We start from the raw sequence: 72089 nt of genomic DNA, 5'->3' as shown, positions 1-72089 counted from the left end.
TTCATTTTAATGCAGATATTGTGAAGATATTAAACGTTTTATTTTTATATTACGCAGGCACATATAAACACATCTTCAGATCAAGTAGGGTAATTATTTGTTAATGAAATGATTCTGTGTATGACAGCACCATAGATGCACCTGCATGGAGCAGGGAATATGATGGCGTCATATCAGTCAAACAATGTTCAAGGAGAGCTCATATGGTCCAGTTTGCGTACTGACAACATCTCTGAATCAATTTAGAGATGGAAAAATGCAACCCATCTGAGAAGAAACAGCTTGTTCCTCCCTTTCTCTTTCCCTGTCCCTCATCACAGCAATGTGTGCGAGCAAAAACAAAAACATAGTCGGTTTTATCACTCACAGAGGAGTCCGGTTGAGGATTCATTTAAATCTCCCCACTGCTAGAAGGAAAGGGAATTCAGCCAATTTCATCTGCTCCGGGAAGGAATCACATTTTCAGAAGCTTGTGTGAGCAGAATAACTTCAGAAATAATGATTAAGATTCGATAGTTTGGTGGTGGTGGTGGTGGGGTTGGGGGATGGTGTCAGACAGACAGGAGATTATGTGGCTGCAAATGGGAACCCAGGATTGTGGGATTGTGTGTAACCTCACAAATGCCAGGATCCAGGATGTCTCAGAGCGGCTGCAAATCGTTCTCAAGGGGGAGGGGCAGCAGCCAGAGGTCATTGTGCACGTTGGTACAAATGACAGAGGTAGAAATAGGGATGAGGTCCTGCAGAGTGATTGTGGAGAACTAGGAAAAATAGATAAAAGCCATGCCCATGACATTGGTAATATCCGGTTTACTTCCAGTGCTACATGCTAGTGACGGTAAGGACAGGAGGACAGAGCAGATGAATGTGTGGCTAAAGAATTGGTGCAGCAGGCAGAAATTCAGATTTGTAGATCATTGGTGGGGCAGAGGTAACCTGTTCAAGAGGGACTGGTTATACCTGAACTAGAGGGTGTCCAATATGTTGCCAGGCAAGTTTGCTGGTGTTACAAGGGAGGGTTTAAACTTGATTGACTGGGGCTGGGGATGCTATTGAGAGTGGGATCCTCAACAGTAGGGAGAAAAGTGCGAGGATGGAAGGAGATACAGTAATCAGAAACAGTAAAGTGAAGAGACAGGTCAGGCTGGAACACGACAGAGGGCAAGGAATCTGTTGGATTAAGTTGCATCTGTTTCAATGCAAGATGGCTGACAGCTAAGGCTGATAAACTCAGGGCGGGGATAGGTACGTGGGACTGGGATATCGTAGCCATTACACAAACAGGGCAAAGGGAGTGACAGGACTGGCAGCTTAATGTACCAGGGTACAGCTACTTTAGGCAGGAGAGTGGTGATGTAAGGAGCAGAGGGGGAGTTGCATTTTTGATTAAGGTGAGTATCACAGCAGTGACCAGATATAAAATAACTGAAGGATCTTCCAGTGAAGCTTTGTGGGTGGAACTAAGAATTGAGAATGGAATGGTGACATTATTGGGGTTGTACTATAGGCCCCCAAATAGTCAATGGGAATTTGAGGAAGAAAAATATGTGGAGTGACTGGGGAGACTTGCAAGGTCAGTAGGATTGTCATTGCAGGAGATTTTAACTTTCCTAACATAGACTGGGACTGACACAGAATTAAGGTCTTCGATTGGGTGGACGTATTAAGTGTGTTCAGGGAAATTTCCCCCAGCAGTATGTAGAGGAGCCTACTTGGGGAGGGGCAAAACTCGACCTACTCTTGGGAAATAGAGCAGGACAGGTGATTGAGGTGACAGTGGGGGAGCACTTTGAGACCAGTTACCATTGTTCTATTCATTTTATAATAGTTATGGAGAGGGACAAACTGGTCCACAGCTGCAAGATCTAACTTGAGGCAAGGTGAATTTTGATAGAATTAGACAGACACTTGCAGGGGCTAATTGGAGTAGTTTGTTTGCAGGCAGACAGACCTCCAGCAACTGGGGGGGGGGGCATTTAAAAATGAGATAACAAGAGTTCAAGGTCTATATGCTCCCGTGAGGGTGACGGGCAAAGTTGGCATGAAGAGGAAACACTGGATGACAAGAGATATTGAGGCTTTAACCAAAAGAAGGAGGCGTGGGTGACGTGCAGGCAGATGGGATCAAAGGAATCCCTGGACATATACAGGGAATACAGGAGTTTACTGAAGAAGGAAATCAGGAGGGTGAGAAGGGGGCACGAGATAACCTTGGCTGAGAAGATCAGGATGAATCCAAAGAGGTTGTTTACATACATTAAAGAAAAGAGAATAACTACGGTGAGAATACGACCCCTCAAGGACCAAAGTGGATATGTATATGCAGAACTGCAGGAAATTCTGAAGGTTCTTAATTAATATTTCTCCTCTGTATTTATCATAGATAAATACATGAAGACTTGATGTGGGAGCTTATGGAAGTTAGTGGTGATATCTTTGGGGACAGTCATCAAAGTAGTGGAGGTGTTGGATGTACAGGTATTACAATGTAGAAAGGTGGAGAAATCTCCTGGTTCTGATCATATACGTCAAAGAACACAGCAGGAGGCTAGAGAAGAAACTACAGGGACTCTGGCTAATATTTTTGCATCATCGCTAGCTACAGGTGGGGTCCCAGAAGACTGGAGGGTAGCGAATGTTGTTCCCTGATTCAAGAAGGGAAGGAAAGGAATAACTGGGCACTATAGACCAGTAAGCCTAAGAGAATTTGCTGATGACAGTGAGGGAAGTTTTCAGAAATTGTAGCAGGACCTTGATTAGCTGGGGAAGTGGGCCGAAAAATGGGAAAATGTAGTTTAATACAGACAAATTTGTGTTTTGCATTTTGTCAAGTCAAATCAAGGCAGGAATTTCGTGGTGAATTGCAGGGAGTTAAATGGTGTAGTGGAACAGAGGGACAGAGTACAGGTGCATGGTTCTCTGAAAGTAAAGTCACAGGCAGATAGTTGAGTGAAATTGTTTTTTGCACACTGGCATTCATCAGTCAGGGCATTGAGTGTGAAAGTTGGGAAGTTCTGTTGCAAGTTTCAGGATGTTGCTGAGGCCGCACTTGCATTGTTGTGTTCAGTTTTGGTCACATTGCTATCAGAAGGATGTTATTAAACTGGAAAGATTGCAGACGAAATTTACAAGGATGTTCAAATGACCCAACAGTCTGATTTACAGGGAGAGGTTGGAGAAGCAATGACATTTTTCTTTAGAGCATAGGAGACTGAGGGGGACTGATGGTGCGGAAAGGTACAAGATAATGGGAGGAACGGATATGGTGAATGAACACAGTCTTTTTTCCCGGAGTTTTGGAATCGAGGACTAGAGTGCATCAGCTAAAGGTTAGAGGGGAAATAATAAAAGAGACCAAGAAGGGGATATGTTTCACAGAGGGTGATATGCATATGGAATGAGCTGTCAGTGGTTGAGACATTTACATTAACAATATTTAAAAGGCAATTGAACAAGAACATGGAGAGGAAAGGTTCAGAAACATATGGGCCAAGTGCAGGGAAATGGGTTTAGCGTGGATGGACATTAAGGTCAACATAGGCTAATTTGGGGCAAAGCGCCTGTCTTCCTGTTGTAGGACTCTCTGACGCTACAAGTAGAATAACATTTGGGCCAAACTCTCATTTTGCCTTTTGTCATGAGTTCCAATAATATTTGGACAACGTTCTTTCAAGTTAACATCGCAGAGATTTTGATTTCCAGGTTGTTTCTTCATCAAACGTGTGTGTGTGTGTGTGTGTGTGTGTGTGTGTGTGTGTGTGTGTGTGTGTGTGTGTGTGTGTGTGTGTGTGTGTGTGTGTGTGTGTGTGTGTGTGTGTGTGTGTGTGTGTGTGTGTGTGTTCCTCAGTATTTTTCAAAGGGAAATATTCATGTACATGTTTTCAATACCCACTCATCATTCTTCTTTCGATCATAGTTTGAGTAACATTGTTTTAGTCATAAACATGTTGTTTTAGCAGATGAAAGAAATCTGCCTGACTTGTTCCTAACACTGACCCTGACACACTCTGGGATCTGTATCATTGGCCATTTCATTGACCTAGTAATAATTGAAAATTTTGGGACCAGTAGAAGAGTGGGACTAGAAAAGGAAACAGTGATCTAAAAACACAGTTAACTATCAACTCAGTGAGCCTAACGTCAGCATAGTGTAGGTTGTTGGAGGAGGTTTTGAGGGCTATGTTTTACATGCATTTAGAAAGACAATGACTGGTTTGGGGTAATCAACATGGCTTTGTGCCATGTAAATCAAGTATCATTAATGTGATTGAGTATTTTGAAGATGTGACAAAGAAGGTTGAAGAAGGTAGTCTGATGTACATTGTTTACACTGGCTACAGCTAGGCATTTACTGAGGTTCCTCATTCTAACAGATTACTAAGGTTAGGTCACATGGAATTCAGGGAACGTAAAACAATTAAATACAAAATTGCCTTGAAGGTAAAGGATTGTTTTCCAGACTGGAGGAATGTGGCCAGGGGTGTCCTGAAAGAATCACTGCTGAGCTCACTGCTTTTCAACATGCAGATAAATAATTTGGATGTGAATATCAGAGGCATTGTTAATAAGTTTGCAGATAACATCAGCAGAGTGGTGTAGCGGGCAGTGAAGAAGATTATCTTACAGTACAGCGGCATCCTTGACCATCAAAGGGCCAAGGACTGGTAGATAAGTTTAATTTAGATATTTGTGAGGTTTTACATTTTGGTAAATTAAAGCAGGGTCGTGCCCTCGGGAATGTTACTGAACAAAGAGACCTACAGGTGCAGCTTGACAGTTCCTTGAAAGTGGTGTCACAGGTAGACAGGATGGTGAAGAACACGTTTGACATGCTTGCCTTAATTGGTCAAACCATTGAGCATTGGAGTTGATGTGGCATGTTACCCCTGTACAGGACGCAGGTGAGGCCACGTTAGGAATACTGCGCACCATGTTGGCTCTGCTGATGGGACGATGTTGAGAGGACGCTGAAATGATTTACAAGGATTTTTCGATACTGGGGGTGGGGGGTTGGGGGGGCGGGGGAGTTGAGATTCAGAGAGAAGATGAACAGGTTGAGGCTTTTCCCCTGGAAAGGAGGAGGGTGAATGGTGACATGAAGTGGCTTATAAAATCTTGAGGGGCATGGATAGCCTGAATGGTCAAGGTCTTTTTCCCAGGGTTAGGGGAGTGCAGTTATAGACGGTATAGGTTGAAGGTCTGGGGGAAAGATTTAGAGCGGACCTTAGGAGTTACATTTTCATGCCAAAGGTGATGCGTGTACAGAAAGTGCTGTCAGAGAAAATGTTGAAAGCGGGTACAATTACACATTTAAAATATATCGGAATAGGTACATAAATAGGAATGGTTCAGAGGGACATGAGGCATATGATGGCAGATGGGACTAGACCAGATTGAGATATCTGGCCGATGTGGGCAAACTGGAATAAAGGATCTGTTTCCATGCTGTATGACTCTTTGATTCTATAAGAGGGATGGGGAAAAATTCTAAAAGGGCCTTTCAAGTGGGAATTCTCTTCCCCGGAAGTTTGACATTCCTCTTTTTTTACGTTTATTGAAAGCTTTGTTAGGTAAATATTTGGCAGAGCAGTGAGTCACGGATAATGGGATACAGACAGGAAAGTGGGGTTGCGACCACAACCTGATCAATCACAGTAGGTGCCTGGTGGAGAAGGGTCAAAGTGTCTAATGGCCCACTCCTGCTCCTCAGTCCCATGTTCCTGTGTTCCATTCAGCCCCTTAGACCTGCTAGACAGGAGCAGTTGGAAGCTGCTTACTGCTATAACATGGTGCACAGAAACAGAAGAGACTGTTCAGCCCCTCAAGTCTGTCCCACACGGTTTAGGAGATTTGGAAAATATAATTGGAAAATCCAGGTTGCGTATGAAAGAGGCACCGCATCTCTCTATACAGAGCTTCCCCCTCTGCAACTTGTGCACCATTTGTTGTTCATGTTGTAGACCCAGATTCACTGTGAATACAGACCCCAGACCTCACCTAGTGATTTCTCACAGAGTCCTCTGGTGTCCTTAACTGCAATATTCAACAACAGACGTACCAGGAAAATCACACCCACTAACTTTTCAATAACAGAATGGGAGAACATCAGAAACAGGAACAAATCGTTCAAACCCCAATCCTGCCTTGCTCTTCACTAAGGTCATTGTTGATCTGCTCTAGTTCTCAAATCCTCTTTAATGCCCGATTCCTCATAGCCCTCACGTCTCTGAGGGGTCAAACTCCATCTACCCCCCTTGAAATAGTTTCATAGAAGATACAACATAGAACAGTACAGCACAGTACAGGCCCATCAGCCCTCGATGTTCCACCGATCTTTTATCCTACTCTCCGATCAGACTAGACTACATACACTACATTGTACTATCCTCCCATGTGCCTATGTAAGAGTCACTTACATGTCCCTAATATACCTGACTAAATCCCACTGCTGGCAGTGCATTTCACTCACCCACCACTCTCTGTGTAAGGATCTGACCTCTGAGATCTCCTCGAAACCTCACTTCAAATGATGCCCCATCGTGATAGCCATTTCTGACTTGGAAAAAGCCTCTGGCTATCCTATATATATATATATATATATATATATATATATATATATGCCTCTCACCATCTTGTTTATCTCTATCAAGTCACCTCTCATCCTTCTTCACACCAATGTTAAAAGCCCTAACTGTCAACCTTTCTTCATAAGACCTACCCTCCAGTCCAGGCAGCATTCTGGTAAATTTCCTCTACACCCTTTCGACATTTTCCGTATCTTTCCTTTAATTGGATGACCAAAATTGGACCCAATATGTCAAGTGTGGTCTAACCAGGGCTCTATAGAGCTGCAGCATAACCTCACAGCTTTTAAAATCAATCACCCTGTTAATGAACGCTAACACCATTCGCCTTCTTAACAACCCAGTCAATTTAGGCCGCAACTTTGAAGAATGTAAGGATATGAACACCAAGATCCCTCTATTACTCCACACTGGAAAGAATTCCGCCTATAACCCTGCATTCAAATTCAAATTCAAACTTACAAAAATAATCACTTCACACTTTTCCAATTTGAACTTCATCTGCCGCTTCTTAGCCCAGCTCGGCATTATGTCAATATCCCGTTGCAACTTACAACAGCCCCCCACGCTATGTATTAGTCTACAAACCTTCGTGTTATCAGCAAACGTACTAACCCACCCTTCCACTTCCTCATCTAAGTCATTTATAAAAGTTACAACGAGCAGTGGTCCCAGAATTGATCCCTGAAGAACACCATTGGTCCCTTTCAGTGATCTCGCTCCCTTAACTCTCTGTGCAAGAGAATTCCTGATATTCACTACCCTCTGTTTGAAGAAAACATTCTCTGCTTCTACACCATGACCTCTTGATATGAACAAAAGAGTAAACACGGGGGCTCAGGTAAGAGAGACTGGCCCTGAACTCAAGGCAGTATTAGACTGAGGATGACATCAAGGAGTCTGAGCAAAATCGCACTTAATGAGAATCGATTGTGACCTCTCCACTGTTTGGAATCAGTCACATGCACAACGGAAGATGGCTATCACCAGCGGACATCAATCATCTCAGCCATGGGACACATTTGTAGGAGATCCTCGGTGTAGCTCCCTCAGCCCAGGCATCTCCAGTTGGTCATTATAGAATCACAACAGTGTCGGAGGAGGCCATTGAGTCCAAACTGAGAAAGAGTGGGGATATTCACAGAAGTTTACATCATGTTCAAAACAAGTTGTCACTACTCAGCTCTTGAAGTAGAGAGTGTCCATGTGCAACTAGAACTGGCCACCATTCAAGATCATGCTGTTAAAGCCTGGGTAACATTCATGTAACAGCAATGGCAGACACTGCACATTTCCACAGTAAACGGAGGTGCTCATTCTGCACCACAATCTGGGTTCACAAGAATATGGGGAAGTTACTTAGCCAATCAAACTACTGGACAGGACGTGTGGTAGCTCATTCAATCCCTCCTGCCTATTACACAGGAAAAGAAGGGATCTGCTAACTCCCACATGTCACTTACATGGGATCAGAAAGAGACCATTTCACGCCCGGAGTCACATACATAAGGAACAGGAAGACGTCATTCAGCTTCACAAGTCACTAATACAGGAACGGGAAGGTGCCAGAGATGCTGCAAAATCACAAACAAATGGAGCAGTGACTGAACAGGAGGACTGTTCCAAACAGGTCCACACGGCGAATTACTCATACTGCCTATGTGCTACTTTCACATGGTTTTCTGGTAGTAGGAATGAAGCCAACTTTATTAACCATTTTCCAAGATGTCTTCCATCTTCAAGAAAGCAGACCCATGGTCTCTATGGAGGTCAGAAGCTTGTGCAGAATTGTTAACTCTTTCAAAACGAAGGTATTGTGACTGCTGACAGGCTTGTGTACAAAGTGACATTTAGTACAGTGTCACACAGTAACTGTGCATTCAAGTGCCCAGAGTTCATTCAGAGCCTGTACCTTTCTGTCAATCGACATGGAGGCTCTGCAGAGACATGCAAACTTTTGGGAATCAAACATCCAATGAATAGTGTGCAATTTTGACCCTATTCAGCTGTTTAGGATGTAATGAGTGTCTGTCCGTAACCATCAAGTATCAACTTCTTATTCTCTCACAGAGCTACAGGTTAAACTCATATTTCCTGCACTCTCTCCTTCTGATAACATCATGCCAGGGTTTAGTCTGGTAAAACTCCTTTGGACTCTCTCAGTGACAAAGAGATCATTATTTATAAAACAGACCAAATCTATACGCAATGCACCAAATACTCTCTCAAAAAAACACTACCATTAGGAAAGATATACCAACTCTGGGACTTCAATCATTTTGCATGAAAAGCCACATATTACTTACTTCCTGCAACGCAATAATTCTGTTACTGACTTATGACCAAGGTCATCCAGGTCCTTTTAAACAACAACACTTCCCAATTTCTCACCATTGAAAAAAAACGTAAATGTGACTGAAGATGTTTGTTCACATCTGATTCAGTTTTTAAAACTCGTGAACAGCTATTGGGCAAACACTGATTATTCTGATACCCAACAAGCCTTCAGTCCAGAGAAAAATCCCACTCCCTTCATTGTCTCCAACATCCAATTTTTATACCATGTGGTATATATTTCACATCTACATACCCATGGAATTTAAATTTCCCCACTCAACTGTATTCAACAATGTCAAATATCAGCTGAAAAAATAAATACTCCATTCCTATTGGTTCTCAATTTTCAATGTCACAGCGGACAATCTCCATAATTTCCAGCAAGTTAATCAAAGATAATTTCCCTTTCCAGAATCTAAGCCGACTCTACCAAATCAGATCACTATTCTCCAAGTGTCTAGTTCTCAAATCCATTACAAAAGGTTACAATGTCTTTTTCTCACAGCTGATACAGAGCTACTTAGTTTTCTGTTTTCCCTCTCCGTTCTGTTGTAAATATTTACGTTTACAATAGCTGCTTTCCAGTCTGCAGGATCCTTTCCAGAATATAACAAGCTTTGAAGAATAATCAGTAGTTCTTTCACGAGCTTTTACAATATATTTTAATGATATAGAAGATGGTATTAGTAATAACATTACCAAATTTGCTGATGATATTCAACAGGGTGGCAGGGTGAACGGTGAGGAAGATGTGAGGAGATTACAGGGTGACCTGGACAGGTTAGGTGAGTGGTCAGATGCATGGCAGATTCAGTTTAATGTGGATAAATGCATGGTTATCCACTTTGGTGGCAAGAGCAGGAAGGCAGATTACTACCTAAATGGAATCAATTTAGGTAAAGGGGCAGTACAAAGAGATCTGGGTGTTCTTGTACACCAATCAACGAAGGTAAGCATGCAGGTACAGCAGGTAGTGAAGAAGGTTAATAGAATGCTGGTATTCATAACAAGAGGGATTGAGTATAGAAGAAAAGAGGTTCCTCTGCAGCTGTACATGGCACTGGTGAGACCACACCTGGAGTATTGTGTGCAGTTCTGGTCTCCAAATTTGAGGAAAGACATTCTGGCTATTGAGGGAGTGCAGAATGGCCTACTCCTGCACCTATTGTCTATTGTCTATTGAGCTCTAATACCACCTCCTGAATACTCTGGGATGCAGCTCTGCAGATTCAGCAACTTATGAAACTTCAATTCAATTAGATTTTCAAAAAACATAGTTTTCATTAATTCTAATTTCCAGCAGTTTCTTATTTTTACCAGTCCCCCTCTTCCCTATTTCTGGAAGTTAGTTTCTGCACCTTCCCCTGTGGAGATGGAACCAATGTATTCTTCTCAACAGGCAGATGGTTTCTGACAGCTCTTGGTACATCGGAGGACTGCACTTCAGAGATGGTGGATACATTATGCACTCCTGCCTGGAAAGTTCCAGAATTGTAACAGTTCACTTCATGGTGAGAGTCAGCACCCTGGTGCGAAGCTGCAGGTTATACTGAATGAGGGTACACAGCTCAGTGACCACCTCATTTTTGAAACAAACTGGTTTTGCACTTGACACTTGGCATGGGTCCATTTTAGACAAATGTTCCTGGAAATCCAAGGGAGGAATGTGCAGTGCCCAGCCCCACCCTGTTTACAGAGCTTACCTTCTGTGGAGTCTCAGCTCCATTTGTTTCCCATGCACCCAGACACTCTGTAAATTCACTGTCCAGAGTGGGTTCACCAGAGCATCGGGTCTTCCTGAATGAACGCAGCAGCTGACGATACAAACCCGAGAATCCAATCCAAAAAAACTCCACTGAATTTCTAATGACAGCAGCAAGTCAATTCCCCCAACCCATTCAGGATTGTAAATGCCTCCCTCTCCTCAGTTTCTCTTCCTAGCGAAGAAAGCTATTACGTCTCCACACAGTCTCCCGATACCAGTTCATCTGTCTACAGAAGCAGTTGACAATGTAACATTAGGTTTCTCTGTATCTGAGCAACTTGACGTGCAGCACCAGTATTGCTGGTGGAGTTGATCACCCCACTCAGAGAAGAGAGATAGAAGGAAAATAACTAACTTTAAACAGGGACATACCGAAATGACATGATATTCAGGAATATCGGAAGGCGAAATGTTAGAATAACTTCCCATTCTATTTTCCTTCCAGTTCATCATCAGCAATCCTTCTGTTTGTTTTGCCTTTCTCTTGCTCTGTCTCTCTTTTTCTGAACGTTTATCAATTCATTCAACACAAACCTCCCACTCACCCTACTAACCATCCCTGATATAAATAATATTATTTCCCAGTTACATTACGTTTTGATAGGATCACTGCATTCGAAACATTATCTGTGTTTCTCCCGACAGAGAGACATGACTACTGAGATTCTCCAACACTTCTAGATGCTGCAGAATTTTATGTCAAATCTTCAATATCCATTTGTTTATTTCATTTTTAATGTTGTTGTTTCCCAGGATGCCAACATTACTGGGAAGGGCAGCATTTGTTATCCATCACTAATTGCTATTGACTGTGAGGCCATTTGTCAAGAAAATATGGAGCCAACCACAATGTTGTGGGTCTGAATTCACACTTAGTCCAGACTGGGCAAAAGTCTTAAGGTTCTTTACCAAAGGTTATCAGCAAAATGAGGAAAAATAAATCTGGTGGTTTACGGTTGCCATGAGTGAATTTAGGTTTCATTCCAATTTTTATCATTCGAATTTCTGTTCTGTCACCAGCTTTTAGAGTCATAGCCTGTGCCTCTGAAGTACACAGTCAGTGATATTCTTACTCTGATACAGTGTCCCTGGTGTAAAGTAACTGTAGAGACAAGAAAAAGTCTGTGGTCAAAATATTTGTAATGGGGAAGGAAGGTCAGAAGAGAAGTGAAGCCATAAAGTTTGAAGTTAACAAAGGGGTAGATGACAAGCTCATTCAGCAACAGCACTGAGACAGAAGTGGAGACTGGGGATATTATAGAGGTTGAATTTGACCGTTTTAATGACAGAGAGAATCCAGAATGGTAAAACAGTTTAGAGTAAAACGGGGACTCAAAGTTCTAATCAGTCTAGTTCCTTCTTATATATTCATAAAGATTTTGAAATGCATGAAAAGGAAGTGGAGTTTATAACTGAAAGTTTATATTTGCTAAATATCAATAACCGAAGTAACAATAACGTTCACCATCATTTATAGAATTGACAGAGGTAGGCTTACCAGGAACACCAATGATAGCGAGGATGGGGTAGTAACCTGCCTGAATAATCATCAGTACGGCTTCTATCTGCAACTATAACCATGCCCAATCCAGAGAAAACCAGTAAAGACCAAAGGATAAACTCCTGTCCATTGTTGGAACATTCCACTCTAACGTTCTCAGATTCTGATCCATTGTTGGAACATTCCAGTCTAATGTTCTCAGATTCTGATCCATTGTTTGAACATTTCAATCTAATGTTCTCAGATTCTGATCCATTGTTTGAAAATTCCTGTCTAATGTTCTCAGATTCTGATCCATTGTTTGAACATTCCAGTCTAATGTTCTCAGATTCTGATCCATTGTTGGAATATTCCAGTCTAATGTTCTCAGATTCTGATCTCTCCCTCTCTCTGCATCTGCTGATCCCAATCTTGTTGAGGTTGACTCTGCCCCAAATACTATAGCATAACAAGTAGAAAGAAGGCCATAATTATGGAAGAGGGAAAGCCTCCAGTGACCCAGTTAGATCCAGGAAGACTGATATTAATCACAGTCACTGAACAATCAGCTTCAGTTAACTCATTTCATGACAACCCTGACATACCCCAACAATACTTGAACTGGATGGAATATTGACATCGCTGACTGTTGGGTGAATGGTACATCTCTAATTTTGAGGTGAGGGAGGGAGATGATGATTTGTCTCAAAAGCTCAATAATTGTACTTTGTTTTGGCCGGGTAGGAATTTCTGGGCACCTAACGACGTCTGTGTCTGATCACCAGGCCTATGCATCCTTTCGGTTTATTCATTTATGTTTAACTTTGACATTTAATTTACCATCATTTAACGGCTTAAGTGGCGTTAGGCATTTTGAGAGGCTTCTACAGTGCCATATATGGTGTAGATACAGTCCATTCCCTGTGGTCCTTGCAGCCTTGGCCTGGTCCTGTGGAGTGATGGTCATTTTCTCCCAGAACCAGGATTCTTAGTTTTCCCACTCGCCAGTTATTCTGGGGTTCTCAGCAGGGTTGGAAGGTAGTAAACCTCTCCAGGCTGCGGCACACACTCTCTCTGAGATTTCTCTTTTGATTGTTTCTTGATGTTCTTTCCGCCTGGGTTTGAGAACTGTATGTGAGACAATCTATTTCCTGGATTTGTTTTTAGACAAATTTGTGTTTCTGGGATGTTACTATATTGGTTGGTGAAAAATGTGTTGCTGGAAAAGCGCAGCAGGGCAGGCAGCATCCAAGGAGCAGGAGAATTGACGTTTCAGGCATAAGCCCTTCTTCCTCAAGAAGGGCTTATGCCCGAAACGTCGATTCTCCTGCTCCTTGGATGCTGCCTGACCTGCTGCGCTTTTCCAGCAACACGTTTTTCAGCTCTGATCTCCAGCATCTGCAGTCCTCACTTTTTCCCCCGTTACCATCTTGGATCAGTTACTGTTAGTTAAATAACCTATTATTCTGTTTAAATTTCCAAAAGAATTAAGTTATTCCAAGATTCACTTATGTTCGTTATATTTCGTGTACTGTGCTTGAATAGATTGTGTTTTGCTTAATGTTATATATTTTGACCAATTAAATTGTAGCTGAAACACAGCACCTGACATTTGCCTTTACAATAAGAAAACATTCGGGCCGAGACTATCGTCTCCATGTACTTTGAGGGGTTCTGCTCTGCTCCATAACAGAGGGATAGATGTTCGCGTTTTGCTTGGGCAATTGCTTAATGGACAACATATTGCAGAAATATGGGGTTTGACAGCAGAATTGACCCAGCTAGAGGAGTGATAGTTATGTCAGGATTTATATCGGATACTCATTCCTTGTCACAGATCCAGCCCGGACACATATAAGGCAAGATGAGATATCTGTTGATCATGAAATACTGCGTAGACCAATATACTGCTAGGTTACAGCTCCACAATCCATCCAGCATTGAACAATGTTCAGAGCTTACCAAGTGAGCACTGGTGCCATTTTTAAAAGGCCAATGGGCACAGGTTTGACCTTTCTCAGTTCAGAGCTGCTTTGCACAATTTCCCCTGAGCATGGCATTTAAGGGGCAATTACACCACGGTTTGTTGACAGGGACACGGAGGTCCTGGTGGAGAAGAGGTACAGAAGATGACCATTCTATTCCCAGAGCAGGCCACACCACCAGACAAACCGAGCATGGTCTGAGCTCCCCACCAGCTCAGTGCAGTATCTGTTGTCTGAAGAATTTCCAGCAATACAGGACAAACATCAATAACATAAGGATAAGGGTCACCATATTCTCTCTGCTCCCTCACACTCACTGTATATCTGTTATAGCACCTACTGCCGAACAAGGCTCACACTCCACCACTCTCACCACTGCATGCAGCACCTCCTCACCGTCTCACCTCTGCAGTACCCCTACATGGTGATAAATTCTTCTGGAAAATACTGTAACTAGAATTCTCTGGATAATGTCGTTTTTTTACAATATTCCAGATAGTTTCCCAAATAATTCCCAGGTTCAGGCAAATGTTTGTCCCCCAGTTTGTAACACATCAGTAGAATGAGATATTTTTAATCCCGCAGGCTGAAAGTATATCAAAAGACCATTCATCCTCTCAAAAATACTGCATCATTCAGACAAACATAGTATCTAAACACTTGAAGACTCACTCCATTCTTGAAGACAGGCGCAACATTGGAGGTTCGCCAGTTTCACTGGAACATTCCTGTAATCCAGAGAATTATGAAATATTTCGCACAGTGCCCCCAGTCACTTTGCAACCACTTTTAAAAGTCCAGCTATGAATTACTGATGACCTGTCTACCCTTATTCTTACCTGTGTGTTAGAAAAATCCTTTTGTTAGAGACAGTTCAAGAACTTTCATCTGACTACGGTTTTGTTTATATGATTGAATTACTTTGTGGCTACGTATGTGGCTGAACACATGATCAGCTGAGAGTGATACCATTCTCCCAGTTTCTCTGGCTCTGTCATTTCTGTTTGGGGATGTCACATTCCAGTGGGAAGCTTCCGACATGACCACCTTTTCTCTCAAATAAGAAATCCTCTCTGATGGACTGACCCTTGAGCTGTGACTGCCCCATCCCCCTCACTTCTGCCCTCATACCTTCCCCTCTTTCCCAGAACAATGATAGATCTCCCCTTGCCCTCAATTCCTACTGCACTAGAATCTACTTTCACAGAATCATCCTCCGCTACTTCCACCACCTCCAGTCGAACAGCACCTTCAACACATCTTCTCCTCCCATCCACTGCCAGCATTTCACAGTAACGATCCCCTTTCTGACACCTTCCATCACCTCGAACCCTTCCCCCACTTCCTCGTAGCACCTTCCCATGCAATTGCAGAAGCTGCAAAGCTTGCCCATTCACCTCTTCCCTCCTCACTGTCTAAGGCCCCAAACACACCTCCCAGGTGAAGCAACATTTCACTTGTACACTTTCAATCCAGTCTCCTGTCATTGCTGCTCAAAATGCAGTCTACCTTACACTTGGGAGACCAGAGACTGCTTTGAGGAACACTTCCACTTTAGGAATAACCCTGATGTTGTGATTGCTCCCCATTTCAATAAATACCTTTCCCTCAAGTTAATGAGAATTCTTTGAAGAGGTAACAAGCAGTTTAGATCAAGGAGACACAATGGAGTTAACAATGTAGACAACCAGTATGCCTCTAATACGGTACCGCACAGGAGGCTGCAGAGTAAGATAAAGACCCATGGTGTTCGCAGCCAAGTACGAACATGGATAAGTATGGCTATCTGGCGGGAGGCACAGTGGGGATAAAATGGTCCTTCTCAGGATGGCAGCTGGTGACTAGTCGTGTTCCACAAGGGTCAGTGTTTGGAGAATGATATTTCACTTTGTAGGTTAATGATTTGGACGGCAGAACTGAGGACATTCTGGCTACCTTTACAGATGATGCAAAGATAGGTGGATGGGCAGGTAGCATTGAGGAGGCAGGGAGCCTGCAGGAAGAGTTAGACAGTTTAGGAGAATGGGAAAAGGAGTATTAGATGGAGAGTGTGGGGTCATGCATTATGGTATGAAGAATACAGGCATGGACTATTTGCTAAATGGGAAGAAAATTCAGAAATCTGATTTCAAAGAGACTTGGGATTCCAAGTCCAGGATTCGCTGAAGATAAACTTGTAGATTGAGTCATTAGTTCAGAAGGCAAATACGATGTTACTATTCATCTCGAGAGGACTACAATGTAAAGGTGGGGATTTTGAGGCTTTCTCAGGCTCTGGACAGACCACATTTCCAGGATTTACACTTCGTGATGAAGGGCTCGAATCCGCGATTTTCGTGCACTTCAAATGCTGCCTGACCAGCTGTGCTTTTCCATTAACACACACCCATGTCTGTGAGTATCTAAATGTGGGTGCAGTTCTGACAGTCTCTGTGGTGCTTAAAATGACACAATCTCTCCCGCAGCTGGCCTCTGCATGCAACTGCAGTGACAGTGGCAGGGTGTGATAACATACCATTCGGTCTGGGTGGGAGAGAGGGCAGCAGCTTACAGCACCATCAACACACACACACACACACACACACACACACACACACACACACACACACACACACACACACACACACACACACACACAATGCTGGTAGATGGAGGGTTGCAAATATACTTGGGCCTGTCAGAATGGAAATGCTCACCTCTGAGTGAACCATTTTGTACGGAGATGAGAAGAATTTATTTCTCATTCTGTGTCTTGCAATGCTTAAAAAATGTGAGAAAATATTGAAAAATCCTGACAAAGGCCTAGCAGTAATATCGCTCAATATTGATGAAACTGTTCTGTGTGTTCAAAGATATCATTCGAAAAACTGAACAGCAATGCAGTTTCAGAGATCGACAGTAAAGGATTTGTTATCTTATCAGAGAGTTAAGATAACAAATGATGCAGTGGTGCGGGAAGGCCAGCAGAGGGTAGAATTGTATGAATCTAATCATAAAGCTCATTGGTTCTCACTGCTGCCTCACAACACCAGGTACCCAGGTTCAATTTCACCCTCGGGAACTGACTGTGTGGAGTTTGCCCATTATCCCTGTGTCTGCATGGGTTTTCTCTGGGTGTTCCAGTTTCCTCCCAAAGTCCAAAGATGTGAAGGTTAGGTGAATTGGCCAAGGGAAATTGCCCATAGTGTCCGGGGGTGTGTAGATTAGGGACATTAGTCATGCATAAAAGTAGGATAGTAGGGGGATGGGTCTGGGTGTGTTACTCTTCGAAGGATCAGTGTCGATGTGTTGGGCCGAAGGGCCTGCTTCCACACTGTAGGGATTCCATGAGCTCTATGAACAACAGGGACAGACAGAGAGAGAGGAGGAAGGAGACTGATTCCAATTTCAATGTATTTTCGTCAAAAACATTGCATGAAGATGCAGACAGAGGTGCACACAAACGTAGATACTGACACTAACACACATAACACATGCACACAGAGATACGCACGTGGATATGGACATTTACACACAAACACCACGAACACAACCCCACGTGCAGGCACACACTATCTCTTTAATACACATATATATTATTAATAAGCGATCAATGGTCAGTTGAAGACACAATAATGGGGTTGATAAACATTTCAGCCGTGATCAAATACCATGGCAGAGTAGTTGGGCTGAATGGCCTTATTATGCTCCAGTGTCTCACGCTGATATGATCTTGTGGTGCCTGGGATTGTCTTCCCACAAGTTCAGTGGAGACCCAAATTGGTAAGTATGTGATTTAGGAGAGTTAATGGGAATATGAGTAGGTTTGGGGGATTGAATGGTCAATATTTGTTCCTAATTATAATCTCCTTGTATCTCAAAAGAGTGGTGATTGGTTTGAGGATAGCACATTTTGAGAATAAGCACCTTCCCATTTCAGACTGAGACAGGGATGCTCCTTTCTCTTTAGGGTTGTGTGATCTGTGGTGTTCTCATGCAAAAGTAGCAATGAAGACTGGGTTACTGAAAACACTCAAGGTTGATTTCCATAGGTCTTTGATGAACAACAGAATCCAAGTTTAGTGGAACAGACTGGAGAGGGAGATTTAGTTACAATCACATCAGCAATGCACATTCTGAACGGTGCAGCAGGCTCGAGGGGCTGAATGACCAGCTGCTGCTCCTAACCCATGTGTTGTTCTCTGAAGCACTCAGTAATATTACAGAGATAAAGGAAGTTCCCACTCAGCCAGTCAGCATCGTTATAATGAGACCATTCTGCCCTCTAAGGATTTATGCAGGAATAGATTGATGTCATTCAGCCTGCTAAGTACATCATACAATGATCCAAACCCGGACTTCAAACCCACCACAGCAGACGGTGGAACTTGAATTCAATAAAACATTTGGAATTAGCAATCTAATGAAATATTGTTGGTGGTCAAAACTAAAAAGCCCTGGCTCACTAGTGTCCTTCACAGAAGGAAATTTGCTATCGTCACTGGTCTGACTTACATGCGATTCCAGGCTGTCAGCAATGATAGACTGTCAAATGCCCATTTGCAATGCCCAAGCCAGCTATTAAGGCATAATACTACAAGTTCTCAAAGAAGTGAAACCAGACAGACCTGAGTACTTGTAGCCGATAGTATGTCTAAGTGCATGGGTTTAGAAAGGCAGTTCCCCAACACCTTCTCAAGAGCAACTCGGAAAGGGAAATAAATGCTGGCCCATTAATGAAGGGAAGATGTCCACACTCAGGAAAGAGAGGTGGAGAGGAGAGAACTCACGTGAAACATGGACTTGGAAACATACCTACATGTGCATGATACACAGGAATATGCGAAAAGGTGAAAATTCGTGAAAATACTCTCACATTTTAATTCCATCGCAGCTGATTATCAATAATCCATTTTTAATCCTTCTATTTCTCCATATACTCCAATCATTCCACCAACACACATTCCACAATTTCCCAGGTGCTTTCAGATCTGATACATGTTTAGTGGATTCAAATGCTAACTCTATTTTTCTCTCGACAGAGGCTGCCAAAACTACTGTTTCCCTAGCACTCTGTTTCTTTTTGTTTCTGATCACCAGTAACTTATTTTGTTTGATTTAACATTTTTTTTTATTTTGAGGGACATTGGCCCATTGAATCCACACTGACCGTCTGCACAGCATTTCACGCAGAACCACCGCATATCCTACTTCTGCACTTGCATTTGTTCACCCGTTTTCTAGCTTATACAAGCATTTTCCATAGCTAACACACCTAGCTGCACTTGGTGGGTAATTTATCATGACCAATACACTGAATCAGTTTGGACTGTAGAAGGAACCATGAGGAAACACTAGCAGACCCGTGGAGAATGTCAAAACTCAATACAGTGTAAACTGTGTTCCTGGGACTGTGAGACAGCTGTGTTCATCACTGAGATACCGTGCTGCCCTCCCTCTCCCGCTCCCCCCCCCCCCCCAAACTGGGTCCCTGGTACTGTGAGACAGCCGTGCTAACCACTGAGACACCATGCCCCCTCCCCCTCCCTCCCCACAAACCGGGCCATTGGTACTGTGAAACAGCCGTTCTAAACACTGAGACACCATGGTGGCCTCCCCCTCTCCCCCAAACCGGATCCCTGGTACTGTGAAACAACCATGCTAACCACTGACACACCATACCCCCCACGCCCCCCCCCCACCCCCCCCAAAACGGAGTCACTGTGCTTGGGAATACTGGGGAAAATGTAAATTTGAAATACAAAGAGTAAACAGTGACAAAACACCACAGATGAGTCAGGATCTGGAGGTAGAAACAGAGGCAGCATATTGAGTCTGATATGATCATCTTCTGAAAAAACTCATATTGGACTCAAGAAGTTAATTACGTATTCTCTCTTCTCAGAACCTGCACATGTTTTCCTGCACTTTCAACTTAGTTACTCTTTTGGACTGTGGATATTTGTCTGATCTGAAAGGGAACAGTGAAGCTGCCATTTCTGTTGACGCTCAAGTTACGGTTTTTGAATGAATAATTAAAAACTCTGTGCCTGACAACTCCCTAAATACCGATAGTTTATTGCCATTGTCATAATGCATCATGAAAATGTTGAACTCTGTGGTCATGACATCACATGATCAATCCTCTGAATATAACTGATTGAAGTACTGATCCCAATTGTTATCAATGTCTTATCATGTTCCTGTTGTCACTGGCATCGTACTCATCCAGCAAGGTCTTACCATTCTGATAGTTTGCATATAACTATGAAAACATAAACTATCTTTGTATTTTTAACAAGACATATTCATCCGGGATTTGGAAGGCACCAGCAAGGGCAGACTTTATTTGTCATCCCCAATGGCTCTGGAATAAGCGACACAGAGTTGCCCTATTTTACCTCTTCAATCCGAACTGAAGCAGATTCAGATAGAGCTGTTTGTAGGGGCATTCCAAGATTTTTTAACAAATACTTGTGAAGGAACAGCAAATTAGTCCCTAGTCAGGATGACATGCAACTTGGAAGATACCTTTCAGAGACTGATTTTTCTCTTGTTCCCATTCCCACTGCAGAATGTTCTCTAATTCCCATTAATCACAGTTCTGCTCAGGGTCCTTGATTCCACCCTCAGTCAAGTCCTGCTTCGATTGAAAGGGAAGTCACTCTGATCTCACCTCGAATTACAGGGAAATATAAGTTGAAAGAATAAGGAGCAAAAGACAAGAACACTGTTTGTTTGAACAATGTCCTCGCAATATTCAAAAGAAAATTGTTGCGTGGTCTTCTTTAATGCATTATATCTACATGACATCACTTTTCAAACAATATTCAGAATGGTGGGTATTTGTTCTTTGTATTTGCTTCCCATTCAACGTAGAAATGAGAACGTGAATTATCTTCTATAGTGTGTTTATAATCCAGAATTTAATTCAATCTTTATCATCATTGCTCTAGCTCTTTCAAACAAAATTAATGAATAAGCCTGTGTCCATCCTGCAGATGAAAGGGTTCTTTCAGCTCTGACTATTACAACGAATATTGTAAAGAATAAATTACAGGCCCACGTAAAATGGAAATGCTGCAGGACAAGGTGCCAAACGTTAGTCCAAGGTTAATGATGTCCAAGCATTATGAATAATACATGCAGAGGGGCAGAGTATAAAAGCAGAATTCAACTCCATGTCCAAAATACTGTTTGAGGCTCTCTCACAAAAGACCATAACTGATTCACGCTGTAAATTCACCAAAATTGGAAAAAAACAAGAGACTGGAATTCCCAATTCTGAAACCACGTTGATAGAACAGGAAGAAAATCAAGTTTTGTTTCTGAAATTCATAAATGGTGATGATAAGAATGTGGGAGATGTTGGGGGTGGGTGATATTGGAGGAAGATAAACAATGTTGTAGATGACACAATGATTAGCCAGTGAGTCATAATGAGGTAAAACTGAGATATGTGAGGTGTTGCATTTTGGAAGATGTAACAAGACAAGAGAGAACTCAAACCATGAAGATAGGTTACATTTGCTTTTGGAGCAGAGAAGGGTGAGGGGTGAACCTGACAGAGGTGTACTATAGCATGAGAGGTATGGGACGAGTGAACAGACAACAGCTATTCCCCTTAGTCAATGGGGAAATATGTTTGAAGTGAAAGAGAGGATACTAAGAGAGAGTTTGTGAAATCTGTTTTGAACCCAGAGCATAATATGTGTCAAAAATGCATTGTCTGGGAGGGTGGTTCAGGAAGGTAACCTCACAAACTTTATATAGCACTTTTATCAGCACTGAGTGATGGAGACACGATGGGCGTTGTCTTTATTAAATGATTCCATGTGTTGGCATCCATGAAAGCTCTGATATATACTGAAGCAGCAGACAGTTGGACTTGTTGGCTTGTTCCATCGAACTGTGCTTAGTAAGTGACGAGATTACTAACAAGCATCATCCCATGGAGTATCAGCACTTACTCAACTTCGGACAGCCCAGCCATCTCTGAAATCATCCAGGATAATTCACATGCACAGTGCAAGAATTGCCCAACGACAGCATCAGCATTACTTCAGCTGTTTAACACAGTTATTTTAAGTTCACCAATAACACAGAAACAGACTTCGTTTCATTATTATATAGACCTCTCGTGTAAGGTTGTTATTTCTCTGAAGACTAATGAATTCCTTCCCATATATTTGTATTGACAAAGAGTCTGTTATCCTGCGAGCTGTTCATCACAACGTGGCAGTTTGTTTAACATTCCATCCATCACCAGTAATATTTACTCCCAGTTAAACTGCCACATGAGATGCACTGCTGGTACTCCCTCTCAACAGCCACTTGGATGGACCAACATCAACTGGACTGGAAATTCTCAAGGGCAATTAATGCTGGTCTAGCGACGTTAAAATCCCAAATGAACTAAAAAGACAACCCGATTTTCTAATAATTATTAAACAATGAGGACATTTTATTGATCTGATGGGTTTGACGCTGTCATTGAAATTGTGTGATCTATTTCTGTGAAATCATTTCGTGCATATATTGAAAGAACAAAACAGCTCAGTACACAGATACACGGTAACGCAGCGTTTAAACGCAAAATGAAAGGGAATAGTAGGCTATAGGTCTTCAGGTAACTGAGAATAACATAGATTGGTGTTTTCTGGCTGATGTATTTGTTTTGGGCTGGAGGGTCGGTTTGTATGCTGTATGACTGTCACTTTAATTGTTGGAAACAGAGAATGTGGACTCACTATTTCCATAGCATGTGAGCATCAAATAGTGAGGAATACAATCTCCAAGGACACACAGGATTTGAAGCTATATCATTCTCCCTTCACTATCAAATTGTTAAGAACCCTATTTCTCCCTTTGTAACATTCCTGTTAGTGTTCCTGTGCCACAAGAACCCCTGGGGTTGATCACCATATTCTGATCAGAAATTAAACACAGGCAACAGAATGCTGGCCTTGCTAATGAAACGCACCTCATAACAACAACTGAAAGGAATCTGCATTGTTAAAGTTATCCATTCGACCCAATCTGATTCCTAAAGCAGTTTCAAGCGAGGCTTTCCCTTTGTCCTATGCTCCTGATGTCTCTACAACATCATGAATCTTTCCTGAGTGCTTTTGAGTGCCGTTTAAAAGTCACATATGGAAAGCTGTGCCCAATAATCTGAAAATAAAAATCTTCATGTTCATGAGAAACGTGTCATTTATTTGCAGTTTCTGAAGTCAACAAAAATGTAGAAACTAGCGTCAGGAATAAGGAATCTAAACAGCTCCGTCATGTGATAAGGTCGTGGATGATCTGATTGTGACCTCAATCACACATCACTCCTTTGCCCTGACAACGTTAGTGCGTCATTCTTAGTCAACAATCTGTTTTAGGATTATTCAATGTCTTATCCCTCAGTGCTATCTGGGAAGAGAGTTCCACAAAGACACAACACTTTGAGAGGACTACATCAAATCACCATCTTCTTTACTGAGATATTCTTCCGTCCACTCGTGGTAATCGCTCACACAAGCTGAAATATTGTTTCAGACTTCAATTTGTAACAACTACTTGGAATATTCTGGAGTTAAACAAGATCACATGTTGTTTGCCTAAACCCCAGCAGATCCAGGGCCAGTCAGTTCAAGATTTCCTCCTGAAATAAACGATCCTCACAAGAGTCAGCTGAATGAATCTTCGCTGTACAGCATTTCATATCATTGTGGTCATAGCACTTTCGATGTGGTTAAACCATTACCTTGTAGATCTGTAGAAAATATTCCCTACTTTTAAATGTATTCTATTTCAGAAACTTTCAACATTTAACTTACCTCCCTAAAAAATGATGTGCACCGAAAGGTTTTATTTTGTAATTCAGGTTCCCAGTTCCTCGGTTCCTCTGTGCCTGAAGCCAATCTCTCCATTGAAATAATACCCTGCGTTTCCATTCAACCTTCAGACAACTTTGAGCATAGACATATTTTCCAACTGTGCTCCATACACCAATATTTGGCTGTTCACTTGACCCATCTTAATCTCTTTATAGACTCATGTCGTCGTCATATCTTCATTCTCTCACATTTTCAAAAGTTTGTATTCTTCCATAATACAGACAGAATATTTGGCCAAAGATATACACTCTGGCGACATTTCAAAGTAATTGACAATTAAATATTTTTTACTCAATGACTTAGCTAGAAATTTGTGGTAATGCTGGAGTATTTTGCAGTCACATCACTCAGTTCCCATTACTCGAAGTAGAGTCAGATGGTATGGAATATGTGTGGGCAGAATTGAGGAACCACAAAGGTGCAAAACCATAGTTGGATTTATGTACAGGCCTAAGAATCGTAGGCAGGAGCTGGGACACAAGACAGAACAGGAGATGGCAAGAAAAAAGCCATGTGTAGGAAAGGCAAAGGTACACTGATTTGGGGGATTTCAATATGCAGGTAGACTGGGAAAATCACTGGCAGTCGTTTGCAAGAAAAGGAATTTGTGGAATGTCTACGAGATGGATTTTTGGAGCACCTTATGTGCAGGCAACAAGGGAATGGGCAATACTGGAGTTAGTGTTGTGCAATGGGGCAGACTTGAGAAGGAAGCTTAAGGTGAAGGAACCCTTTGAAGGCAGTGATCATAACATGATTGAACCTACTCTTCAGTTTGAGAGGGAGAACGTAGAACCGGAGTTAATATTACAGCTGAATAAAGGCACCTACCAAGACATGAGGGAGGAGTTAGGTAGAATTGACTGGGAGAGGAGCCGAGCAGGACAGACAGTGGAACAGTTTTGGCAGAAGTTTCTCGGAGCAATTTAGGAGTCACAGCAGAGATTCATCCCGAGGTAATAGATGCATTGTACAGGGAGGATGAGGTATCCATGGATGACTGGGGAATGCATGGCTAGGGTAAAAGAAAAAGAGAAAGCAGATAACATGGCAAATGGCAGTGAGAAACCAGAGGATTGGGAAGCTTACAAAGATGAACAGAAGGCAACAAAATAAGAAATAAGGACGGAGAAGATTAAATACGAAGTTAAGCTATCCAGTGATAGAAAGGACGATTGTAAGAGTCTCTTTAGATATATTAAGGGCAAAAAAGATAAGCAGAAAAGGATACTGGGGCACTGAAAAATGACGCTGGAGAGATAGTAGTGTGGAACAAATAATAGATGAGAAACTGAATAATTATTTCACGTCAGATTTCACGGAAGATGACATGAAACATATCCCAAATATTCAAGAGAGTGAGGAGGCAGAGCTGATTAGGAGAAATTGCTCGAATAACTAAATGGATAAATAAACTGGATGGAGGCATTAATAGTGATCTTTCAGGAATCTCTAGAATCAGGGAGGGTCTCAGAAGACGAGAAAATTGCGAACGTGACACCCTGTGTTTTTAGTAGATATTTTTATTGAAAACAGAAGATATTTGAAATATTTTACAAAATTACAAAAATAGTACAAACTCGTTTATTCTGCTTTACAATATAATAACAACCCCAATATAGAATTTGTAAAAACTACTAATCTATTCTACAAACTATCAAAACATGAAGTAGGATATCCTGCATTACTAACAATAGACAAAAGGAGTAAAGAAAATAAATAAGTAAATAAATAACTAGATACATATTCAAAGTAAATCTATATTAAGTCATAACAGAACCTATATTCGTACAGGATTCCTCCTCTCAGGGGCCCCCGAACCAGCCAGAACCGTCCCCACGGCTAAACAAAGGCTCTGAACAATGTGGCTGATATATCTGTGCAAATGTAGTTCAAAAATGCTCCCATATTCCATAAAATAATTAAATTTTTGGTGCAACATATTTATAAGTAAATCAGGGGGATATATTCCATGACTATCCTGTGCCAATTTGAAACTCCTGCGGGACCTTCGGATACCAAATTTGATGAAATATTTTTCCTCAATCAAAAGGGAAGGATAGTGAATTATTTCCTCCCGTGTACTTCCAAAAAGGGGAAATTTGGGGAGCCCCAAAGTAGAGACATTGGGTCCAACCCAATCTCTGTATCCAAACTCTTTGCCAGGGCATTCGCTACTCTGCCCCACTACCTGCAGATCTTATGGCAGGTCCACAGACTATGCGTGAGATTACCAACGACTATTTTGCATATGGGACACATTGGAGATGCTCCTGCCTTGAACTTTGCAATCACTCAGGTGCCATCTGAGCCCGACGAAGTATCTTTAATTGGATAGCCTGAGTTCTGTTACAGATAGAGATCTTCCTGGCGTTTTCCCAGATACCGTCCCACACGTCGAAGGAGATTTCTATCCCCAATTCTTGTCTTTAGGTTTTATATAACCGTTCCATGTCCTTCGATACCTTATTAAATAGTTAGTGGTAGAGAGTACTGGGCACGGGCGGACGCATCAGCCGAAGCACTATACTTTCCCTCTCCGATTTATAAGGATTAATTATCAATTTGCAAAAAGTCGCCTATTTGAAAATATCGAAAACGATCTTTGCTATGCAGCCCAAAATTCTGATGCAGTTGTTCGAATGACGTCATGACCTCCCCATCGAACAGATCTCCCAAACAGAAGATACTTTTGCACTCCCAGGTTCTGAATACCGCATCACTCAGCCCTGGCTGGAATCACAACGTTCCCACTATAGGAGTATAAGGGAGGTTTTTTGTAGTTTACCCGCATCCTGTTGCATTATCTTCCAGGCTTTGATTGTATTTAATACAATAGATTTTTTACAATGATCCGTAATAACTCTCATCTTGTCCAAAAATTGTAGATTGATGAGGGGATACTTTCCGAGGGAGGCTTCAATATGGAACCAGATTGACTGTGGTTCACAAGAGACCCAATCAGTTATGAAGGATAATAGAGAGCTGAATTGGTACCTCCTGAAATCCAGAAAATCCAGCCAACCCCTTACTTGTGGAAGCTGCAGCTTTTCTAATTTAATAAGCGGCTGTCTATGAATCCAAATAAAGGAGTCGAGCCAACCATAAAGCTAACGCAGCGCCTGTCTCGGCAGCAGCAAGGGGAGCATTCTCAGAGCGTATAAAAAGCGAGGTAGGATGGTCATGTTGACCAAAGCTATTCCAACTAGCCAGGATATCAGGAGATCTTCCCAGCGTTGAAGGTCCTATCTTATTTTCTCAAACAAATGTGTATAATTGGTTTTATATAGCTGACCAAATGCCGGAGTATTAAAAATACCAAAATTAAGAAAACCTCCCAGTGACCACGGAAAGGGGAAACGGGATTCATCCGGAAAATTGGATATACTGGCAAGACGTCCCAGCACCCTCTCCAGTCTTAATGCCAACATTTTTGTGAGAACTTTAAAATCCACATTAAACAAGGTATAGGTCTATACGAAGTACAGTCATCTGGGGCCTTTAGCTTTTTTAATAATGAGAGAAATATTTGCTTCTCTCAGAGAAGACGAGAGGCAGCCCTGACTATGTGAATAATTATACATATTTATAAGTGGCCTGGCCAACTCCCCAATAAATTCTTGATAGAACTAAACCTGGAATCCATCTGGTCTGGGCGCTTTGCCACCCTGGAGCTGCCTTATCGCCTCCTGTATTTCCTGGTTTGCCGGGGGGCATTCAGGAACAACACCTGTTCCAAGGTTAGGCCTGGGAGGGCCATATTATTTTTTTAAAAAAGATTATATTCGTCGTTCTATCCTCACAGCTCTTTGAACTGTACAATTTGAAACAGAACTTTCTAAAGGCTGCATTGCTCATTTCATGATCACAAGTCAGGGTACCAGCACTCTTTCCAATAGACGTAATGGCTTGGGGAGCCTTTTTCTTTCATGCAAGGTATGCTCGATACCTGCCAGGCTTGTCACCGTATTCAAATAATCTCTGCTTCGCAAATAATATATCCCTCTTTGCTGTCTGAGTCTGTGTGGCATTCAAAGTTGCCCTAAGGGCTGTGATCAGCTGTAGTCTAGTAATGGAGGGTCTACCCACATATGCTGTCTCACCTGCCTTCAGCCGAGTCTCGATCAGATGCTTTTGTTCTCCCTTGTGTCTTTTCCGGGTCACAGAATATGACATGACCAAGCCTCGCACATTTGCCTTACCAGTCTCTCACATCACCGAAGGGTTACCGGCCGTGTTTGAGCTGATATTCCAGAAGGTTTTAAATTCCTGAGAGAAATATGTTATGAACTTACTATCCTTCAATAGGAAAGGGTCTATACACCAATGTCGGGAAGCTATCTCGTCATCACTAGTCTTAGCCTCCATATGTAATGCGGCATGTTCTAAAATAGTTATATTACCTAGTTTACAAAACAATATTGAGTTCAAAAGGGTCGAGGGGGCAGGCGAATATCAATTCTGGTATGGCACTTGCGTGGGTTAGAATAAAAAGTAAAGTCTCTACCCTGAAGGCGAAGACACGTCCACATGCTTACCAGCCTTACCTCCCTAATCAGATCCACCAACTGCCTAGATCTCAAAGATATGCCCACAGAGCTCTTAGGTATTCTGTCCACCTCGGGACGATGGTACAATTAAAATCTCCCCCTATAATTGTGTGGCGCACCCCAAGAGCAACCAACTTGTAGATCACTTCCATTACAAATTTAAATGGTGCACCAGCGGGCAATAGAGATTCAAATTCCCATATTCCTCTCCATATATTAGGGCTTTAATTAATATATACCATCCAGACTCATGTTTTATCTGGCTTCGCATTTGGAAGGGAAGATGCTTCCCAGTAAGACTGGCAACTCCCCTACTTTTTGAGCTGAAAGAGGAAAAGAACACCTGGCCAAATCCACCCTGTTGCAGCCTCGAATGCTCCTTATCAAGTAGATATGTCTCCTGTGGAAGGGCGACATCCACCTTTTCTTTTTTTAAGACTTGATAATATTTTTTTCCTTTTGATTAATGAGTGGCTCCCCTTGACTTTGCAGGTGTACCACCTAAACGAATGACTAGCCACGATAGTCTAAGCAATCCCGAGACCCCACAGGAGGGAGAACCCCACCCAAAAGACATTGGTTAGAAACCAAAAATGAATCACACATAAAATACTCTTTAAAAAAGCTAAATCAAAACAACTAAGAACTATTCATAAAAACAAATAACACAAAACATATTTAAAAGGAGACTTTGCCCCTTGTTTACAAGGGGCATTACTACCTTCCAATAATTCCACCATAACATCTCCCAGCCAGAGGCATTCCCTCGGCACAGGCATTACAAAGTAGAGTAAATAAATTCCAACATCTTATAAGACAGATGTTAGAAGTGTGCGAGCTAAACCACCATCACCTCGATACACTTCGCAAAACAACACAAGATGAAAATGTATAAAATTACAAAATTACAATCCCAGCAAGTCATAAGTAACCAAATAAAAAAAAACTCAGAAAAGTCCCCCTATCATCAAATAAACCGCACGATAGAGAAGAGTCCATAGAAAGGAGAAGGAACTAGCACTCCCCCTCCCCCACCACCACGGAAAGATGGAGAAGAGAAAAAAAGAAGAAAGGAGGAGAAAAATAAAAAGAAAAGGGGGGCAAAATTAGGTCATAACCATACAGTTCAAATCCTGCAGTTTATTTGAGAGCATTCAGGAATTCTTTTCCTTTTTTCGGTGATCTGATACAGATCCTCCATGACTGTAGCATAGCATTGCCGGATATCGCATAGAATATTGAATATTTAAATCCCTCAGACGCTTCTTCGCCTCATCAACTGCCTTCCTCTTGCGGACCACAGCCAGAGAATAACATTATCCTAGAGGCCTTGCATATCATGGCATGGCGATCCTTCCCCAACATTTGGTGGACTCAAGCAGCATCTGTTTTTCCCTCTCATGCTGAAGTTGAACTAGGACCGGGCAGAGGCGCTGGTCCAAGCCGGGCCGGCGCACAGCAACCCGGTGGGCCCGCTCAACCGGCAACCAGCCCAGCTCCAACTCCAGTTTCAGCAGCTGTGGGAGCCATGGCTCCAGGAAATCAACAAGCTGACGTTCCTCCTCCCATTCGTGAAGGCCCAGCAACCGAATATTTTTCCGATGACCTCGATTTTCGAGGTCATCAATATGATCATCTAAGGTCGGATCTCGATGTTCCAGAGCCCAGACCTGACCCATGGATGACTCATCAGTGGTCTCGGAGGCCGAGGCCCATTGACCCGCCCTACCCCTCCCCCGACACGCTGCCCGAGTTTCTCGACCTCTCCGTCATGTTTCTGCATCATGACCGAGATCGACTCCAACCTGAACAGTGTCTCTTCAATGGACTCATCAATCTTCTCTCAGAGTTTAAGAAATTCCGAGATTAGGCTTGCCCTTGCAGGTCACGCCCCGGGGTGGACGCAGGCGTCTCTGTTGCTAAGGGGTAGTGGGGGAAAAGTCCCTGCCTGGGCTCTGCCCGTTGTGAACTGTGAGAGACTTTACCTCTGGTCATTTTAAAAAGCATCAGACTGCTAAAGTTTGATGTAGAATGGCTAGGGCTGCTGGGCAAAAGCTATTTTAGCAATTTAGCAGGTGAGGTGAGGGTGGGTACTTCAATTTGCCTGAGTCTTGGGCAGAGCTCTGCAGACTCAGACCTACTGGGCCGCCGCCATCTTGGATCTCACTGGCTTCCTGTTTAAAAGGGGCATGAGGCAATAGACAGAAAATTAAAAACTGATTAGCCTAACCCCGGTCATGGGTACGTTCCTGGAATCCATTGTGATTGATGAGATTTCTGAATAATTGCCAGTGCCTGGTAAAGTACGGCAAAGTCAGTATGGTTTCATCAACGGGAGGTCATGCTAATGAATTTGTTGGAATGCTTTGAGGATGTAACAAGCAGGTTCGACTAAGGAGAGCTAATGGATACTGTGTGTCTGGACTTCAAGAAGGACGTTGACAAGGTGCTTCACAGGAGATGGCTGAGTAAGACAAGGGCCCATGGTGTCAGAGACTAGGTACTAGTGTGTACAGAAGCTTGACTGTCTGGCAGAAGGTCGAGAGTGGGAATAAAAGGATCCTTCAAGGATAGCAGCCAATGACAACTGGTATTTTGCAAGGGAACAATAACTTTTTACTTTGTACATGAAGAATCAAGATGAAGAAACTAAGGGAAATACTGTGTTTGAAATTTTATATTCAGCAAAAGAACTGAGACATCTCTTATAAACAATGATATTTGTTTATTGAACACAATTAATATTAGAACAATAAAACGTACAATACCGTAATGAAAAACACTACAATCTATCTTATTGTTTAACTGAACTTTGGATGATCACATATCACCCCATTAGAAGTTGACCAGATTCCACGTGGTGAAGTCTTCTTGTTCTTCTGATGGTCTTGTCGGTGTCTTGTCTTTCAGTGGTTTTTCTCGAGCTACCACTCGCTAAGCAGTTTTACGTTGATTCTTATCCTCCCAAGTCTTCACGCCTTTTGGGAGGGTGTGAAGAATCTGCCAATGAAATGATCAGGTTCATTTACCCTGATTAATCAGATCCAACCTGGGGTTGTCACATTGATGGCCCAAAGGCGACATTCCATGGTCCCATTCAGGTCCAATTTCAGGTGTGTATTACAGGGTCTGGAGCTGTCAGGTTTGTTTGCAACCATTTGTGGGTAGCTGCAGCCTGTCTGCATTCTGTAGCATGTGGAAGAGCACAGAGACTTTGGTCAAGGCTAGGTTCTTCTTCCCAGCATGTTTTAATCATTGTTCATTTTTGTAACTCCATGGTAAATGTATTATTGTCCATCGTAAGATTATTATTTAAGGTGGCCTTAAATACAGTGATGGCATTTCTTTTGCAATGACTTGAATGGATGGACTTCTGTGGCTCTACAAGACTCTGGTCAGACAAAATTTGGTTTGTTGTGTACCGTTTTGGGCCCCATTACTCAGGAAGGATGTACCACCCCGGAGCATGTTCAGAGTAGCTTCATACGAATGGTCCTAGTAATTACAAGCTCAACATATGAGGTCTCTGGGTCTATAGGTGCTGCAGTTTATAAGGGTGAAAGGGGATCTCTTAGAAGCATACAGAATACTGGTTGCCTGGTCAGAGTAGACATTGGGAAGATGCTTTCACATTGAGGAGAGAAAAGATCAAGGACATAGCCTGAGAGTCAAGAGATAATCTTTAGAATGGAGATAAGGAGGAACGTCTTCAGTCTGAGAGTGGAGAATCTATGGTAGAACGGCAGTTTCCTTCCCTAAAGGACATCAGTGAACCAGGTATGTTTTTCTTGGCAATCGATTCATAACCACCATCAGTCTCTAAATTCCGGATTTGAATTCAAGCTCTGCTACTTGCTGTGGCAGGATTTGGACCCAGGTCACCAGAACATTATCTGGGTTTATCACATAAGAATTCAATGGTAATACCACGGGGCCACTGACTTGCCCAATCCTCCACAGTGTGACTAACATGTGCAGTATGACATGCACTGGGATGTGCCTTCATGTTATCCTTGACTTCCTTATCAAGGTATGGATGATTTTTCTCCGTTATGAAATTCCTCTTCAATCTTTAGTATCTCCCTAATTGTTTGCCAAATTTCTTCAGCTGTCCTGCCTTTGACTGTTCTTTGCTCCCCCCAGACCATACAGCCTTCCTTCCTTAGGTCAGTATAATTATTATTGCCTAACACTAAAACTCTCATGTATGACTCAGTCTTCACTCTTTCAATCTGAACGTGAAACTCCAGCATGTTGTGGTAACTTCTTCCAAGATAAAGCTCATCCACCAATCCTTCCTTGCCAAATAATATCAAATCTAAATTAGATTAGATGCCCTACAGTATGGAAACAGGCCCTTCGGCCCAACAAGTCCATACCGACCCTCCAAAGAGGAACCCACTCAGTCCCATTTCCCTCTGAGTAATATACCTAACTCTATGGGCAATTTAGCATGGCCAATTCACCTGACCTGCACATCTTTGGACGGTGAGAGGAAACCCACGCAGACAGCGGGAAAATGTGCAAACTACACGCAGACAGTCCCCCGAGGCTGGAATCGAACCTAGGACGCTGGTGCTGTACTAACCACTGAGCCATCGTGCTGCCCCATTCTCTGGTTGTTTCCATATCGTCCTGCTCTTAGAAATACTCTCTCATACACTCTATATTCAAGGATATCACTGTCCAGTTGATTAATTGAGCCAATTTGCATGTTCAAGCCACCCATAGTTACTGTTGTGCCCTTTTTACAAACCCTCACTCTTTTCCACCTCAGAAGTACTTTGGGGGGACAGTGGCCGAAAATTACTCCTCCCAAGAGGTTTCTTCTCTTGCTTTTTATTTGCACTGAGACGGATTTCAAATATTGTTTTTGCACAAAATACTTTGAAAAGGTCTGAGTTCCCACTCACACGAACAAATGTTTATTTTCTTTTCACTAGTCACATTTCACAGTAAATAGCGAGGAATTAAGATGGCTAAAAGTGGTCATGAGATATCGTTAGCAAACAGGGTTGAGGAAAATCCCAAAGAGTTCTTTTCATAGATATGGAGCAAGAGGGTAACTAGAGAAATGTTTGGCATACACAAGGACAAAGGAAGAAAGGATTAAGAGAAATTGGGTGAGATTCTTAGTGAGTACTTTGCATCTGTATTCACCAAGGAGAGGGACATGACGGATGTTGAGGTGAGGGATAGATCCCCGAATACTCTGGATGAAGTCGACATAAAGAGGGAGGAAGTTTTGGATACTCTAAAAGGTATTAAAGTAGACAAGCCTCCAAGTCTGGATGGGTTCAACCACAGGTTACTGAGGGATGTGAGTGTGGAAATAACTGGGGCTTTAACATATATCTTTGTAGGATGATAGACCATGGGTGACGTCCCGTAGGACTGGAGAATTGCTAATATTGTCCCCTTATTTATAAAGGATAGCGGGATAATCCAGGTAATTGCAGCCCGGCGAGCCTGACATCAGTGGTAGGGAAGTTGCTGGAGAAGGTACTGGGGGACTTGAGTAAGGCGGTTTATTAGGTTCCCCATGGTCGGCTGATGGAGACGGTGAAGTCGCATGGGGTCCAGGGAGTTCTATCTAGATGGATAGAGAACTGGCTGGTCAACAGGAGACAGAGAGTAATAGTGAAAGGGGATTTCTCAAAATGGTGACCTATGACCAGTGTTGTGCAACAGCGATGCGTGCTGGGACCACTGTTGTTTGTGATATATATCAATGATTTGGAAGAAGGTATCGGCTGCCTGATTAGCAAGTTTGCAGATGACACCAAGATTGTTGGAGTAACAGACAGTGAAGGGGACTGTCAGAGAATACAGCAGAATATAGATTGATTGGAGAGGTGGGCACAGAAATGGCAGATGGAATTCAATCTGTGCAAATGTGAGATGATGCATTTTGAAAGATCCAGTTCAAGAATGAACAATACAGTAAACGGAAAAGTCCTGGGGAAAATTGACTTAGAGCGAGATCTGGGTATTCAGGTCCATTGTTTCCTGAAGATGCCAACATAAGTAAGTAAAGTGGTCAAGGCGGCATATGGCATGCTTTACTTCATTGGATCAGGTGTTGAGTACAAGCGCTGGCAGGACATGTTACGGTTGCATAGGACTGTGATTTGGCCGCATTTGGAATACTGCATATAGTTCTGGTCACCACATTAACAAAAGGATGTGGATGTTTTGAATAGGGTACAGAGTAGGTTCACCAGGATGCTGCCTGGGATGGACGGTGCTGGTTATGAAGCAAGATTGAGTAGATTAGGACTATTTTCATGACAAAGTCGAAGGTTGAGGTCAACAAAATCAAGACAGATATACACAGGGTGGATAGCAAGAAGTTTTTCCCCCAGATTATGGAACTCAAATACTCGGGGTCATGAGTCCAAAGTGAGAGGAGAAAGGTTTGGGGCAGATATATGTGGGAGGTTTTTTACACAAAGGGCGGTGGCAGCCTGGAATGTGTGGCCAGCGGAGGTGGGTTGGGGCATGAACGAAAGCGTTATCTAAGATGTATTTAAACAGAAATATAAATGGGTAGGGAGCAGAGGGTTACAGGACCTTAGAAAATAGGTGGCAGGTTTAGACAATAGGAGGATCTGGATCAGCACAGGTTTGGAGGGCCGAAGGATCTGTTCCTGTGTTGGAATGTTCTTTATTCTTTATCATTCATTCTAAAAATAGCAACTTTTCAACTTATTGTATGCTACAATTTAATAATATAAACGATTTATTTATTTGATAGTGCATGTCAAATTATTATCATTTCTAAATTACAGTCACAGGGTCAAAGAGATAGACAGCATGGAAACAGACTGTCTGGTCATACTTGTCCATGCCAACCAGATATCCCAACCCAATATATTCCCACCTGCTTGCACTCAGCACATATCCCTCGAAACACTTTCTATTCATATACCCATCCAGACGCCATCTCAATATTATAATTGTACTAACCACCACCACTTCCTCGGGCAGTTCATTCCAAGCACGTACAATCCTCTGAGTGAGAAAAAATGCCCCTTACATCTCTTTTACATTTTTCCCTACCCAACCGAAACCTATGCCCTCTAGTTCTGGACTTCCCTATCCCAGAAGAAAAAGACCTTGTCTATTTACCCAATCCATACCCCTCATAATTTTATAAACCTCTATAAGGTCACCTCTCAGTCTCCAACATTTCAGGGAAAACAGTCCCAGCCTGTTCAACCTCCAGCTGTCGCTCACACCCTCCAACCTTGGCAACATGAATGTAAATCTTTTCTGAACCCTTTCAAGTTTCACCTGATTAATCAGGTTCTGGGGATTTTTCCATCTTCATGCATTTCAAGACATCCAGCACTTCTTCCTCTGTAATATGGACATTTTTCAAGATATCACCATCTATTTCTCCATATATCTACATCTCCCATGTCCTTCTTCTGAGTAAACACTGATATCAAATACTCGTTTAGTATCTCTCCCATCACCTGTGACTCCACGTAAAGGCACCTTGCTGATCTTTGAGGGCTCTATTCTCTCCCTGTTTATCCTTTTTATCTCATGTATTTGTAAAATCCTTTTGGATTCTCTTTACCTCTATTTGCCAAAGCTATCTCATGTTCCCCTTTTTGCCTTCCTGATTTCCCTCTTTAGTGTACTCCTCCTGCCTTTATACTCTTCTAAGGATTCACTCAAACTATTCTGCCTGTATCTGTCATATCCTTCCTTCTTATTCTTAACCAAACCCTCAGTTTCTTTAGTCTTTCAGCACTCTCTATACCTACCAGCCTTTCCTTTCACCCTAACAAGAATATACTGTCTCTGGACTCCAGCTATCTAACATCTGAAGACTTCCCATTTTCTAGCCGACTGCTTACTTGGGAATATTTGCCGCCCTCAGCTTTTGAAAGATGTTGCCTAATACCGTCAAAATTGGCCTTTCTCCAATTTAGAATTTCAACTTTTAGATCTAGTCTATCCTTTTCCATCATTATTTTAAAACTAATAGAATTGTTGGCAAATAACTGAAGCTCACACATTTCAGAGGAGAAATTAAATCGATTGATTATATTTAAATGTGTCAGAGTTATAATTCTATTTGATTGTTCAATCATTTGCTCACTCTGAATATTAAATCATGTAGAGGTCAACCATTTTGCAAATGATAGGGTGACAATGTATGCATTTGAATACTGAGATTCAATGTGTAATTGTGATCACCAGCACAGTCAGACAACATGTCCTTTTTCGATAAAAATAAAAATGTGATTCCTTACTTTTGTATCATAAAAGATTGTTTGGTGTTTATATTTTAATTCTATCAATATAAAATCAACTTCATTGTTTTCAGAGATGATGCAGTTATTGTTCATTGAATAATTGAAGCTCATACTTTATTATTGCCCAATTCATAAATATGGCAAACTCCTGATCATTGTTCAGGTCAGCAAACCCATCACTTTGCATCATGACCGACATTAAAAGTGGATTCTAAAAGGACTGAATTCAGGTACAGTGCTACTGGACCTCACAGCTGCATGTAGCGATGACAGAGACCCTGTCCTGGTCCTGAATCTGTGAAGAGAGTTTCCAACCTGTGTCAGGGCAGTCATAGAAACATTCCCTCACAGAGAATCATTTGGAATCCACATTGAGCAGGAGGAAACTAGCCAACAGTCTATCACTGCTCTCAGTGTAGGCACAAATACTGTCTAAATTAGATACCAATGACTGACCAAGAACCAGGCCTTACTAGTTCATCATCAGTCAGAGCCTGGCCCATGGAGCAGATGTATGGACATGGAGTGTCAGAATCACAACGCACACATTACTTATGGTGATGACATCTGGCATGTCCCCCAGACTCCGTACATCTGCCCCCTGGGCCAGACACTGGGTGAAAACGTTCACATTTGACAGTCTATTGAAGCATTTTGTGTCTTACAGTGAACCCTCTGAAACTACATCCAATAAATGTACCTTCACATTCAACAGTATCAAAACAAAATGAAACATGCCTGTGGATATTCAGATACTAATTCATGGGTCACCCAGCAGAATGTATCTGTAGAAACCAGGAGCAAACAGCAAGCCAAAATCGTTTTAATAACTGAACTTGTGGATTTTGTCTGGTCTTGATAACCACACATATTGTGCTGACACTTAGGTGAATGTAACAATTACATCAAAAATGGAAGTCTTGGTCTAACGTCCCTACCCACCTTCCTGACCTCACACACCTCACTCCCTCACACACTCCATTCCCTCACTCCCTCACACATTCACCAACTGACGAAAATCCACAAGCTGAGTGAAATTTGCAACATAGAACAGTACAGCACAGTGCAGGCACTTCATCCCTCAATGTTTTGCCAGCCTTTTATCCCACTCTAAGATCAGACTAACCTATATAACCTTCAATGCACTAACTTTCGTGTGCATATCCAAGAGTCTTCTTAAATATCCCTAATGGATCTGACTCTACTACTACTGCTGGAGGAAAGCCCTAGCAGCTCAAACTTTCGTTGTAAGATATGCCCTCCAGTCCAGGAAGCACCCTGGTAAGTCTCCTCTGCACACTCTCTGAGGCTTCCACGTGTGGTTGAACCACAGCTTTATAGAGCAAAGAAAAAACTTCGCTGCTCATAATCTCTATCTCCCTGATAATGAAAGACAACACACCGTATTCCTTCTGAATAACCCTATCAACTTGGTGGCAACTTTGAGAGATCGATGGACAATGACCCCAAGATCCTTCTGTCACTCCGCACAGCCAAGAATTCTGCCTTCAACCCTGTATGCTTTATGCAAATACAACCTTTTAAAAAAATTGCTTCACATTTTTTAAAGTTGAACTCTATCTGCCACTTGTCAGCCCAGCTCTGCATCATGTCAATGTCCTGTTGCAAACTACAATAGCCCTCCACACTATCCACAACCCGACCAACCTTCGTGATATTGGCAAACTTACTAACCTACTTGTCCACTTCCTCATCAAAATCATTGATAAAAATCACAAAGAGCACAGGTCCCAGAGCCGATCCCTGTAGAACACCACTGGTCACTGAGCTCCAGGCTGAATACTTTCCAACTGCTTTCATCTTCTGTCTTCTGTGGGCCAGCCACGCCCGTATCCAGACAGCCAAATATCTCTGCACCCCATGCTTCTGTACCTTCTGAATGAGCCGACAATGGGGAACGCCTTGTTCACCACATCTACTGGTCTCGCTTCATCAATGTGCTTTTTCCATCTTCAAAGATTTCAATAAGGTTTCTGAGGGATGACCTGCTCCTTACAAAGCCATGCTGACTATGTCTAATCAAACCATTGTTTTCTAAGTAATTGTAAATCCGGCCTCTCAGAAACGTCTGCAATACTTTGCCCACACTGATGTAAGACTGACTGTTCAGTCAATCCCACAGTTATCCCTAATCCATTTGCTGAACAAGGGAGTATCATTTGTAACCTTCCAATCATCTGGCTGGCACTGCTCCAGTGGACTGTGAGGACGCACAGATCATCACCAAAGGCACGCCAATCTCTCACATCACTTCCTGGAGTAATCTAGGGTAACCCCATCTGGCCCAGGGGATTTACCTATCCTTATGTTTGTAATTCATTCAATCAGTGTATACTTCCCCTCAACTTTTCTGCACCCTATCCAACCAACTGATTGAATGCTTTCCATTTCAGTGCAATACACAGTGCTGCCTCCCTAAGTAAGCACAGTTCACAACATTCTGTGAATCATGGAATGAAAAAATAAAGGAATGCACCAATGCCTTCCTGATGAAGAATTTATGACCGAAAGATCGACTCTCCTACCCCTCGGATGCTGCCTGACGTGCTGTACTTTTCTAGCACCACACATTTTGACTCTGATCTCCATCAACTGCAGTCCTCACTTTCTCCACTACTGAGGGCTGTCCCCTCTGTACACTGAGTGGGGAATTAACCATCAGAAACTCATTGTATGTGGAGCTGACTGCTCAGTTCTGGAAAGTTGCATTTGATGAATATGTTTTTTTTTAAAAAAAGAAATTACAATTCCGCATATATTCATTTAGTGCCAGAGTTAGAGTTGTGGTTCATGATTTGAGCAGCTTGATAAGAAACAGGAAATGATTGAAGAACTCCGAGGTACAGGGTATTCCAGGTATTATATTCCAGATTAGATTAATGCTGGGAGTATTATCAGACAGGCTGACAGGTGCGATAAGGGAATGAGTTGACATGTGGAGGTGTGACAGTTTTACCATCACAGAGGCTCTTTTGAGGGAGGTTAGAGCAAACAACTCAATACTCTGTTGTACTGGAACTATAGACAGGACAAGGCAGGGTGTTAAAGAGGAGGTGATGTTGCTTTATTAATTAACAAGTCAGTTACTGCTGAAAGGATGGACAATAGCTTAGAAGGGTCTTCAAATGAGACTTTGTGGGTTGAGGTTTGAAGCAAAATGATAACACACACACTGCTTTTTTCAGCACATTTTAGCTTACATGTGGAACGTTCCTTAGGTCCAACAGGTCCACACAGACCCTCTGAAGAGCAATATTAAGACTGACAAGTTGCCAGGCCCGAATCAAATTTGTCCTCGGCTGCTTTGGAAACGAGAAATACAATTGCTTTGGAAACAAGAAATGCAATTGCTTCGCCACTTGCGAAGTTCTTTGCATCCTCGATCTCCACTGGAGTCGTACCTGAGGACTGGAGGGAGGCAAATGTAATTCCTCTCTTCAAGAATGGAAATAGGGAAATCCCCGACAATTACAGACCAGTAAGTCTCACGACTGTTGTCTGCAAGGTGTTAGAAAGGATTCTGAGGGATAGGATTTCTGACTGTCGGCAAAATCATGGCTTGATTAAATGCAGTCAACACGGCTTTGTGAGGGGCAGGTGATGATGAGGATCGAGCAGTGGATGTGGTGTGTATGGACTTCAGCAACGCATTTGATAAGGTTCCACATGGTAGGCTCATTCAGAAGGTCAGGAGGAATGGGACACCGGGGAACTTAGCTGTCTGGGTACAGAATTGGCTGGCCTACAGAAGACAACGAGTGCTTGTAGAAAGAAAATATTCTGCTTGAACGTCCGTGACGAGTGGTGTTCCACAGGGCTCTGTCATTGGGCCTCTACTGTTTGCAATTTTTCCTAATGACTTGGATGAGGGGATTGAAGGATGGGTCAGCAAGTTTGCAGATGACACAAAGGTTGGAGGTGTCGTTGACAGTACAGAGGGCTGTTGTAGGCTGCAGCATGACATTGACAGGATGCAGAGATGGGCTGAGAGGTGGAAGATGGATTTCAACCTGGATAACTGCAAAGTGATGCATTTTGGAAGTTCGAATTTGAAAGCTGAGTACAGGATTAAGGATAGGATTCTTGGCAGTGTGGAGGAACAGAAAGATCTTGGTGTGCAGGTACATAGATCCCTTAAAATGGCCACCCAAGTGGACAGGGTTGTTCAGAAAGCACATGGTATTTTGGCTTTCATTAACAGGGGGATTGAGTTTCAGAGTTGTGAGATCTTGTTGCAGCTCTATAAAACATTGGTGAGATCGCACTTGGAATACTGCATCCATTTCTGGTCGTGCTATTATAGGAAAAATGTGGATTCTTTGGAGACGGTTCAGAGGAGGTTTACCAGGATGCTGCCTGGACTGGAGGGCTTATCTTATGAAGAGAGGTTGACTGAGATCGGACTTTTTTCATTGGAGAAAGGGAGGAGAGGGGACCTAATTGAGGTATACAAGATAATGAGAGGCATAGATAGAGTCGAAAGCCAGAGACTATTTCCCAGGACAGAAATGGCTAACACGAGGTGTCACAGTTTTAAGCCGGTTGGAGGAAAGTACAGAGGGGATGTCAGAGGCGGGATATTTACACAGAGATTTGTGAGAGCATGGAATACGTTGCCAGCAGCAGTTGTGGAAGCAAGGTCATTGGGGACATTTTAGAGACTGCTGGACATGCATATGGTCACAGAAATTTGAGGGTGCAGACACAAGGATCAGTAGTCGGCACCACATCATGGGCTGAAGGGCCTGTTCTTTGCTGTACTGTTCTATGTTCTATGCTCTATTTCAAAGTCCTTGCACTTAATAATAAATTGCTCTTGGGTGTGGAACTGAGACCCATCATTTCAATGCTCCATACTGTGAGTTGTGCACTGTTTTCATCATATTGTTATAAAAATGAACTGAATAAAGTGGGGATTTTGTGTTTATTGGACAATCTAAAAGTTCGTATTACGAAAGGATGTCGGACCTTCAGTAATAAGACTTTACTGTTAATGGTTAGAACAATGTTGCAAACATTTACACAGAGATTTCCAGATCAAGTCACACACAAGTACGTTGGGCTGTACCGCTGCCGGCCATCAATGGCGCTGCACAAATCTGTTTGGATACTGACATTGTCGAGATAACATATACTGGATATGGTTTATGAGGGATTCGATGTAAGATGCCATGTGCTGCAGGAGTCCATCACCTTTATAACACTTTCATTCAGGATTGCGTCCAAGGTACAGAACTACAGACTTTAGGTCCCACACTGGAAGGGATATACTTCCAAGACATGGCTGTTTACAGGTCATTGTTATAAATGTTGAACTGCATTTTGACCAGTGCCATGTGCTAGTCCATTGACCAGTCTGCTCCACACACATCTCCCTGTTGTTCAGGTATGTCTCTAACCAGTCTATTGTGAGGGATTGTGTCAGTAACTGTCCAGCTCCAGTTAGGAAGCTCTCTGAACAGATCTTGGAGATGGCCAGTGTTTTGGACGTCATGGAGAGGCCCAGTAACACTGTGTCTGAGTTCAGGCTCTTTCTCAATGTCATTTCCAACAGCTTTGCTGCCTGTAAGATGATGTGTTCACTGAACTGAACATGAATTGGCTGTTTACTACATTCACTGAACTGTAATAGTTAGGTTTGCGCTCTGGTAAATCAGTTATTGTTCATTTCAATTGCTTTCAACTGAAAAACAATGATGTTTGGTTTATTTAAAAATGTAAGAAATAAATTGAAATTAACTCTTCAATTATACAGAATGTAAAATTGACTTGTTGTATATTTCCCACAGACTAATCAAGCAACAATCAGATATTGTCTGTAAAGCAGGATTCTGTGAACAGGACTATGTCCCAGGCATCACTATCCTCTCTGGTAGGTTCTGTACCACTGAAAGGTACAGGCAGGCAGAAGAGGGCAGCTCCATGGCACATAGTCAATATAGAGTGGCATGTTGGCTCAGTGGTTAGCACTGCTGCCTCACAGCACCAGGGACCCAGGTTTGATTCCAGCCTTGGGCAACTACCTGTGTGGAGTTTGTACATTCTCCCAGTGTCTGCGTGGGTTTCCTCCCACAGTCCCAAGAAATGCAGCTCAGGTGAATTGGCCATGGTAGTGGGTTACTCTTCGGAGGGTGGGCGTGGACTGGTTGGGCAGAAGGGTCTGTTCCCACACTGTACGGAATCTAATATAATCATAGTGCTCAGCATTGATGCTGGACACTGTGGTGGCTTGACTGCTCTGCGGCAGGTTATGGGGAACCAAGAAAAGGGAAACCTATAATTGACCACATCATCACTGATCTGCCTGCTGCAGATCACCCCTACATTTCATATATCGGTAACAATGTTCACTGCACAGTCCTTATGGGGAGCAAGGGCTAACCTCACATTTTGCAGACCCTTCACACCATGTTATGTACTGAATTGTACAGACTTTAAACAGGTTAGGCAAACAATCACGATCATCCATGAGGTACAATGGCCCATCAGCAGCAGCAGAATCATATTGTGTATAACTTATACAGTCGGCAGCTTCCTGGACCGACATACCTCCCACTGTACAGGAACCGTCACAGCCCGACATACCTCCCACTGTACAGTAACCATCATGGACTGACATACCTCCCACTGTACAGAAACCATCACACCCCGACATACCTCCCACTGTACAGTAACCATCACACCCCGACATACCTCCCACTGTACAGTAAGCATCACACCCCGACATACCTCCCACTGTACAGTAACCATCACACCCCGACATACCTCCCACTGTACAGTTACCATCACGGTCAGACATACCTCCCACTGTACAGTTACCATCACGGTCAGACATACCTCCCACTGTACAGTAACCATCACACCCCGACATACCTCCCACTGTACAGTAACCATCACACCCCGACATACCTCCCACTGTACAATAACCATCACAGCCCGACATACCTCCCACTGTACAGTAACCATCACAGCCCGACATACCTCCCACTGTACAGTTACCATCACGGTCAGACATACCTCCCACTGTACAGTAACCATCACACCCCGACATACCTCCCACTGTACAGTAACCATCACACCCCGACATACCTCCCACTGTACAGTAACCATCACACCCCGACATACCTCCCACTGTACAGTAACAATCACAGCCCGACATACCTCCCACTGTACAGTAACCATCACAGCCCGACATACCTCCCACTGTACAGTAACCATCACACCCCGACATACTTCCCACTGTACAGTAACCATCACACCCCGACATACCTCCCACTGTACAGTAACCATCACACCCCGACATACCTCCCACTGTACAGTAAGCATCACACCCCGACATACCTCCCACTGTACAGTAACCATCACACCCCGACATACCTCCCACTGTACAGTAACCATCACACCCCGACATACCTCCCACTGTACAATAACCATCACAGCCCGACATACCTCCCACTGTACAGTAACCATCACAGCCCGACATACCTCCCACTGTACAGTTACCATCACGGTCAGACATACCTCCCACTGTACAGTAACAATCACAGCCCGACATACCTCCCACTGTACAGTAACCATCACACCCCGACATACCTCCCACTGTACAGTAACCATCACACCCCGACATACTTCCCACTGTACAGTAACCATCACACCCCGACATACCTCCCACTGTACAGTAGCCATCACTGTCCGACATACCTCCCACTGTACAGTAACCATCACACCCCGACATACCCCCCACTGTACAGTAACCATCACACCCCGACATACCTCACACTGTACAGTAACCATCACACCCCGACATACCTCCCACTGTACAGCAACAATCACAGCCCGACATACCTCCAACTGTACAGTAACCATCACAGCCCGACATACCTCCCACTGTACAGTAACCATCACACCCCGACATACTTCCCACTGTACAGTAACCATCACACCCCGACATACCTCCCACTGTACAGTAACCATCACACCCCGACATACCTCTCACTGTACAGTAAGCATCACACCCCGACATACCTCCCACTGTACAGTAACCATCACACCCCGACATACCTCCCACTGTACCGTAACCATCACACCCCGACATACCTCCCACTGTACAATAACCATCACAGCCCGACATACCTCCCACTGTACAGTAACCATCACAGCCCGACATACCTCCCACTGTACAGTTACCGTCACGGTCAGACATACCTCCCACTGTACAGTAACAATCACAGCCCGACATACCTCCCACTGTACAGTAACCATCACACCCCGACATACCTCCCACTGTACAGTAGCCATCACTGTCCGACATACCTCCCACTGTACAGTAACCATCACACCCCGACATACCCCCCACTGTACAGTAACCATCACACCCCGACATACCTCACACTGTACAGTAACCATCACACCCCGACATACCTCCCACTGTACAGTAACCATCACACCCCGACATACCTCCCACTGTACAGTAACCACCACAGCCGGACATGCCTCCCACTGTACAGTAACCAGAATGGCCGGACATAGCTTCCACTGTACAGTTACCACCATGGCCGGACATAGCTTCCACTGTACAGTAACCACCATGGCCGGACATAGCTTCCACTGTATAGTAACCATCACACCCCGATATACCTCCCACTGTCCAGTAACTGTCACAGCCCCCACTATATGTTAACCATCAAGAACGGCACGATGGCTCAGTGCTTAGCACTGCTGCCTCACAGCACCAAGGTCCTAGGTTCAATTCCGGCCTTGGGTGACTGTGTGGAGTTTGCATATTCCCCCCGTGTCTGCGTGGTTTCCTCCCACAGTCCAAAGATGTGCAGGTCAGGTGAATTGGCAATTCTAAACTGCCCATAGTGATAGGTGCTTTAGTCAGAGGGAAATCGGTCTGGGTGGGTTACTCTTCGGAGGGTTGGTATGGACTAGTTGGGCCAAAGGCCCTGTTTCCATACTGTAAGGAATGTAAGGCCCTGTTTCCACACTGTAAGGAATCGAATCTACTCTCCAAGGTTCAAGTCAGGGACATGATGGAATAATCACTTGTCTGAATGAGTACAGCTCCAACAGTACTCTAATCTGGATTTACTAGCAACCGGCAACACAGTTGTGTGGGGAGGATCATGTCTCACAAACATGACTGAATATTTTGAGGAAGTGACAAAATTGATTGATGAGGGAATGGGGCTGGATGTTGGCCGTTTGGATGTTAGCAAGGCATTTAATATGCTTCTTTATGGCAGGCTCATACAGAAGGTGAAGTGAAAGGGGATCAGTTAGTAAGATGGATAGAGAACTGCTTGGTCTGAGAAGACAGTGTAGTGGTGGGTCAGTGCTTTTGTGATCTGTAAATAGATTGCCGGAGGTGCATATTGGGAGGATGATTGCCAGAAAATACAGCGGGATATAGGTCATCTGCAGACTTGGACAGAGAAACACCGATGTAACTTTATCTGGACAGTTGTGACGTGGTGTGTTTTAGAAGGTCTAATGCAGGAGAGGAGTATAAAGTGGATGGGAAAACTACTGGCCGCATCAACATCCGAAGGGATCTAGGTGTACAGCTCCACAGTTCCCTGAAAGGGGTAACACGGGTGGATAGGGTGATCAAGAAAACTGATGGCAAACTTGCAGACATGCATCAGAGCATGCAGTATGAAAACTAACAGGTCATATTGCAGCTGTAGAGAAACTTATTTCGAGGTACATTTAGAATATTGTGTACAGTACTCTTTGCCACACATTGTTGAAGTGTTGGAGAGGGTATGGAAAAATTTTACAAGCATGTTGTCTGGTTTGGAGGGTATTAGTCAGAAGGAGAAATTGAACATATAGGGTTTGTGTGCACCTGGGCATCATTGGATATGGGGCTACCTGACAGATATTTACAGAATTATCAGAGGCATAGATAGAAGGACAGTTAGAGGCTTTTTCCCCCCAGAGTAGAAGTATCAATTGCTCAGGACTGTAGGTTTTAGGTAAAAGGGAGAAAGTTCAGGAGATGTGATAGGTAAGTTTCGATTGCTGTTACAGACAGAATGTAAAGTGCCTGGAATGAAATGATAGAGGGGAAGAAGCCAATATAGCAAGGTTTAAGAGGGATCTTGGTACAAGTATAAGCAAGTAGGGAATAGAATGACATAGAGGGTGTTGGAGCAAAAACTTTTGTTTTAACTTTAGAACGGCATCATGCGTCAGTGCGGGCTTGCTGCGCTGAAAGGCCTGTTCCTGTACTGGACTGTTGCTTATGTCAAGATTTGAGCACGGGAGAGGCGAGATCCTCACTGAATGATTACTGATGATCAACAACCACATTATTATACTCAATATGGAGAATTTGACACGAAAGTCAGACCTGTTACCTGGTGACTCCATCTCGGCGCTTGCTCCTGCAGACTTCTATCCTGAACAGCATCATCTCGGGGGACACTGCACAGAGAGGAGCTGCATGTACACACCCACCAATGATGGCATCTGACACATGCCAGCCTCACCATGCATTCCCAGCACATCCCGGACCCACTGACAGTACGCTTCAGTACTTCAATGCTGCAGCTCAGGGTATACTGACAACTCTCATTGCAATGCTGCTACAAGGACACTGTGCTCAGGAAACACACTCACAGCTCATGGCTTGTCCCTCTGGGCTGCTCACTCCGTGTTTGTACACACTCACTTTGAACTGACTTGAATGCTCACAGAATTATTGCCTTGCCTTACACTGCCTTTAGCAGCGTTTCCCCTCAGCTAGAGCTACCTGTTTCACCCGTCTGCTTTATTGTCTTGGTGTTTAGCAGGAACACAAACTCAGGAAGCTTGATATCATTGTCCACAGTCAGTCACGGTGCCCAGCACAGTGAGTCAGGGGGAGTCTCAGATCCCAGTCCGGGAGCTCGGACACGGTCAGTCACGGTGCCCAGCACAGTGAGTCAGGGGGAGTCTCAGATCCCAGTCAGCGAGCTTGGACACAGTCAGTCACGGTGCCCAGCACAGGGAGTCAGGGGGAGTCTCAGAATCCAGTCTGGGAGCTTGGACACGGTCAGTCACGGTGCCCAGCAGTCAGGGGGAGTCTCAGATCCCAGTCCGGGAGCTTGGACACGGTCAGTCACGGTGCCCAGCACAGTGAGTCAGGGGGAGTCTCAGAATCCAGTCTGGGAGCTTGGACACGGTCAGTCAGCCTCTCGTGGTTGTTCGGGTCAGGATCCTTCCCCTGTTAGGGAGTGAGGAGATGAATATTAGGCTGCCCCATATCCCTCTTCGTTCTTTGTGCCCTAGTCTGGGATGGTTCCTTCTGGAATGTGAGAATTACCAAGGAGGATTAGGGAAATGGAAGTGGTTGGTACAGCTGTTAGTGCTGGGACAGTTGGGGGGAAGGTGTCGAGGTGTTCTGAGTGAGTGAGTGGGCAGCACAGACACCAGGCAGAGTTGGGCAGAGGGGCAGAGAAGAGATTACAGAGAGACTGAGAGAAGGTGCTGCATTCACTGACAGTGGGAGAAAATGAGCCTTGGTGGGAGGTGGGTGCAGTAACAGAGAGAGTGAGAGTGAAGTCACAAAGTGCAGATGGTGGCACTTACCCTGGTGCATGGAGAAGGTCACTGACCTCCTTCCTATACTGATAGATATTCACCCAGAAGGCTGGCACCTCACTGACCCAGGGATCAGCCTCTGACCAAGTTGGCAGGGTCTAGTGTCATAGCTTCCCCTGCAATCCCTGGAGGAAGATAATGTCCCGCTCATGAACCATGTCATACACCAGGACCAGGGCCTTGCCCACAAAGTGGAGCCCCAGTTTAATCCATTCTGCCATGTCCAGGCCAATTTCGACTTCACAATCCAAGAGTAAAATGACTTTTTAAAGATGGCTCCTGGAAACAGGGAGGCTGGTAAATTCTTGGGTATCCAGGCAGAGGGCAATTCTTATGAAGATGGGGAAAAATCATCACGTTAGTGTCAGATGAGAGGAAGACCACGCAGGCAGGTAGGGTATAAGGCAGATTGGGGATGGTATCATGAGAAAATGCAATTCACCTTGTGGAGAGAAACACTCCATGAAACCCGATTAAAATGAGACTTGACCAAATCATAAGATGGGTTTGGCCTCTGTCTGTCTGAATCAAAATAGGGATGAAATAATGGGAGCAACAAACTTGGAAAGGAGAATTATACAGGAGATTCAATTCCTTAAAAAGGGGTAACACAATGTTCCAGACTGTTAAAAGGTGCCGGGGAAAATCCCCTGCCTTATACTTACCTACATTATCAAATCCTCACTGTATGCAGGGATGGTGCCGGAGGCCTGGAGAACAGCTAATACCGCAACTTTGTTTAATGTGGAGCAAGTGACTGACTGAATAGGTCGAGGTTAGAATTCTGCGACAGTGGATAAACTGTCACTGAGGAAATCCCAGGGACTCCAGGAGAGTCGGTCTTGATTTTTTCAAGGAAGATCGTGTGTAATTAATCTGACTGTGTCGGTCTGAGGCAGTAACTTGGAACTGCATGTTACTTACTTGGATTTGACAAGAGATCCCATGGCAGATTGTTTAAAAACAGAAACTGTGGGGTCCAGGTGAATGGAGCAAACAACCCAGAGAAGTGCAAGGCAAGGCATTTGGGGACATCAACAATAGAGAGGAAGACACAATAAATGAGAGTATGGTCAGTGTGGGCAGATAAATGAAGGTAGCTGGACAGATCAATAATCTTTTTAATGCAGCAATTGGCATGATTTTCTCTGTCAGCCAAAATACAGAATTTCAGAGCAGGAAGCTTAGGCAGGAACTGTATAAATAATGAGTTCAGTCACAGCTGGGGACTGTATACAGTTCTGGTCACCAGATCACATGGAAGGATGGAATTGGACTGGAGAGGGTACAGAGGAGATCCGTTACCCTGTGACAGTGGAAGTGCAGTTATGGGGAAAGATAGGGGAATGGAGGATGCTGAGAGGAGATTTGATTGGGGTGCACATATTGTCAGGAGCCTGTGTAGAAAGGGAGAGAACATTTTGCTCTTGTAGAATTGCATTACAAACGGTGAATATTAAACGTAATTAATTGAAATATTAGCGAAGTACTGAGGAAGGTTGTTATTTCACCCAGAGTATGGTTGAGATCTGGGAGTCACGCATGGGAGTGGAGTCGAGGTAGAAACTGTCAAACCATTTTAAAAAGGTGCCGGGAGCTGAACTGGAAGGCCTATCGTCTCTGGGGAGAGAGAACTAGGGCTTCAAAAATAACATGACATCTTGTCCAATGTAGACAGTGTGCAGAGTGATTTCCTCTATACTGTACTATTTTATGAAGTTTTCAAGATTTACCAATATCTGACAGGATCAATACGCAGGAATGAGGGGAGAAAACAGGGAGGAGCAGTGTGTGAATTGATTATCATCACAATAATACTGATCCCAATCTTTATACACAGTGTACTTCACTGAGTTAGCCTTTTTATCCTTCCTGTGTAAATGGTAAACCCCTTTGATATATCCAGTTCTCGGTCATTGTCACACTGGAGCCACATCTCCATTATGACAGCTCCATCTGACCTGGTTCATGTTATTGAAACCTACCATTTCATTGGCCTTGTTCAAACGTTAGGAAGGAATTCAGGGATGGCAGCAAGTGCAAAGTCCAGGATTGCTGTAGGGTCCAGAGGTGGTTAGAGAGATAGGAAGGTGTGTGAAAGTTATGGGATACTGCAGGGATATGGGTTGTTCTAGAGGCTGAAGAAGATTACAAAGACAAGAATAGTTTTAGGTTTTGTTTGAAGTGAAAATGAAGCTGGAGCAGCCAGATCAATATTCTGGCTACGAGAGCCTTGTAGAGAGAAACCCTCCCCGACACCTGATGAAAATGTTACCGGGACAATTTATCACATGATTTATTTATCTTTACCTCTCAGCTCCAGATATAAAAAAAATTCTGTCCACAGTGCCGACATACTGCCAGTCTCTGAAACATCCGACATGTTCCATGAACCTTCCCACTTCTGTAAACCCACTAGTTTCTACAAACATTCCTATTTGTGTAAAGGTCTCCATGCCTTATGAAGCTCCCTGTTTCGAATACCCCTTCCTCCTTCTGAAGAACGTCACACACAAACGGCAGACCGAGTCTTTGGAACCAGTTAGTGATTAGGAAGAGACATTTTGGGTGGAGAACATTGAGACGGAGAGTTTGTAGAAAACAGGAAAAAAAGCTTGTATTGGTCCTGCAGGAGATTGATAACAGGAGGATCGACTGAAAGGTACAGGACTGTCCTTGGGGAACTTTACAGAGACAGCATTGGTGAAACTGGAGGAGGTTTCAGAGACTAGGGGATTTGTAGGTGTTAATTAACCTTAGAGATACGTAGAGTGTTTTTACAGTGATTGGAACGAGGTCAGTCAGTTAAATCTCATTAATACGTGTTACCTGATTGGGACTGTTAACTGGCTCTAATCAGGGAATCCTGGCTCATAAATAAACAGAAGCTTCAGGGGCTCTGTTAACTATAAGAGCCGGCTCTGAGCTAGCTTGGGTCAGTGCCATGGATCATGCATGAAGAAATAAAAGGTGATTTGGTAACAGGATACCAGCCTCTGTGGAGTTATTTCAGTTTTAACATCTGGTAGATATTACAGGGAGAGGGAGGGCTGGGAGAATTTCCACAGATCAGGACAGGTTTAGAATCTGGAGGTTGCAGAGACAGTGAGCTGTGTCGGGGCAGAAGGTGGTTACAGAATCAGGAGCATGGTTGGGACTAGAGGATATTACACAGCTGGTTAGGCATTGGATTAGGGTACACAACAGGGAACATTGGAGGAACTGGAGCAAAGAAAATAGATTGGCAGTGTTGTCAGTGATGGAGAACGTTGGAGATATAATGAACACTGCAGTGGCTGGAGTCTATGGAGATATTGCAATCTGTCAGGGCAGGAGGAGGTTAGTAAGGCTGATTGTTGTGTGGATTGGAGGAGATTGCAAAGATGAGGTTTCTATGGATCAGATAGTTGCAGAGAAGGGGAGAGCTGTAAAGACTTGAGAAATATTTTATAGAGAGGAAAGGTTATTGGGGCTGGAGGAGATTCCAGAGAAAGGAGGTTTGTATGGCCTGTATGAGTTACAGAGATAAGGACGGCGACATTGGCTGATGGAGATTTAGAATGTATCATACAGGATCGACGAGGTTATAAAGACGGAATATTTATGGATTTGGAGGACTCTCAAGACATCACACGGAATGACACAGACGCCTTTTGGCACAGAAGGGTATCATTTGGTCGATCATGGCTACACCAGCTCTTCAACTGAACTCTTTGCTGAGTAATGATCTCCTCCTTCATTCACATCCTCACATTTGTTTTGTATCAAATATCATCTAATCGCCTCCTGAATGTTTCAGTCAAACATGCATCTACAACGCATCTAAGTGCATCTTAACTACTTGCGAAGATCTTTTTCCAGGTATAAATCCTCTTTCTAATTTTGACGCAGCCTTACTCCATCTTTTGATACGCTCGTTATGAGGGGCCCGCAGGAGGATTCCGGGACAGCTCTATGGTGGCTCTCAGTTTTCCCATAATTCCCCTCTGCTCTACCATCTCCCCTCTGAACCTCCAGCATTCCTCGTGGCTCTTAATTCGATTCTCCATCTGACACAAATTCTATTGTTTATCACACGAAGCAGCATTGGGGTTGTTTATCCTGCTGTTCCTATTTGAGGGACCATTCCTCAACTGGACCCAAGCCATCTTGTCTTTGCAGGGAGCCCATGGTTCAGTTTGTCATTTTCTGACCAAATTGGTGTTCCAGTCAAACCTTCCCAGCTTCATTCTTGCCCCATTGAAGGCTGCTCTCAGTCCACTAATGTTTCTCACTCTCAGTTACTTATATCATTCTCTATCATCATCCTGAACTTTACAATAAAATGATCGCTGTTCCCCAAAATCTTCCCCTACTGATACTGGATCTACTTGCCCCATCTTTTTCCAAGGACCAGGTCCAACAGTACATGTTGTCTTGGGCTGGACACATACTCCGGCAGTAAGCTCTCCTCCATGTAATCTAGGAATACTCGAACCTCGTGACCCTGCAACACCAATAACACAGTTAATATCAGTTAATATTTATTCCCTCCGTCATTTTTGTTTTGGTTTCTGCCGACAGACTGTACCTCACAGCGTAATTGTATATTTTTTTGTTCTGTAGCTCCAGCCAAATTAATTGTTTCCTTGGATGGATCATCTTTGTCTTGGACTCCTAAACTAATGCTAATTTAAACCAGTACTTTTCCCTTCATCCTTTCCCTTCACTTCTATCATTTTGGAATTCTTTATCCCCAGCAATATTTGACACCCAGTCCTGCCATTCCTTGAGCCAGATTTAGACACACCAATCTGCATCTGTAACTCTACACACTCCGAGTATTCATGTCTATGCAGAGAACCTCAGATTAAGGCTTTCTTTCTTGCTCCATCTTCCACTGATAAACTTGTTGTTGTAAGTTAGTACCAAATGTATCTCCCAGTATTTTGAGAATCCTGGTAGTCGCCTCTAATATTCCTTTTTGGATCCTAAGCACAGGCCAAGTTATTTTCAATCCCTCCCAAAAAACCCCGTAAGAAATTCAGTCCCGGTTCTGTCACGTTAGCCCATCCACCTTGCACAATTGCTGCCTTCCTCAGAACCAGTCCCAATGTCGCAGGAATCTGAAGCCCTTCCTGCTGCACCATCGTTCCAGTCACACTCTCATCTACCTAAAACTCAGAGTTCTGTTCTCACTTTGACACGGCACTGGCAGTAACCAAGGGATTGCTACATTTGAGGTCCTGCTTGCTAACTATCCACCTAGCTCCCTAAATTCTGATTCCCAGACCACTTCACCCTTCCTACCCAGATCATTCCTATCAGCATGGACGTGACCTTGGACTGCTCACTGTACCCCAGACGAATGTCCTGCAGACACAGTGACATTCTTAACCCCACTATCCTGAAATTACAGAAACACTGACATCTTCTTCAATTTCCGGAATCTCCTGTTCCTATTGTTCCTTCTTCCTTCTACCTTCGATCCTGTACAGTCAGGCTGCTTGTGGGGCCACAGACATGGCTCTGACTGCCCTCCCTTGAGCAGCCTACACCTTAATCAGCTTCCAAACTGGGAAACTGAATTGGGAGGGAGATATCACGGTATTCCTGGATTCCCTGACTGTTTCTCTTCGATTGCCTAGTCCCCCATTCCCTTCCTTATTCCAGGCTGTCATGTCTGCAGGGTGATCTGCTCTCTGTGTGCGCTATCCCCATAACTCTCAGCATCACAGAGTCTCTAGCACTGTCTGATCTCCGAGACCCCGTGTTCATCTAGGACACGAGCAGGGGCTATGAATTCCCAATGTAACAGAACATAATTTCCATCTGACAAATATGTCTTGCCATGTCGTAAAATGCAACAGTCGAGAATAACTTAAATAATTACTTAGAATGAAGTTAACATCCGGGAAATAACAATATGGTTAAGTCCCTTATTCCACTGTGGCTGACTGAGTGTAATTGACTATATTGGCACAGAATCTCACAGTGTCTCTTAATTCTGAGTTCGAACCTTACTTCAGAATTGGAAAATTAACTTTGCTGACTTACAGCAATTTACTGACAGTCCCTAATAACGGTGTATTATCTGCCAATGAACTTACAGCCTTTTCTGTGATGGCTCTTGCACTTCTTCCAAACTCAGTGCAGGCAGGTCCCAGCAGCAGAAAGTTGTCTCTGTGACTCCCAGATACGTGTAATCCTCCAGCTCCCACTCCACTCTGCCCCCTCACAGGGTCACCATCTCTGTGACTCCCAGGGACGTGTAATCCTCCAGCTCCCACTCCACTCTGCTCCCTCACAGGGTCACCGTCTCTGTGACACCCAGGTACGTGTAATCCTCCAGCTCCCACTCCACTCTGCTCCCTCACAGGGTCACCGTCTCTGTGACTCCCAGGGATGTGTAATCCTCCAGCTCCCACTCCATCCTGCTCCCTCACAGGGTCACCGTCTCTGTGACTCCCAGGTCCGTGTAATCCTCCAGCTCCCACTCCACTCTGCTCCCTCACAGGGTCACTGTCTCTGTGACTCCCAGGGATGTGTATTCCTCCAGCTCCCACTCCACTCTGCTCCCTCACAGTGTCACTGTCTCTGTGACTTCCAGGGACGTGTAATCCTCCAGCTCCCACTCCACCCTGCTCCCTCACAGGGTCACTGTCTCTGTGACTCCCAGGGACGTGTAATCCTCCAGCTCCCACTCCACTCCGCTCCCTCACAGGGTCACTGTCTCTGTGACTTCCAGGGATGTGTATTCCTCCAGCTCCCACTCCACCCTGCTCCCTCACAGGGTCACTGTCTCTGTGACTCCCAGGACGTGTAATCCTCCAGCACCCACTCCACTCTGCTCCCTCACAGGGTCACCATCTCTGTGACTCCCAGGGATGTGGAAACCTCGAGCTCCCACTCCACCCTGCTCCCTCACAGTGTCACCGTCTCTGTGACTGCCAGGGATGTGTAATTCTCCAGTTCCGACACCAATCTGCTTCCTCACAGGGGCACTGTCTATGCAACCCCTACTTACGTGTAATCCTCAAGCTCCCACTCCACTCTGCCCCCTCACAGGGTCACCGTCTCTGTGACTCCCAGGTACGTGTATTCCTCCAGCTCCCACTCCACCCTGCTCCCTCACAGTGTCACCGTCTCTGTGACTGCCAGGGATGTGTAATTCTCCAGTTCCGACACCAATCTGCTCCCTCACAGGGGCACTGTCTATGCAACCCCTACTTACGTGTAATCCTCAAGCTCCCACTCCACTCTGCCCCCTCACAGGGTCACCGTCTCTGTGACTCCCAGGTCCGTGTAATCCTCCAGCACCCACTCCACTCTGCTCCCTCATAGGGTCACTGTCGCTGTGACTACCAGGTGTGACTCAGCCTTAATCCTCAGTGCTGATTTATATCCTCCTGCTATGCTGCCTCTGTAACTCCCAGGTATGTTAGACTCAAGCTCCTGCTCCAAGTTGCTCCCTCATATGGTCACTCCCTCTGTGCCTCAGTGCTGGTTTCAAGCCTCCTGCTCTGCTTTTTCTCCTACTCCAAGTCCCAGTCGGTCCCGACCCTCGCTACTGATTAATATTCTCCCGCACTCTCTCAGGTTCTCTGTCCTTGTGACTCCCAGGTAATGGCAAGCCTCAAGCCTCAGCTGAGATTTATAACGTCCCATTCCGCACTGCTGCCTTACAGAATTACTGTTGTGCCTGGAAAACAGTGGAAAAGAGGAGAATTAGACAGAGCAGAGGGTGTCACAGTGATTGAGCGAGCCATATGGAATGGAACAGGTTATCTGGGGAGCTAGGCTGATCTGCAGCAACTGAAGAAGTTTGCTAGAAGATACACGAGAGTTGCATATACTGATGAAGGCAAAGGACACAGAGAGATAGTGGGTTATTCATGACGGAGCTTTGTACAGTCTAAAGGGCTTTTTCTGAGTTGATTACAGAGATGTGTATTCTTCAACAAATGCAAATTGATAGCCAGAAAGTGTCGTATGGTACTGGAGACTGTTGGATATTACAGAGTTAGAAGACTTGCAGTAACTTGGGGGTAATATAAACTTTTGGAGCACTGGTGGTGTTCAAGGACCCTCAGGACATGAGGAGGTGCAGAGAATGGGAGCATTCCAAATATTGGGATTATAGGGGCTGGAAGTCCTGAGATGTATAAGGAGGAAGAAAATTGCCAATTTAGCACATGCAACCATTGTAATTACAGAGATTTAGGAAGGGAACCTGTGCTATCATTGATTACAGTTATATGGAGAGTTACAGCAGCTGAAAGGGTTACACATTTTAAAAGGGAGAGATTTTAGGTGATCAGAAGTTTAAACAAGAATAAATGAATTTCAGTGATCTCTAGCACAGATGGGAATGGAGAAGGTGAGATATTGTGAGGAACTGTCAGATTTATATGGCGGGGAGTATATAGGATATGAAAGGGAGAGCTGCATTGTCTGTATGCAGTTGCAGACATGAGGACAAGCACCTGCTGAATGGGACACAGATAACAACAGTTCCAACGGCTGGTGCAGTGGCTCAAGAAGGCAGCTCACCACCACTTTCTCAGGGACAACTCCATATCACCAATAAATGCTGGCTCAGCCAACAGAGCTCATGTTCATTAATGAATCACGTATTAAAAGATCTACAAGCAGCACTGAGGTCACTCAGGCAGGCCCTTTCAACAGTACTTCACAAACCAGGAACCACAATACCCTGGAAGGACAGGAGCTCCAGGTGCACAGGAACACCAGCATTTCCAAGGTACCCCCCAAGCCACGCTCCATCCTCCCAGCACTGTGTCTGTCCCTACACCCAAAGGACTGCAATGGGTCAGAAAGGCAGCTCCCCACCACCTTCTCCAGGGAATTACAGATGGGAAGGTAATGGGGAAACTCTGCTGTTGACAGCCAGACAGAAAATTAAATCCAGCAGTGGGTGTGAAATGAAATTTCCGTTTCAGAACAACATGCAGAACATGGATAGAGGATTTGTCTGATTGGCACAAGACAGAGAGTGTGAAGAAAGGGCAATTTTTCACGATTGGAACTGGTGATGGGGGGAGTACTGCAGGGGTCAGTGTTGGGATGACACTCTGCTCATTATACATTAAGAGTCTGGACAAAGAATGTGAAGGGGTATGAGAAATGGGTTTCCAAGAAAGATCCCAGCAATGAATTTTGTGTCATATGAGGAGCAGGTGAAGTCTCTGGGTCTGCACTTGATGAAGTTTAGGCGGCGGCGGCGTAGAACCTTGTTCAAAGTTACAGAATACTGAGGGGCCTGGATGGAGTGGACGGGGGCAAGATGTTTCCACGAGCAAGAGAGACTAGGGGCCAAGGGCACAGCTTCAGAGTGAAGGGACGGCCCTTCAGAATAGAGATGTGGAGGAATTTATTCAGCTAGATGGGGATGGATCAGTGGAACTCACTGCATCATGGGGCTGTGGATGCTAAGTGATTCAGTGTATCTAACTCAGAGATAGCTAGGTTCTTGATGAATAAAGAGATCAAGTGTTACCCGGAGTAAGTGAGAGATTGGGGTTGAGAAACAATTCAGCCATAAGCAAATAGTGAAATAGACCCGATGGACCGAATGGCCTAATTCTGCTCCTATACATGATGGTCTGATGGACTGCCCTTTTTCCGTAGGTTTCCAAGTGTGTAGTTATCATTTCTGGCATATTGTTTACCATGCATTCCAGCACTTTCCTGATTATTGCTGTCACCACTTGGTTTCAGATCAACTGCAGAAAGCTACATCACAGAGTAACTTGAGAATCATTGTGTATAAATCTCAGAAAGGTGGCATACAGGGCCAGCAGGACACAGAGAAGGCAAAAGGAATGCTGGCATTGATTTCAAAGGGAATGGAGAATAAAAATACGGAAGGCTTGTAATAAATATAGAAGACTCCAGCCTGCCCACACTGAGAATACTGTGAACAAGTTTGGTCCCCTACCTGGAGGGAAAATGTCCTTGCATTGGAGGCAGCCCAGAGAAGGTTCACTAGGTTGTTCTTCAAAATGGAGGGATATTTATGAGAAGAGGTGGAGAAGGTTGAACTTGCAGTCGTGAAAATTTAGAAAATGAGGCAAATTTATTGATACACCGAAGATTCTTGTGTTCTTACAGATTCGGTACAGAGACATTGTTTCCCTGAGCAAGGATCTGTAACTGGAGATAAAGGGGAATACAGATACCAGAGAAGCTAACAGAGAAAAGCTGGGTTGTAGAGACTGGAGGATGTTAGCGTTCAGGTGGTTTGAGATCACTGTTGGTGGTTAGAAATCAGATAGGTTTTTGGGCTGAAAGATGTCAAGGAGATTTACAGGGTTATCATTCCTGAAGGAGTTACAGCGATAGTGAGGAATATAGGGACTAGAGATTACACAGATATGGGTGGTCGTTGGAGCTTCAGGAAATACAGAGATTGGGAGGGTTGTCGGGACTGGAGATTACACAGAGATTGGTGGTAGTTGGAGCTACAGAAGTTTTAGGAGAAAGGGAGGATTGTAGGCACTGGATATTAGACAGTTGGAGTGGTAGTTGGAGCTGCAGTTTATCGAGCCCGGGAGGATTGTTGGTGCTGGGAGCTACACTGACATGGACAAAAGTTGGAGTTGCAGGAGAGAGGGAGATAGAGAGGGTTGAAGGGTCTGGATCAGTTCACACAGCCAGGGAGAAGTGTAGGGATTGGAGGAGCCAGAGATACTGAGGGCTGTAGGTCTGAAGGAGCTCAGAGAACTTGTGAGGACTGTGAAGGCAGGTTTGCAGCATTCCTATAAGTTACACAGAGATGTGGAGTGCTGTTCTGGAGGAGGTTACAGAAATCAACAGGATTGCAGATTATGGAAGATATTACAAAGACAGTGAGCTGTAGTATTTGAGGAGGTTACAGGGACAGGATACGTTGAGGAGTTGGAGGTTGCTACTGGTGTTAAACATGCTGCAAGGGATCAATATCCTTACAGCGATCAGGGGGATTGGAAGCTCTGGAGATAAAGAATGAGAAATGCAGTAACTGAAGAATATCACAGAGATGGGGAGGAACATATGAGGGGCATTAATCACTCAGATGTGAAAGCAGAAGTTTTCGTCAGTAGGTTTACAAAAGACGTGAAAGGTGTCCACAGTGAGGGGGATGGCCTCAGGCTGCAGTATGAAGGTTGAGGCTGGGACAGAGTTTCAACAGAGTAATATCAATTGATAACCAGGTAAGAGCACAGCAGGCAATAAGGGAAAACTGATGAATTAAGCTGCATTTATTTTGATGTAAAATGCCTGACAGGTAAGGCAGATGAACGCACGGGATAGATGGGAATATGGGACTGGGAAATCACAGGAATTACAGAAACACAGCTGAGGGACGGACAGGACTCACAGATCATTGTTCCAGATGACTGATTCAACAGGAAGGATAGAAGGAGAGACAATAGAGTAGGGGGTGTGGATCAGTGAAAACATCACTGCAGCACAGAGAGAGGATATTCCCGAGGATCACCCAGTGAAGGTATGTTAGTGGAACTGAGAATTAAGAATGAATAGTGTTAGAAAACGAAAATCGCTTCTTAATAATCGCTCTAGACAAATTCAGGAAAACAAAGTTTTATTAGCAAGTCTGCAGAGTCGGGCACCCTTCTGTGTAAAAGGCGCGCTGAGGCTTACAAAGTTTCTCATTATATACAGTACAAATCCCTCCCCTCCTTGGCTCTAACAAGCCATGAGGTTCACATTCTTAAAAACATCATTATTCTTCGATTTACACCCTTATCACAAAGTCTGCAACAAATGTCTCCAGACCCTCCCCTCCCTGGCTCTAACGAGCCATGAGGTTCACATTCTTAAAAACATCATTATTCTTTGATTTGCACCCTTATCACAAAGTCTTCAGAGTCTCCAAAGTTGTTTCTCTCACCCTGCAGTATTATCAGTCAAGGCCTCATTCTTCCCTGCCTGTGTTAATGGTTTCATCAATCAAGGGCCTGTTTGTTTTTACTCTGCTCACAAATTGTCAGCATTCTGCACAATTTAAACTATTCTACTTTTGAGTATACAAAATTTTTTAGAAAAGAAACAAAAGTTTTGTCTTTTATTATAGATCAGTCTGTGGTCCAGGCACATCTTAAAGTTTAAACCGAAATTACCTCTCACAATTCCACCCTTTTCTTTCTTTAAGATGTGCCTGACCAATATAGCCCCCCCTCCTCAAGGGCCCGGGAAATCCTTGGTCTTTCGCAGCAACATCACTTTAAGTTCACGTGTCCCATGTTGTGGAACCACCACTGCCTGGAGTCGGGAAATATTTTTCTGAATTAAAAACTGAATACAGGGAGTTAGGCAGGGTAATACGAGAAGAAGAATCATGCCCCCCCCCAACCACCAGCAACGCCGTGCGCCACCAGCTACCACCTAGGAGACCATCCCACCATCCGATGCCACTAAGAGGACGCCAAGATTGTACTGGCACATGGGCCAATTTCCGAATTTCATCGGAAATTTTCAAAACCGCTTTACCATTATCGTCAATTTCTAGACAGCAGTTAGTCAGGTTAAACTTCCCGTACACACGCCCCCCTCCGAGGCCAACAGATAATCCAAGGCAAGTCGGTTTTGATATATAGCAGCCCTCATCTGATCCTGCTGTTTAGCCAGCAGCTCCAGGGCCAGGGCAGTCCGGTTAGTAATAACCTCTACGACTGCTTGGAGCCTGATAATTCGATTCAACATATAGATAGAAGTACGGTATCCCCATGATCCGTCCTGTGCCCATGTAGCTGGCCCGGAGTATGCAATAATCCGGGCCGGTGGCCACTCATCCCCCCAATCACCGACTTGGATATCCCTTGGCGACCTACGGAGAGAGTCAAATAGTTTAATTCCCAAATCGTTGCCTTCCTTCCGGGGTAATAGGAAGAACGCAGGTCGTATTAGACCCAGGAAGCATACCCCAGCCCATCCCATGGGTAGTTTGGAGTATGCCTGATTACCGCATATCCAAAATAGGCCATCTGGAGCAGGCCCTCCCTGCCTCACAACATCATCCCACAGTTCCTTTACCCCAGGGACGCCCTCATAAGGACTAGGACCACTGCAATTCCAGTAATCAGTCCCCAGCTCGTCAGAGGAGGAATCAGTACGTAATGGAACGCAATTTCCATGATCCCGGTTTGCAATGTACCAAGTAATATCCTCAGGCCACCATACTCGCGTGGTTGCATCCAATACATTCTGACAGGGACTAATCCCTACCTCCACTGTCCCCTTGCCTTCAATACGGAACCGGCCCTCAGGGCTGTTTGTCAGTCTCCACCCCTGGCTTTTTCTATCGTTGACACAGGTCCAAGTGGTTTGTAGCAACTCCCCTATGTCTAAGCTTTGACCAGTCCACGGCCATTGTTCCGACATATGCGGCCCCCCACAAACCCAGCAATTGCTAACATTTAAAACAGTGGCTATTCTAGAGGTGAGATCAATAAACAGGTTTTGTGTAACATCAGGGAGTTCAATCTTTCCTTCTACCTCTTCGTATACCGATGGCACTTTAGAGAGCACGACCGTTCCCTGACGGTCTTGCTCTTTCCCCAACCCCCGATCAGTGATCTGTATCTTGGTCTCCTTGACTCTGTCAACCTGTTCCCTGCGCAACACGGAGGATAGGTCCCACCTCCCAGTTTTGCTAATACACACCCAGCGGTCATTTATAGGGCATCCACGGATTTTGCCACCGTATCCTTTATTATATACCTGATAATAGGGTCTTCCACCCTCCCAACATTCATGGCGTGCACTCACATCGTAACACCAATCGTCCACATAGGAATGGGACACAATGTTCCCGAGTAGATTCGAATCCCAAGTCTTACTGTAGGTCGACATTTGTCACATCTTCCCTCACCCTCCCCCACATACAGGAGTAAACTGATCAATATCCCCACCAATACAGTCCAAGTAGAGTTCATTATTGCTGTCTTTTCAGTTTTACCACCAACGGCTTGTCCCCTTGCTCGCATTTCCAAGTGCTTTCTCCTTCAGGCGGAACAGGCCCCTTTATCCTTGACGCGTGGACCCACCCTTTTTCTTTCGTCCGAACAGCTGCTTCAGTTGTTAACAGAACCAGGAACGGTCCTTCCCACCGCGGCTGGAGCTTTTCGGCCTTCCAGGTCTTAACAAGTACCCAATCTCCGGGCTCCACCTTATGCAAGAGGAAGTCGAGCGGCGGAGTGTGAGCCAGGAGACCTTTCCTCCGGAGTTCTCTTGGGCAAATTTGACCTCAGTGGGATCCCTCCTGCGCCACGTGGTGTACCACAGATTGAGGTCACCTTTGATATTGACGCAAATGGCATCTTGAATGTCTCTGCTGTGGACAAGAGCACTGGCAAAGAGAGCAAAATCACCATCACCAATAACAAGGGCAGGTTGAGTAAGGAGGAGATCGAGAGGATGGTGCAGGAAGCGGAGAGGTACAAAGGTCAGGATGATATGCAGCGTGAGAAAATTACAGCCAAGAATTCCCTGGAGTCGTACGCATTTAACATGAAGAGTTCAGTGGAGGAAGAGAAAACGAAAGGCAAGATCAGTGAGGAAGATAAGAACAAAGTCATCGAAAAGTGTAACCAGGCCATCTCCTGGCTGGAGGCAAACCAAACAGCAGAGAAGGAGGACTTTGAGCAGCAGTTGAAAGATTTGAAAAAAAAATATGCAAGCCCATCATTGCCAAACTTTACCAGGGAGGTATGCCCGAAGGGCCATTCTCAGAACAAGTCAGAAAGGACCCTTCTGGTGGACCAACAATTGAAGAGGTTGATTGAAACTTTAACTCTCTTCAAAGTAATATCATTTTCAGTTGGTCTCTCTTCTCCACCATTCCATCCCCCCACCTCCCTGAAATTGCAACAGTCCTTTAGAATTTCTCGGGGCTTCTGTAAACCCAGTTGATTTGGACATTTGCACAGTTAGGTAAATGATGGCCTACATTTCTGAAGTTTGGGTGTTTGAATGGTAGCAATTAAACGTGTCAATGGTGAATTTTTCTGCAAACTGTTTCCTGTATGTTTTATACATTGAGTAGTTTACACCCTTTTAGCTGCTAATGGAGTTCTTTCTCAGTTTTCTGCACACTACAAGAATGCACCGTATGATTCAGAAATTCAGTCAGTTGTCACTAATCCTGAGAAGTTATTGTTTAGACAGGTTATACTTACAGTTAAGCAAGCCAGCTATTCTTTCTGTCATGTAGTTGGAACAGTGTTCCCTTATAATAAATAGTATACAACAGAGATTCTATTTTCATACAGACCACAAGAAGGTGGTGTTATAACAATTGGCAGCCTTTGCAGACTTAATTTGTATGCAATTATTGGGGAAAGTAATCACAATTAAATATCTTTGGTGGAAAATGCATAACATCCGAGCAGTGGCTATCAATAATACAATTTCTCTCCGTGCACAACCAATTTTCAGATGATGTCCTTTGTGTTCTCCAAAAGCTTGTTTAACCATTTGAATCATTAAGTGGATAGGACCAATTTTCATGCATTGTGTGTCTGTTGCTGTCATAAATGTTTTTTTGTTTGCAGCAAAATTTAAGTTTTTTTTTGATACCTTCCAGACATTGATTCTCTCACAATCTTTTCCATTTTTATGACTTTTCTTTCAACTCTGTCTGTTTTTTTTCCCTTGGTTAATCATTCTTTGATATTCCCTTCCTGGAATCGTTTTTCCTCACTGAGGAAACTGGGAGTCATGAACTATTTTCATAAAAGTGTGCAGTTGTTCATTAGTTGTCTTTTCTATTAAACTTCTTTCTGAGTCCACTCCAGTTAACTCTGCACAATGCCTACCTTCTTCGAGTTTATAGCACAGTTGTTTTCAACCCAAGTTTCTTACTCTTAACATGAATGCTAACTTCTATCATATTATGGTCACTGTAACCTTTAGAGTTTATTTTTACTTTGTGATCACGTATTAAACCTTCCTCAGTATATATTATCAGACGCAAAATAGCTTGATTCCCATTTGGATGTAGAACATATGATTCTAGAAAAGTGTCCTTCTGACTTCCTTAGGCAACTTGATTTTCCCAATCTACATGAAAATTAAAATCACCAGTGATAAATATACTGCCTGTTTTTTTACACACCTTATTTTCTCCCTGAACTATTCTGTCCCAAAGAAAGCTACTGTTGATGGGTCTGTGGACAACTCCCAGCAGCATCTTTACCCATTATTTTTATAAGCTCCCACTTATATGGATTTTACAACATATGTTTCCAAGATCATTTCCTGCTACTTATACTTATTCTATCTACAAATAACAAAACATACCCCAGCCCATCCCTTAATCGCCTTAGATCCCTTATTTCCCATTGCCGAGGACTTCGTAATTTTCCCGTGATAATCTATCACAATTTAGCCAATTCCCGGACCTTCAGTCCCGTGATCGCCCAGGTTCCTTTGCAGGCACCCCCGGTCTTTGGATTCCTGTGTCCTACGTCTCTGTGACGCAGATCACAGGCACCCCGTAGGTACACGTTCCTCCTCAAACACGGTCTCTGCAAAATCCCTCACAGGCAAGCCCCGGTCTCTAGATACCTGAGTCCCACGTCTCTGTAGAAAAATCCACAGGCACCCCGTAGGTCCCCAGGCCTCCGGAAACACGGTCCCCGCAAGTTTTTTCTTACCTGGGTTCGGTGCACCGAAATTACTCGATCGTTAACCGTCCCCACTGCCTCGGCCACACCCCTCCTTTGTTTTCCTGAGCCTCCCGGATATCACTCGCTCAAGCCGCGCGGGGCGACAAGCAAGGAATCAGGGACTGCTGAAATCAGCAGGGTGCACCTTCTCCGATGTCCTTCCTCAGCTCCCCCCGCGGCCGGAGTGTTGATCCCGGACGACGAGCCCCCAAGTTGTTAGAAAACGAAAATCGCTTCTTAATAATCGCTCTAGACAAATTCAGGAAAACAAAGTTTTATTAGCAAGTCTGCAGAGTCGGGCACCCTTCTGTGTAAAAGGCGCGCTGAGGCTTACAAAGTTTCTCATTATATACAGTACAAATCCCTCCCCTCCTTGGCTCTAACAAGCCATGAGGTTCACATTCTTAAAAACATCATTATTCTTCGATTTACACCCTTATCACAAAGTCTGCAACAAATGTCTCCAGACCCTCCCCTCCCTGGCTCTAACGAGCCATGAGGTTCACATTCTTAAAAACATCATTATTCTTTGATTTGCACCCTTATCACAAAGTCTTCAGAGTCTCCAAAGTTGTTTCTCTCACCCTGCAGTATTATCAGTCAAGGCCTCATTCTTCCCTGCCTGTGTTAATGGTTTCATCAATCAAGGGCCTGTTTGTTTTTACTCTGCTCACAAATTGTCAGCATTCTGCACAATTTAAACTATTCTACTTTTGAGTATACAAAATGTTTTAGAAAAGAAACAAAAGTTTTGTCTTTTATTATAGATCAGTCTGTGGTCCAGGCACATCTTAAAGTTTAAACCGAAATTACCTCTCACAAATAGTCAGTTTGATATGACGGTATTACGGGCCCGCAGTAGTCAGCGGGAAATTGAGCAGCAAATATGTTGGAGATCTCAGATATCTGTAAGAAGGATCGGGATGTAATGGTCGCCGATTTTAACTTTCCAAACCTAGACTGGGACTGCCAGTGTTCACAGCTGGGATGGGAGGGATTTGTTCAGTGTGTTCACGAAAAATCTCTCAATCAGTATGTAACTGGCCCGACTGGAGAAAGGGATAAAACCTGACCTCCCCTTGGGAAACAAGGTAGTAAAAGGGGCTGAAGTGTTTGTGGGGAAGCACTTTTGCAAAGTTACCACAATTCTATTAGTTTGAAAATAGCGATGGAAAAGGACAGGCCTGGTCCACAAGTTAAAGATCAAAACTGGCCTTGCCCCAGTCCAAAAGGTATTAGGCAAGACTGTCCAAAAGTTGATTTGTGGAGGCTGTTTGCTAGTAAAGGAACGTCGGGCAAGTGGGATTCTTTCAAAAGAGAGATAAGTTAAGATTTCAGGGCCAGCATATTCCTGTTAGTGTCTAGGACCATGCTGACTCAAGTGGGAAAAATTGGATGACTGGCGATATTGAGGTTTTGGTCAAGACAGAAGGGGACACATGTCATATACAGCCAGCTGGATTAAGTCAATCCCTTGAAGAACATTGTGGATGTAGTATTACTCTAAAGATGGAAACCCTGAGGGCGGAAAGGGGAACTGACAGAGCTTTGGCAGAGAAGGTTCAGGAAAATCCAGAGAGATTCTACTAGTATATTAACAACAGAAGAATAACTCGGGACAGAATGTGACCCCTTAAAGATTAATGAAGCCATCAGTGTGTGAACCCACAGGAAATGGGTGTGATCCGAAACAAACACTTCGCGACAGAACTTACTGTGGAAAACACACTGGAAAGCAGGGAAATAAACAGTGATGCTTTCAAAAGAGTCCACATTGGAGAACAGGAGGTGCTGAAGGTTTTCAAACACATTAAAATTAGACAACTCCCTAGGAACTAATCAAGTATATGCCAGGACATTGAGGTAAGTTAGGGAAGAAACAGACAACGATTGTTCTATCACTGACAGCCACGGGTGGTGGGCTGGGTGACTGGAGGTTGCCTAATGTTGTGCCAGTATTTAGGAATGGCTGCGACCGAAAGCTGGGGACAAAAACGCCAATTAGCTTGATGTCAGTCGTGCCAATGTCGTCGGAAGCAATTCCACGGGACAGGACTTACATGCATTTGGAAAGGCAACGATTGATTAGGGATAGTCAGCATAGCTTTGTGCATACAAAGTCATGTCTCTCAAACTTGATAGAGTTTGTTGAAGAGGTGACCAAGGAGATGGAAGAAGGCAGAGCAGTAGACGTTGTCTATCCTGACTTCAGCAAGGCCTTAGACAGGGTTTAGCGTGGTGCACTGGTTAGTAAGGTTAGATCACATGGGATCAGGGCTAACGAGACAAACAGACACAAAATGGGCTTGACAGTAGGAGACAGAGGATGGTGGGAGAGGGTTGTTGTGCAGACTGGGAGGCCTCTGACCAGTGGTGTGCCATAAGGATTGGTGCTGGGGTCACGCACGTGTATTATTGACATAAACAAGAATATATGAATTATTGTTAGTAAGTTTGTGGATAGTAAAATAAGAGTTATAGTAGGCAGTGAATACAATTATCAAAGGTGATCTTAACCAATTGAGCAAGTGGGTTAAGAAATAAAAGATGGAGCTGAATTCAGGTATTTGATTTTGTTAAGACAAAACAGGGACGACGAATACAATTAACAGCAGAGCTCTGGACTGTGTAGTCGAACGGAGAGAGACCAAGGGCTGCATTTACATTGTTCCTTGGAAGTGTCATCACAGGTTTTTTTTTAGACTATTAGATTAGATTACAGTGTGGAAACAGGCCCTTCGGCCCAACAAGTCCACACCAACCCACCGAAGCGCAACCCACCCAGACCCACTCCCCCACATTTACTCCTTCGCCTAACACTACGGGCAATTTGGCATGGCCAATTTACCTGACCTGCACATTTTTGGATTGTGGGAGGAAACCGGAGCACCCAGAGAAAACCCACGCAGACACGGGGAGAATGTGCAAAAAACACACAGAGAGTCGCCGGAGGCGGGAATTGAGCCCGGGTCTCTGGCGCTATGAGGCTGCAGTCCTAACCACTGTGCCACCGTGCCGCCCGCGACAGGAAGGAGAAAAGCAGATTAGGCAGACTAGCCCTCATGGGTCAGAGCATTGAGGACATGAGTTGGTCCATCATGCTACGGCTATATCAGACATTGCAGGGTCTCCAGCTGGAGTACTGTATCGAATTCTGATCCTCCTGCTTTAGGAAGCATATTCGGAATCTGCAAATGGAGCGAAGATTGATGAAGATGTTACTGATTCTGCAGGGTTTGACAGAAACAGAGAGGCTGGATAAGCTGGAAAGGACCATGGGTGAAATTAAATAGATTTGGCAGATAAGGTTAAGGAGAATCCAAAAAAGATTCTACAGCATACAAGTACAAAAAAACTACTAGAGAGACAATAAGGCCCCTCAAAGATCAATGAGGCAATCTATGCCTGGAACCACAGGAGATGGCCGCGACCTGAAATGAATATTTCATGTCAGAAAGTACTGTGGACAAAAATTAGGAAACAAAAGAAAGAAACAGTGATGTGTTGAAAAGAGTCCCCATTACTGAAGAGGTGGTGATGGAGGTCTTAGAACACAAAGGGAGAGAAAGCCCTAGGTCCTGAACAAGTGTATTCCAGAACATTGTGGCAAAGTGGCAGTGGGGAATGTGGCAGAGATTTGTATCATTAGCCTTCATATTCTCATTGGGTGTAGCTGGCTGAGGGGTGACCGTATAAAGGTTTATAAAAACATGAGGGATATACGTAGGGTGAATGGTGAAGGTCTCTACCCCAGGGTAGGGGAATCCATAACTAGAGGAGATAAATATGAGGTGGGAGAGGAAATACTTAAAAACGACCAGAGGAGAACATTTTTACACAGAGAATTGTGCACATATTGAATGAGCTGCTGCTGTAGTGGTAGAGAAAAGTACAATTCCATCACGGAAAAGACATTTGGGCAGGTAAATGGAGAGGAGAAGGTTTGACGGGATAGGGACCAAACGCAGGCAAATGCAAATCCTTCAGGAACTGTGGTCAGCATGGACTAGTTGGATCAAAGGAACCATTTCTGATCTGCATGGTTCTTCCTCCAGTTATTGGAGGAGGAGACGACTGAGATAAGGCATGTTGTAGGCACTGAAGCAAGTTACAGCGATGGATATGGTAATCTGAAATGCAGTATATTTCGAATCTGTGGAGGGACTATCAGGAAGGGAGGAGGTTACAGGGACAGGAACTGTTATAAGAGTTAAAATTATTGAAGAGACTGGTCCATGAGACATTGTAAATGTACAGTGTTGGAGAGAGAACACAGAACAGAAAGATCCCAGGCAGCATTCCCACCCACTCATGGGAAGCCTGCCTTCCCCTCTGTTATACTGATGTTCACTAAGACATCACAGGCCTGGATAGATATCTGTGACACTCCCGATGCTGTCTCAGTTCAACAAAACTTACACTAGGGGTGGTGATTGTCTTGGGGTGTATCTGTACTGTGCTCCCCCTCCAACACTGTATCTAAGTCATGTCTTGTTCGCCGATGTTTGGAACCCTCTCGTTGCTCTCTGCTCTGTTCACTGTGAGTGATGTTACCTCACTGCAGGATTTATTCAAGGTTCCAGATCTCCCTGCCCTTTGTCTCTCTGGCTGACCACCCATCTTCAATGTGGTGATGAACAAGATACCCAGTAGTTGGGAAGTCTATTTTTCCTGATTACCTGCAGGAGATAGAAAAATAGGCAGAATGGGAAATTAGACTGATGTAGTGAGGATTACACATAGAGAATGGCAGTGAGTCCCCCAGAGATCTGGAAAATCCCAGTCTCCATTCCTGGCCTGTGCTGTTGTGTCTCTGTGGAGTGGAGAATTCTGTTGGCTCAGGATCTGGAGTAGATCTGTAAGAGTGAGAGACACTGACAGAGGCAGAAATTGGACCGACACAATGAGGGATACCACATGGAGAGATACTAAGTGATATCAGCAGAGTGCAGGAAGGTATCAGGATAAAACAATCATGAAGGAAAAGCAGGTTTAGCTCCATGATGCACTGGTATCAGTGTTCAGGGATGAATAGCCTGTGAGCAGGCGAGGTGAAGGTCTAGTGGTGTTATTGCTAGAGCATGTATCCAAAACCTCAGCTAATGTTCGGGGGAGGAAGGTTTAAACCCCACCATCTGAAATGGTGGGATCTGAAATAAATTATTTTAAAAATAGTAATTGACAATCTAAAAATACCATAACAGATGTACAATAGATCCAAATACTTCGCCTTTCAAGACGGACATCTGCCCATCCTCACGTGGTCTGCATGACATCCCCACAGCAAACGTTTGCCTCTCAATTACCCTCTGAAATGGCCGAGCAAGTTACTCAGCTGAACGGCAGCTAGGGCTGGGCAAGAAAGGCTGGTTAGCCAGAGACATCCATTTCCCATACTTGACTTTTTAAAAAAATCCATTCCGATGGTCCCACTGAAACTGTGCTGGGGCCAGTGTCCTGGCCAATCATGTCGGTAGGTTTATGGACAGGACTTTAAACTGACAGAGAGGACGCAGGGACAGGGTTCAGATGAAAGGACGTTTCCAGATCCAAAGAGAAAAGGTGACGCATTAGAACAGCATGGGAATGTGGCCGTAAACAAGTAGAAAGGAACAGGATGGGACAGAGTTTAACTAAAACTATACATCAGCGAATCGATTTGTGACAGGAAATTGTGGGAAAGAATAAATTACGTATTTTTTGGAATGGACAAAGTCTCTTCAATAAGGTGGATGGATTTGTGACACAGAGGTGAAAGAGATTTAAACACCAGAGATACGTGGTGACAGGACTAACAAAAGGTGAACAGGAATATTCAATAGTTCACAAACTTGCAGAAACTCGGTCAACATGGGTAAAGCTAACAATAATGGATACCAAAGGCATTACAGAGGAAGCATTTGGCTGCAGATCATGAAGTAGAGTCAGTCTGAATGTAAATTCTGGCTACTACTTGCCAAGGAAACAAGCAGTAGAACAGTTTTAGCCACCGAACAGTATTCCATTGCTCATCACTGCATTAACCAGGAACTCATTGGAATTTTTTTAATAAGGGCATTGTGATCAGTTCGGAAAACTTCAATATTTGTATAATCTGGGACAACACACGGTCAACATTGATATTGGAAAAGGAGTTCGGTTAATTTTTTTTCAGTGTTTCTTTGAAAAGCACATTGTGCAACTGTTCAGGAACATAACTATCGCAGAACGACTGTGTAATGAAACTTAGTGAATGAGTAATGTCACCTGCAGACATCCTTCGGGAAATTGTGATAAAGTGCAGTTTAAATAAATATAGTTTTAAAGCGAATCACAGAAAGGACAAGCTACAACTAGAAACAAAAATAGCCAATGACATGTTTGCGAGAGGAGAACTGACCAAGGTAAACAGGCTAAACTGACTGAAACATGTGCCTGTAAATGGACAGCAGAATATATTTGAAGGAACAGTGTAAAACACTCAACAGAAGGACATTCCACTTAAACAGTAAAAACCTCAGCAAGAAATCCCCACTAGTCCCGCACTCAGGACATAAGGGATCATACTAGATTATGAGGCTGAGAAGATCACCAAAAAGTACTTAAAATCCTGAAGTGAGAGAGTGTTTTAGGAGTAAATGTTAAATTGTTTGCAAAGGGTTTGCTAGCAGGAGGTGGGCTGTGGGAAGGGGGACCATGGCCTGGGTTTATTGACACGATAGGAACAGGGAGAGGTGAAGGTGCTGGAGGTGGTGAGAGTGTTACAGGGAGTGGTCCAGGGAGTGGTCAGGGTGTTACAAAGCCAGTACGGATTGCTGCAGCTGAAGGGGTTTGCAGAGGTAGGTAGGGACATATGTATTTTTATTTATTCATTCATGGGATGTGGGTGTCACTGCCTGAATTAACATTCTTTGATCCAACTGCTAATTACTCAGAGGGTAGCTCAGAGTCAGCCATATTGCTGTGGGTCTGGAGTCACATGTT

The 72089-nt window shown here is 43.9% G+C and overlaps 1 long non-coding RNA gene and 1 pseudogene across 1 annotated transcript; one reads left to right on the top strand and one right to left on the bottom strand.

The window, feature by feature from the left end:
* Positions 1-31466: 31466 nt before the first annotated feature.
* Positions 31467-54630, bottom strand: LOC140475974 (uncharacterized). Its single transcript, XR_011960390.1, has 3 exons — positions 54543-54630; positions 52828-52939; positions 31467-31753 (listed from the first exon to the last, which is right to left on the bottom strand). It is a non-coding gene; the product is annotated as an uncharacterized lncRNA (long non-coding RNA).
* A 4945-nt stretch (positions 54631-59575) lies between these two features.
* On the top strand, positions 59576-63326 carry LOC140476017 (heat shock 70 kDa protein-like; annotated as a pseudogene).
* The last annotated feature ends 8763 nt before the right edge of the window (positions 63327-72089 follow it).

This window comes from Chiloscyllium punctatum, chromosome 4 (assembly GCF_047496795.1).
Source record: "Chiloscyllium punctatum isolate Juve2018m chromosome 4, sChiPun1.3, whole genome shotgun sequence".
Lineage (NCBI taxonomy): Eukaryota > Metazoa > Chordata > Chondrichthyes > Orectolobiformes > Hemiscylliidae > Chiloscyllium > Chiloscyllium punctatum.
Note: the sequence above shows the minus strand (reverse complement) of the source record. Positions and strands in the feature narration are given on the sequence as shown.